Source organism: Callithrix jacchus, chromosome 1 (assembly GCF_049354715.1).
Source record: "Callithrix jacchus isolate 240 chromosome 1, calJac240_pri, whole genome shotgun sequence".
In the NCBI taxonomy this organism is placed as follows: Eukaryota; Metazoa; Chordata; class Mammalia; order Primates; family Cebidae; genus Callithrix; species Callithrix jacchus.
Window position 1 is genome coordinate 141,747,310 of NC_133502.1, and position 60,948 is coordinate 141,808,257.

General features: G+C 42.1%; 1 protein-coding gene and 1 pseudogene across 1 annotated transcript; one reads left to right on the plus strand and one right to left on the minus strand.

Annotated features, from left to right (window-relative positions):
* Window positions 1-12,721: 12,721 nt before the first annotated feature.
* Window positions 12,722-21,724, minus strand: SPATA31F3 (SPATA31 subfamily F member 3). Its single transcript, XM_078345959.1, is given in 7 exon segments — window positions 12,722-13,182; window positions 13,184-13,286; window positions 16,755-16,861; window positions 18,173-18,233; window positions 18,417-18,519; window positions 18,729-18,776; window positions 21,534-21,724. Coding segments are annotated over 7 exon segments (741 nt in total). The 5' UTR covers window positions 21,678-21,724; the 3' UTR covers window positions 12,722-13,007.
* An 8,083-nt stretch (window positions 21,725-29,807) lies between these two features.
* LOC118151346 (small ribosomal subunit protein uS2 pseudogene) lies at window positions 29,808-39,772 on the plus strand (annotated as a pseudogene).
* Window positions 39,773-60,948: the final 21,176 nt, after the last annotated feature.

Here is a 60,948-nt window from a genome sequence, read left to right on the forward strand (position 1 = left end):
ATGGGCTTTAGTTAATAATATATCAGTATTGGCTCCTCAACTGTAACAAATGTAAACTGTAATGCAAAATGTTAATAATAAGGGAAAGTGTGTATGTGGGCCAGTGGTAGGAGGGGAATGAATAGGAACTGTCCATATTTTCCACTCAATTTTTCTGAAAACATAAAACCACTCTAAAGAATAAATTTTTTTGGACTAAGGATTCAAGATGGCGTGGTAAGAACAACTCAGGATTGCAACTCTCAGTGAACACACAGAGGGTGAGTCAAAGCCTCATTTCCAGATGGATCTTTGTTGCCCACAGAATGGGGAAATTCCCAGGTGTAGGAGAGACACGGGACGCCAGCGCAGCTGTTTTGGCTGGTGCCGCCGCTTCGGCCAGTGCCACAGCGCAGTGGCACTCCGCAACACTCCTCACAAAACACACTGGTCTGGGTGCCCTGTTAAACCAGCAATCTGAGATTTGGGAGGGCAGATTAGCATATCCATCTGATTAAACAGGACTTGGACAGTGAGCCAGACCAGGAGATTCCTGGGAAGCGGCGTTTGAGCCAGCACAGTGCAACGCTGTACGGGAAATCACACAGATACTGGTGCACTAAGTGCAGGCAACTGAAACACCTGGGAGAGAGCCAACCATTCAATTAAAAAAAAAAAGGCGCTCTGAGGCAGGGAGCCTGGTGAGCAGGCTCGGTGGGCTTTACCCACACAGGGACAAACAAAATGGCGAATCGAAATGCTCCGGGTGGAGAGTTTCACTGTGGGCACAGCTGAACCCAGGATGGTGCAGCTCGGTGGGGGAGGGGCATCCGCCATTACCGAGGCAATCCACCCCTACTGAGGTACACTCCCATTGCTGATGCAGCCTGCCGTTGCCGAGGCAACCTGCCATAACACAAGAGACTCTGCCACAGGGCAGAGCCTGTGGCAGCAGGGCGGAGACTGCGGCTGCAGGGCAGAGCCTGCAACAACAGGGTGGACGTCATGCCAGCAGGGCGGAGCCTCGGCAGGCAAATAGTGACTAGACTGCCTCCTAGCTGGGCAGGATAGTGTAATGGACACTCATAAAGAAAGCCCCAACTCCCCAAGACAGAGCATCTGAGGAAAAAAAGGGGTTTTATGAGTTCTGCTGCAGCAGACTTAAACACAGTAGCCTAACAGCCCTGAATGAACAACGGAGCTCACAGCTCAGCACTTGAGCTCCTATAAAGTACAGACCATCTCCTCAAGCAGCTCCCTGACCCCTGTATATCAGAGTCACCTCAAAAAGGACTGATCATACTGACATTTGGCGAGCATCATTCTGGGAAAAGATAGCAGAAGAAGAAACTGGTAGCATCGCTCACTGTTCCGCACCTGCTACAGGTGTACCCCAGACAAACAGGGCCTGGAGTGGACCTCAGCAGTCATACAGCGAAGGGGCTAAACTGGTACAAGGAAAACCGAGTAACAGAAATACCTCATCATCAACAATCTGGGCATCCACTCAGAGACCCAATAGAAAAGTCAGCAACTACTCAGACAACAGGTGGATAAATCCACAAAGATGGGAAAAAACCAGTGCAAAAAGGAGGAAAACACTGGAAACCAAAACACCTCACCTCCTAGAAAGGACCAAAACTCCTCACCAGCAAGGGAACAAAGCCGGACGGAGAATGAGTGTGACGAAATGATGGAATCAGACTTCAGAAGGTGGATAATGAGAAATTTCTGTGAGCTAAAAGAACATGTTCTAACTCAATGCAAAGAAAGTAAGAACCTTGAAAAAAGCTCCAAGGAAATAATAACAAGAATGGATAACTTAGAGAGGAATATGAATGAATTAAAGGAGCTGAAAAACACAACACAAGAACTTTCCGAAGCATGCACAGGTTTCAACAGCTGAATTGACCAAGCAGAAGAAAGAATATCAGAAGTCGAAGATCAACTCAATGAAATAAAAGGAGAAACCAAGATTAGAGATAAAAATGCAAAAAGGAATGAACAAAGTCTCCAAGAAATGTGGGACTATGTGAAGAGACCTAACCTCCGTTTGATAGGTGTACCAGAAGGTGACAAAGAGAATGAATTCAAGCTGGAAAATACTCTTCAGGATATTATCCAGGAAAATTTACCCAACCTAGGAATGCAGGCCAACACTCAAATCCAGGAAATACAGAGAACACCACAAACATATTCCACAAGAAGAGCAACCCCAAGGCACTTAATCATCAGATTCACCAGGGTTGAAATGAAGGAGAAAATACTAAAGGGCAGCCAGAGAGAAAGGTCGTGTTACCCACAAAGGGAAGCCCATCAGACTCACAGCAGATCTCTCGGCAGAAACTCTACAAGCCAGAAGAGAGTGGGGGCCAATATTCAACATCCTTAAAGAAAAGAACTTTCAACCCAGAATTACATATCCAGCCAAACTGAGCTTCAGAAGTGAAGGAAAAATAAAATCCTTTGCGAACAAGCAAGTACTCAGAGATTTTGTCACCACCAGGCCTACTCTACAAGAGCTCCTGAAAGAGGCACTACACATAGAAAGGAACAACCAGTACCAGCCATTCCAAAATCACACTAAATGCTAAAGAGCATCAACAAAATGAAGAATCTACATCAACTAACGGGCAAAACAGCCAGCTAGCATTAAAATGGCAGTATCAAATTCACATAAAACAATATTAATCCTAAATGTAAATGGGCTAAATGCACCAATCAAAAGACACAGACTGGCAAATTGGATAAAAAACCAAAACCCATCAGTGTGCTGTATCCAGGAAACCCATCTCACATGCAAGGATACACAAAGGCCCAAAATAAAGGGATGGAGGAAGATTTACCAAGCAAATGGAGAGCAAAAAAGAAGCAGGAGTTGCAATTCTCATCTCTGATAAAATAGACTTTAAAGCAACAAAGATCAAAAGAGACAAAGAAGGACATTACATAATGGTAAAAGGATCAATACATCAAGAAGAGCTAATGATCCTAAATATATATGGACCCAATACAGGAGCACCCAGATATATAAGGCAAGTTCTTAATCACTTACAAAGAGACTTAGACTCCCACACAATAATAGTGGGAGACTTTAACACCCCACTGTCAATATTAGACAGATCAACCAGACAGAAAATTAACAAGGATATCCAGGGCTTGAACTCAGACCTGGAACAAGCAAACCTGATAGACATTTACAGAACTCTCCTCCCCAAATCCACAGAATATACATTCTTCTCAGCACCACATCACACCTACTCTAAAATTGACCACATAATTGGAAGTAAAACACTGCTCAGCAAATGCAAAAGAACAGAAATCATAACAAACAGTCTCTCAGACCATAGTGCAATCAAGTTAGAACTCAGAATTCAGAAACTAACCCAGAATCGCACAGCTTCATGGAAACTGAACAACTGGCTCTTGAATGTTGCCTGGATAAACAATGAAATGAAGGCAGAAATAAAGAAGTTCTTCGAAACCAATAAGAACAAAGACACAACATACTAGAATCTCTGGGACACATTTAAAGCAGTCTCTAGAGGAAAATATATAGCAATAAGTGCCCATATGAGAAGAATGGAGAGATCCAAAATTGACACCCTATCGTCAAAATTGAAAGAGCTAGAGGAGCGAGATCAAAAAAACTCAAAACCTAGCAGAAGACAAGAAATAACTAAGAGCAGAGCAGAACTGGAGGAGATAGAGACATGAAAACCCCTTCAAAAAATCAATAAATCCAAGAGCTGGTTTTTTGAAAAGATCAACAAAATAGACAGACCACTAGCCAGACTGATAAAAAAGAAAAGAGAGAACAACCAAATAGATGCAATAAAAAAACGATAAAGGGGAAATCACCAGAGATTCCACAGAAATTCAAACTATCATCAGAGAATATTACAAACAACTCTATGCACATAAACTAGTAAACCTGGAAGAAATGGATAAATTCCTGGACACCTGTGTCCTCCCAAGCCTAAACCAGGAGGAAGCCAAAACTATGAATAGACCAATAACAAGGTCTGAAGTCGAGGCAGCAATTAAGAGCCTATCACACAAACAGAGCCCAGGTCCAGATGGGTTCACAGCTGAACTCTACCAGACACACAAAGAGGGGCTGGTACTATTTTTTCTGAAACTATTCCAAATAATCCAAAAAGAGGGAATCCTTCCCAAATCATTTTGTGAGACCAATATCATCCTGTTACCAAAACCTGGCAGAGACCCAACAAGAAAAGAAAACTTCAGACCAATATCCATGATGAACATAGATGCAAAAATCTTCAATAAAATACTGGCAAGCTGACTGCAACAGCACCTCAAAAAATGTATCCATCATGATCAAGTAGGATTCATCCCGGGGATGCAAGGCTTGTTCAACATATGCAAGTCTATAAACATAATTCACCACATAAACAGAACCAAAAACAAAAACCACATGATTGGGCCTTTGACAAAATTCAACAGACCTTTATACTAAAAACCCTCAATAAACTTGGTATCGATGGAACGTATCTCAAAGTAATAAAAGCTATTTGTGACAAACCAACAGCCAATATCATACTGAATGGGCAAAAACTGGAAGCATTCCCTTTGAAATCCGGCACTAGACAAGAATGCCCTCTGTCACCACTCCTATTCAATATAGTACTGGAAGTTCTAGCCAGAGCTATCAGGCAAGAAAAAGAAATAAAGGGTATTCAAATAGGAAAAGTGGAAGCCAAATTGTCTCTCTTTGGAGACGACATGATAGTATACCTAGAAGACCCCATCGCCTCAGCCCAAAAACTTGTGAAACTGATAAGCAACTTCAGCAAAGTCTCAGGATATAAAATAAATGTGCAGAAATCACAAGCATTCCTATACACCAATAACAGACTTAAACAGAGCCAAATCAAGAATGAACTGCCATTCACAATTGCTACAAAAAGAATAAAATACCTTGGAATACAACTCACAAGGAACGTAAGGGACCTCTTCAAGGAGAACTACAAACCACTGCTCAACGAAATCAGAGAGGACACAAACAGATGGAGAAACATTCCATGTTCATGGTTAGGAAGAATTAATATCGTGAAAATGCTATACTGCCCAAAGTAATTTACAGAATCAATGCTATCCCCATCAAGCTACCATTGACTTTCTTCACAGAACTGGGAAAAACCACCATGAACTTCATATGGAACCAAAAGAGAGCCTGCATAGCCAAGTCAATTCTAAGCAAAAAGAACACAGCAGGAGGCATCACACTACCAGACTTCAAACTATACTACAAGGCTACAGTAATCAAAACAGCATGGTACTGGTACCAAAACAGAGTATAGACCAATGGAACAGAATGGAGGCATCTGAGGCAACACAACACATTTACAACCATACAATCTTTGATAAACCTGACAAAACAAGCAATGGGGAAAGGATTCCCTGTTTAATTAATGGTGTTGGGAAAACTGGCTAACCATGTGCAGAAAGCAGAAACTGGACCCCTTCCTGACAACTTACACTAAAATTAACTCCAGATGGATTAAAGACTTAAACATAAGACCTGGCACCATAAAAACCCTAGAAGAAAATCTAGGCAAAACCATCCAGGACATAGGAGTAGGCAAGGACTTCATGACCAAAACACCAAAAGCATTGGCAGCAAAAGCCAAAATAGACAAATGGGACCTAATCAAACTCCACAGCTTCTGCACGGCAAAAGAAACAGTCACTAGAGTGAATCGGCAACCAACAGAATGGGAAAAAAATTTTGCAGTTTACCCATCTGACAAAGGGCTGATATCCAGAATTTACAAAGAACTAAAACAGATTTACAGGAAAAAAACAAACAAGTCCATTCAAAAATGGGCAAAGGATATGAACAGACACTTTACAAAAGAAGACATACATGAGGCCAACAAACATATGAAAAAATGCTCATCATCACTGGTCATTAGAGAAATGCAAATCAAAACCACATTGAGATACCATCTCACGCCAGTTAGAATGGCGATCATTAAAAAATCTGGAGACAACAGATGCTGGAGAGGATGTGGAGAAATAGGAACACTTTTACACTGTTGGTGGGAGTGTAAATTAGTTCAACCATTGTGGAAAACAGAGTGGCGATTCCTCAAGGCCTTAGAAATAGAAATTCCATTTGACCCAGCAATCCCATTACTGGGTAGATATCCAAAGGACTATAAATCATTCTACTATAAGGACACATGCACACGAATGTTCATTGCAGCACTGTTTGCAATAGGAAAGACCTGGAACCAACCCAAATGCCCATCGATGATAGACTGGATCGGGAAAATGTGGCACATATACACCATGGAATATTAGGCAGCAGTCAAAAATGATGAGTTCGTGTCATTTGTAGGGACATGGATGAATCTGGAGAACATCATTCTCAGCACACTGACACAAGAACAGAAAATGAAATACCACATATTGTCACTCATAGGCAGGTGATGAAAAATGAGAACACATGGACACAGGGAAGGGAGTACTAAACACTGGGGTCTATTGGGGGGAATAGGGGAGGGACAGTGGGGTTGGGGGAGTTGGAGAGGGATAGCCTGGGGAGAAATGCCAAATGTGGGTGAAGGGGAGGAAGGCAGCAAAACGCACTGCCATGTGTGTACCTATGCAACTGTCTTGCATGTTCTGCACATGTACACCAAAACCTAAAATGCAATTTTTTAAAAAAAGCCAAAAAAAAAAAAGAATAAATTGTTTGGCCAGGTGCGATGGCTCACGCTTATAATCCTAGCACTTTGGGAGGCTGAGGCGGGTGGATCACGAGGTCAAGAGATCGAGACCATACTGGTCAACATGGTGAAAGCCCATCTCTACTAAAAATACAGAAAAATTTAGCTGGGCTTGGTGGCACACGCCTGTAGTCCCAGCTACTTGGGAGGTTGAGGCAGGAGAATTGCTTGAACCCAGGAGGTGGAGGTTGCTGTGAGCTGAGATCGCGCCATTGCACTCCAGCCTGGGTGACAAGAGTAAAACACCATCTCAAAAAATATATATATATAAGAAAAAATAATAAATTTTATAAAAGAAGACCACAATATGAGTATTTTTATAACAGCTCTTTTTCACTCTGTGTTCATCCATTGTTAACGTCTTTCCAGGGATTCAGCCTGGCCAGGCAAGGGCAAATATAGGGTGACAATGGGAAGGTTAGTTAAGGGATAATGAGACTGTTGAAAGAGGATGAGATTCAGAGCATGTGGAAATTTAGTGGCAGAGGATGTCTTCTAGTCCCTCTAGTCCCTCTAGACCTTTACCTCAAGCCCCACTGAGGAGAGGGACTAGAATTTTTTTTTTTTTTTGAGACAGAGTTTCGCTCTTGTTACCCAGGCTGGAGTGCAATGGCACGATCTCGGCTCACTGCAACCTCCACCTCCTGGGTTCAGGCAATTCTCCTGCCTCAGCCTCCTGAGTAGCTGGGATTATAGGCATGAGCCACCATGCCCAGCTAATTTTTTGTATTTTTAGTAGAGATGGGCTTTCACCATGTTGACCAGGATGGTCTCGATCTCTTGACCTTGTGATCCACCTGCCTCGGCCTCCCAAAGTGCTGGGATTACAGGCTTGAGCCACCACACCCGGCCCCAAGGGACTAGAATTTGAGTGGATGGTGGAGATAACTGAGCCATTGCGTCTGAGGATCTCCAAAAAGATGGACTTTTGAACGGAACAAGGAGTTTCTACTCCTGCTCAGGGACTCCCAGTCCCATGTTGGCAAGAGACTGGCATGACAGGACTGAACAAGGCAAGGTGATGCTTCCACATTCGCTTCTGCACTCAGCGTATTCTATGACTTCCCTGCTAGGGGTGACCAGGTACAAAAGTCGAGCAATCGTGGTGGCCTGTTGCCTGAAATGACCATAATCAGAATCTCCGTGGGCAGGTAGGAGCCTGTGGAGGACCACGAGAAGGACCTGCTCCACCCACTAAACCAAAATGTGTGCACATTGGCCCCGGATTCTTACCTAATGCTGCTGTGACCCTTCTGAGTCACCTTCTTTCACTCTGTGTCTTCCTCCTTCATTGCTCTCTGCCCAACTCCCATCAGGCAGGCAGGATGTGCTTAACACAAAACCTCCTTTGATCTTTGGGGATGCTTTATGCAAACACCTGTTAAGTGTTGGCTCAGTAGGCCTAGACCTTGTGCCTCCATGGCCTGGAAGCCATCTAGGGACTGGGCCCCTATCCCTTAGGCACAGAATCGGCATTCAGAAGACAGACACATCCATGCTTCTTCCTATCTGAGCTTTCTGCATCCTTTTAGAAGTAGACACATTGTGCTAAACATTGGGGTCCTGCCCAAGGAAGAAAGTCCTGCCACCTTCTCCTTTTGACGATGGGATGGTGAGTGATCCTGAATTTCCTTAGGAACTAGAGGCATCCCAACTGTCCCTCACAACATGGCATAAAGAAGTCATTTTACATCTTGCCCTTTCTTCAGCTCTTGGCTCTTCTGTGGTAGGTTGGAAGTAGAATGCAAAGGTGCCATTCTCTGAGGGATATCAGGTGGCCAAAGGCCTCTTTGTCTTCCTGCTTCTGTTCTTTCCTCCCACCCATATAACCTCCCTGGTCCCTCACCTCACTGAGCACTAGGATGCCACCCCTGCCCTGTTTCTTCATCTCCAGCCCCATGCTCTTGCTCAGGCTCCATGCATTTAGAGCTTTCTCTGTGATCCCTCCTGATGGCATAGTATTCCAAGAGCACCTGCTGCACAGATATCAGCAGCAGCTCTGACCGCCTTTCCCTGCCCACCAACACTCTCACACTGCCACCAACTGCTTGGGCCCTAATAGAAACTTTCCATGGTAACTTCCAGAATCCCTCTCCACCCCCAGTCTTCTGCCTTTGGTTCTCCATACCATTTCTCCTTCGCATAGCCGTGTCCCTTCCGAGCTCCTCACTCATCCCTCTGGGTCTGTGCCCACACTCCCTTATATGTGGAGAGAGTCTTTCTTCTTCTAATCCATGATGTCCTCCATCTTTCTCTCTACCACCAGCAAAATATCTGCTTTTAGTAAAAGCCAGCTCCTTGACTTGGGTACTTGCCCTCACTTCTTCACTTCCACACTACAACATTCTTCCAGAAATTCTCCCCTTGCTGTCTTGCTTATTCCTCTTGACTGGATCTTTTCTATCAGCATCCAACCAATAGACTAAGTCTACTGTCTTAAAAAAACAAGAGAAATGCAAATCAAAACCACATTGAGATGTCACCTCAGGCCAGTTAGAATGGTGATAATTAAAAAATCAGGAGACAACAGATGCTGGAGAGGATGTGGAGAAATAGGAACGCTTTTACACTGTTGGTGGGAGTGTAAATTAATTCAACCAGTGTGGAAGACAGTGTGGTGATTCTTCAAGGATCTAGAAATAGAAATACCATTTGACCCAGCAACCTCATTACTGGGTATATACCCAAAGGATTATAAATCATTCTATTATAAAGATACATGCACATGTATGTTTATTGAGGCACTGCACTCAATAGCAAACACTTGGAACCAACCCAAATGCCCAGCAGTGATAGACTGGATAAAGAAAATGTGGCACATATACACCATGGAATACTATGCAGCCATATAAAACGATGAGTTCATGTCCTTTACAGGGACATGTATGAATCTGGAAACCATCATTCTCATCAAACTGACACAAGAACAGAAAACCAAACACTGCATGTTCTCACTCATAAATGGGAGTTGAACAATGAGAACACATGGTCACAGGGAGGGGAACATTGCACACTTGGGTCTGGGGGTAGGGGTTAGAGGAGGAATAGCAAGGGCTGGGGGAACTGGGGAGGGATAGCTTTAGGAAAAATACCTAATGTAGATGATGGGGCGATGGATGCAGCAAACCACTACCATGGCCTGTGTATACCTATGTAACAAACCTGCACGATCTGCACATGTACCCCAGAACTTAAAGTTAAATAAATAAATAAATAAAACTCCTTCTGGATCCCATTGTGCTCTCCTGCACCTCTATGAAACAAAAGCCTTTGAAAGAGTTGATTACACTTGCAGTCACAAACTGTTCTCCTTCCATTCTCTCTTGAATCCATTCCAGTCACATCTGTTCCTCCATCACTCACCTGGGGCTATTATACTCAAGGTCATTAATGATCTATATTGCTAAATCTAATGGTCAACTACAAGTCCTCATCTCAACTGATTGACTGGCAACTTCTCATTCTGTTGGTCACCTCCTTGAAACACTTTCCTTTCTTGGCTTCCAGTATACTACTATTCTAGCTTTCCTCCTATCTTGCTGGCTGCTGTGTCTCAGTCTCCTCTGCCTATGGGTTTCTCCTCTTCTCAATCTTTTAATAATAAAGAGCCCTAGTGATCAGTCCTTAGATCTCTTTCATTTACACTCACTCCCTTGGTGGTCATACCTAGTCTTATGGTTTTATATCTATCTATCTATCTATCTATCTATCTATCTATCTATCTATCTATCACCTATCTATCTATCTATCTATCTATCTATCTATCTATCTATCTATTTATCTATCTACCTACCTATCTATCTTTATCTAGCTCTCTATCTGCCTGCAGCCTGGGCTATTCCCTGAGCTCCAGGCTCAAATGATCCAGATGTCTAAGCAACATACATTCATCTTATACAATACAAATGTGAACTCCTGACTCCCCATCTCCCATCACCCAGTAACACCAAACCTACTCCAGTGTCAGTATTTCCCATGTCAATTGATGCCAACTTCATCCTGCCAGTTGTTTAGGGCAAAAACATTGGTGTCATCCTTGACATTTTTTGCCTCTTATTGTCCACATCCAATCTATCAGTAAATCCTATTGTCTCTACCTTCAAACTGAATCCAGCACCTTAAATGCCTGTAATCTTCTCTGTTGCTGTAATCACTGGAGTAACCTTACAACTAATCTCCCTGCTTCTACCGAAATCTATACCCCCAATGCTCTGTTTTTAGCACCATGACCTAAGCGATCCTTTTAAAGACATAAGTCAGATCTAAGCAGACCCCATAACAGCTCCCCAATTTACTCAAGAGCCAGATTCCTTGCATTGACCAACCAGGCCTTATACCATGTGGCCCTTTACCACTCTGGAGTCATCCTCTACCACTTTATCCCATTATTCCTTTATTACTCTGCTTTAGGTTCACTGGCTTCCTTGTTCCTTCTGACAGGCTGGGCATCCTCCAACCTCCAGGCATCTGCATTAGCTGTAATTTCTGATCAGAATGCTCTTCCTCATATACCCACACCCTATAGTCTCATCACCCTATAGTCCTTGCTCATATGTTAATTTCTTAGTGACACCTGCCCTGAGTTCCTTATTTAAAACTGTACCCCCATTCAAGCCTTCTCTATTCCTGTTACCCTGATTTTTTGCATATATCTGGTCACCTTCTATATACTATGTTTTTTATTTATATTTCTTCTCTATTCCTCCCAGGCATGCTGCTAATGTAAGTTCCTTGAGAAATCAGATTTCTTTTTCCTCTTATGTTCACTGCTGTATTCCCAGTGCTTATAAAAGTGCCTGGCATATCATAGGTGTTCAGTATTTATTGAAGGAGTGAAGAATGGGTGAATGAATTCCATTCATTCTCCTGCTCAACAACCTCATTCTGATCCTTTAAATATTTTAATGTACCTTTAAAAAATTATATAGGGGTTTCTCCAGTGAGTCACCATTCTCTGACATGGCATGCTGTTGTTTGATGCCGTGCCTTTGTTCCTGTTGTACTCTCAGCCTGGGGAAGCCTCTCCACTCCCTACCTCCTTCCAGACTAGCACCTGCTCATCCTTTGGAACTCAGCCTACATATCATCTCTCCTAGAAACTTTCCATGAACATTCCCCAAAACTAGATTAAGTGCCCTCCTATGTACTTTCACCTTATTGCTTCTAATGAGTTTTTACATGACTGTCTCTCCCAGAGTTCATGAGCTTCATGAGACAAGGCCTGTGAATTGTTCACTGTTATCTCTCTAGTGCCTGGCATAGTGCCCAACACTTAGTAAGTGCTTGAATATTTGAACTGTTGAATGTAAGACTCAGCTCAAAGTTTTTTTATTGTGACCCTTTTAGGGACCTCCTTATCAACTAGTCTTCATTCTAGGCAGCATTCATTCCATGCAAATGAAAGGCAGTGGAGGTTGGAACAGGCCACAGGACTAGAGCAGACTCTCAGGTGGGTTATCCTTAAAGATCTCAATCATAACAGGGAAAAGACAGGGAGATTCTATCATCTGGTTTTGACATCTGCCATATTTAGCCTTGTGCTTTTAATAAACACTCCTAAAGGAAGGAGCGCCATGGCACTCTAAAAGACAATCCCTCCAGGTTGTGGGCATACACTATATAGAAGCCATCAATGAATTTTGCCTGTGGGCCAAAAATGCATTAGACTCCTGGCCACTGCTTCTTATACTACCATCATGTCCTCATTGCTCCTCTGGGACCAACACACCGTGGGACCGTGATAAGAATTCAAGCCTGACATTTACCTTCAATGCCCCTAAAACAAGCGTCTTTCTTGTCTGTTCAAGTCCCTTTATCCACATTCTAGGGCGGGACTGGGAGGAGTCATGTGGAATGCTGACCCATCTGAAATAAAATGTGATTTAAGCTTCTCTACCACATAAGAAGTATTTTTTAGGTCCTTAACTCTCTCTCTCTCTATCATATAACACATTGAAAACAAAGAGGCACAAACAGGTGACTCGTTGCTTAAAGGTATAAAGTATATTTGGAGAATGCCCTGCTTCACATGCTTGTTAGTGGGAATGACAATGAAAGCCTTTTTCAGGGGGATGCGGAGGTTCAGGAACTTATGAACTCCTTTTTCTTGGAATGAGTATTCTTGTATAAACCAATGCCTTCTGCTGAGGTGAGCTGAGACGTGGGATAGATTTCCTGGTTGAGTGGCACAAGTAATTTGAGGACAGAGTTTGGAGCATTTGTAAGAGTGGCACAGGACCCAGGATTGGCTGACTAAAGGGAGTATCACTAGAACAGATTATTTAGGTACTGGGGGGCATCACGGAAGATCAGGCCTTCTTTCTCAGTAGAGGGAGACTGAGCCTCAGGGTCCTCTGTTGTCTTCTCTGTTGTAGCACCCCACACATGATCTTTCGTGACAGTTGGACTCTTCTCAGTGTTTTCTGTCCTGTCTTGGGTCACTCTTAGAAAGAAGAATGGATTTTTCATGCCTTCGATCTTTCGTTTCAGGGTTAATCCAGTGCAGAAACAGCTTCATCTTGTTATCCAAGTGAACTTCTGGAGCTTCTGGAAGGATGGCACTCTTGTGAGTATGGACTGCCCTTACCAGATCCTGTAACACTTGGCCCTAGAAAGTGTGGCCCTGCAAATTTTGCCCTGAAAAATATGGCCCTCAACTATTTAACCCTGAAAACTTTGGATCAGAAAAAAATTACCCCTTCAAATACTGTACTTGCAAAATTTTAGCCCAGTAAGTTGGCCCTTTAAGCTCTGGGTGCTCCAAGGTTGGCATTCTCAGGAATCCTTGTTTGGTTGAGGTTATTCAGCTTACTCTAACAGCTTTGAAAATTATTCTTACCTGGTTCTTTAGCCCCAAGTAATCCTGGAGGATGCTCTTATAACTCAGGGTATGGGGAAGCTGGTGAAATAACAATAGCCAGCCCTGAAAACATGGAAATGGGGCCCTGCAGATCCAAATGGATCCTTGCTAGTCCCTGCTCAAGGCAGCCATCTTAGCTAAACTAAAGTTTTATCTGAGAAAGGTCCTCGAGATATATTTGGCAAGTTGTGAGCTCTGAAGTTCTTCTTAGAAGTGCCCCTACTGCCCCTGAACCTTGGCAGAATGGGTCTTCTATCTGGCTGGGGAGATCGCCAATGCTGTACCCCCTTCTCTGTGATTCCAAGCTGCTTTGAATGTCACTGAGTCATCTGTTTTCTCTGCTGGGGTAGGGACTTGTCTTCACTCTTGCAGAGACCTCGTCTAAGAGATTCAGGGCCCTCCAGGCTGGGTTGTTCACTCTAGCCTCCAGCTGAACACATAATACCTGGGCCTCTGTCATGCCCTCACTGGGTATGAGATCCCAGAATCCCAGTGGGCATGGGGTACTGCTCTGGAACTAGATTGCATGTAGCTCTGCCACACTGTCTTTGGTTCAACTGCAAGCTATTCTTTTAGGCCAACCCATTCTGGATCTGGGGCAATGAGAGCTCCAGAGCATCCTCCAGGATTACTTGGGACAAAAAGACCAAGTAAGAATAATTTGCAAAACTGTTAGAGTAAGTTGAATAAGCTGAACCAAACAGAGGGTACAGGATTGGAGCTTGTTAGTGGGATAGGGAGTTTCTGGAGCAACGTTTTTCCTTGGTTTAGCAATCTTTAGACTCCTAAAGGATTCCTGAGTGGAGATATTCTTTGGGATGGTTGAAATTTGTCCCCTGGACTCCCTTGTCTTTTGAAACTTCCCAAATGTATCTCAAGGAATTCCTTTCTCAGGTAGATAGTGGGTTTGGCCAAGATGGGTGCCTTTAGTGGTTAGGGGCTGTGAGGATCTGTCTGCCTCTCTAGTGGTACCATCTCTATCAGCTTGTATTTCAGTCCAGAACACTTGTACATTATCTACACAAGCCTCATTGGTGTCTTGAAAGGATGACCCAGGACTTATATATTGCTGTTCAGATGAGACTGAATCAGTGGCTCTGATGGGCTCAGTCTGTGATTGTGGATTGGTGAGTGACTGCCTGGACCACAGTCCTGGAAGCAGCCACATAATAGAGAGCAGGCAGCCCTGACAGAAAGGCAAAAACTTGTCTCAAGTTTCTTAGTCGCTTCGTGGAACAGGCTCTGGGCAGCTCAGGATCATCAGTAACAGCATCTGGTAAGGCCTGTTGCTGCTGGTCAGGGCCTGTTGGTATTGAGAGTGTCCCTTCCTGATCTGTGTAGGGGCTGATGTGTCACTCCCAGGTCCAGGTGTTTGCTTTCTAGAGGACAGGGGCACCAAGTTGCTGCCCAAGCCCTTGGAATACTGCAGATCCAGTGATTTGCAGTCCCAGCAATGGCAGATGTGGGCAGGGATAATGCCCTAGCAGATCTTCCCACATTTGTAATCTATGTGTAGCTCCCCACACATGATCTGTTGGCTCTGCAACATTACCTTGGCCTGAGGAAACAATTGTGGACTGGCCCTGCTGCCACAGTGGATTAGGGCAGGCCACTATTCCCACTAGCCTCTAGTGCTTCATGCTGGGGAGACTCCCATAGGTCAGGGCTGTGCTGTTCCAGGGCAGGGATTACTGGTCATCAGGTCACAGGAGCAACTGGATAGACTGCTGGATCTTTTGGATCAGGTCCCAGCAATGGTAAATTAACCCTCTATTTCAATTGCTCCTGGAGGTGGAATCCTAGCAGCCTCTGGGCATGCTCCAGGAGAATGCTGCCTCCCTCTTGAGGACTAACATGGATTTCCCCAATCAAAGAGGTCCTAGATCTAGTGGGAAAGTCTGCAACATGCCAGGGTTTACATCATATGATTTCCTGCATCTACAGAGATCTCTGGACAACAGCTGGCAAACTCCACTGAAGCTGGAGCTGCCTCTACAGCAGGTGCCATTCCAAGGCTTTCACTTAGCCTGAGTCAGATACAGGACATTGATCTGGATTTCTCAATGGTCAGATGGAGAATGTGGGGAAAAGGGTGGGGAAGGATGGGAGGATTTTCAGTACAGAGATGAAGGAGAAATCATTGAAGAGAAAGGGCCAAGGGCTCCCCTGTTGTGGAGATCTCTAAAGGCAGACCGGGAACTTACTGTGCAGAAAAGAGAAACTACAGTAAGGTAGCTACAGATGTGGCACACTGAGGCCTCAGTGCATCCCCCCAGGAAATGGACAGAGGCCACTTAGAAGCCCAAAGAGGGGAGAGGGTGGAGCTAGAGCCATGGGGTTTGGGATTTGTTCACAGGAATTTTTCTGCTCTGAGTCCGTAGTGGATCCTTCAAAAACTCTGAAAGCTAGAGTGGACCAGCTAACCTCCCATGAAACTCAGAGTCAAGGGATGGAAGCTCATCTCTTCAACTGAGGCCTTAGAAATCGCATTCAGGGTGAAAGAAGTGGCTGTCTGTCTGTCTGTTTTCCACCCTTTGGAATATTAGAAGCAGTGTGGCATAAGCTGCCACAGAAACTCCTCCACAGATCTTGGAGTCCTCAATTGTGGGAATATGTGTGTTAATATCCTTGTACTTGAAGATTTCTCAGGACCTTTTGGACATTGCAATAGCAGTTTAAAGGAATGCAGGGTCATAGGGTGTTGTTTTAGGTTTGGGACCTCTGGGTTCAGAGAAAGAAAGGGAATCTAGTATTCAAATTTGTCCTGACGTTGGTCCTCCAGGACAAATTTGGAGTTGTTTTCCTTGCTCTCCTGCTGGCTCAGAGGAATTCCATGCTTCTCAAAGTTTGAAGACAGAGATCCCATGCCCTGGGACACAGCAGGACTTGAGATCCCTGACCTCACTGAAAGTGATCAGCCCAGGAATCTTGGATGCTGTCTGCACCAGCTGACTGGGTTGCTGACTGGGTTAAAGATTTCTGATCCGTTAATTGTGACAGTGTTGTTGTTACAGATGCCAGTGAATGCTCTTTGGATTTCTCGGAACCCAGATCCTGACTCTGCTCAAAAGACACGCTAGAAGTGGACAAAGCCTCTAGGCAAGAGGAGCCCTGTGATGGCCCCAGTGAAGTCAGGGAGATCAGGCTGTTCTCACTCGCCAGCAATTGCTGAATATCCGGGGCCATAGCATTGCAGATTTGGCAGCAGGGTTCCGCACACAGGATTCACCACACACTTCCTTCCTGAGGAAGCCAGCCCTGGCTGGGAAGAGAAACATGACAAACATTAATGATAGAGTGGCATCTGCCTTCTCAGAAGAGTGTGGGACAGGGTTGGCACTGTCCTTTCCTAGACCTGAAAATCCTGGGGCCTACACTCTCTTGTTGTCTACGTCTCTGCTTTTCTTCCTAAGAAAATGCCATTTGGAGGCCAGACACAGTGGCTCACAGTTGTAATTCCAGCACTTTGGAAGGCTGAGACGGGTGGATCACCTGATGTCAGGAGTTCGAGATCAGCCTGGCCAACATGGTGAAACCCTGTCTCCACTAAAAATATAAAAATTAACCAGGCATGGTAGTGCATGCCTGTAGTCCTAGCTACTCAGGAGGCAGAGGTAGGAGAATCACTTGAACCTGGGAGGTGGAGGTTGCAGTGAGCCAAGATCGTGCCATTGCACTCCAGCCCGGCAACAAGAGTGAAACTCTGTCTCAAAAAATAAATAAATAAAATAAATAAAAAGCAAGAAAAGAAAAGAAAAACAAAATGCCATTTGGCAAGGTGGGCTGGGTTGAAGGTCTGGAGCTTGTTGGGCAAGGCTTCAGAAAACCCATGGGAGGGCACGGCCCTCAGAGAGGGTTGGGACCTGGGGTCAGTTCTCTGTTGACCTTGTTGAAAAGCTGAACTAGGAGAAACAAGCCAGGTGGTTAGCTGATGGTGCATCACCAGGAACATCACCAGTTAGATCCCGGACCAGTTTCATTTTAGGCTAAGAAAGCCAAAGCCTGGTATTTGAGCTTGAAGTTCAAGCAGGATCTCTGCATTCTGAGGGCTATTTGGTATCCCTGCTGATGTACCCAACAACTTTTGGGAATCAATCCTGTTCTCTAGAATTATTAAGAAGAAAAGATGACAGGCTGCCATCTGAGGGCTATCTCTCTAATGACAGAACCAGAGGAGGTAATGTCAGCAGAGTCTAGTCAGACTCAGAGGAGAGAGAACAATGAGAATAAGACAGGGATGACTTCTTTATCCAAAATTCCTCTTGACTGGATAACTTATCTCATGGCTGAATGCAACCCCATGTAGAGTCTTTTATGAATTATGCACTAGTACGGGCCTGAATTACAGAACTACTGTGACCCTAGCCCGAAGCAGAATTGTGTGACTCTTCCCTCCTGAGATGTCTGGCCCAGCCCTCATGTCTTGTTGACTCTGTCAACTAGTGAACCAGCCTCCACTGTGTATGTCTCCCTCCCAGCCTTTACCCCTCTTCTCATCTCTACCCCAAGCCAAGCTGAGAGATGATCACAGACCAGGCTAGCAGCTGGGAGACTGCAAAGAACAAGAGATTACCTTTTCATGAGAAAGAGCAGCTTCCACAACTTCTCGGCTTTTTCCTGGGAAGTTCTCCTAGCTGAGGAAACAGGAGATAGTGTTATGTGGAACAGGAGAGGATTCAGGGACATTCTATAAGAAGCTGAAGGCCTTTTAATGAGAGGATACTGAAACCCCCAAGAGTCAGAACACGAAGTCACATCTGTGTCCAACTTAACCGTTTACAATGTGTTGTTCTGGATTCATCTCATTTGTTCTTCACCATCACACTGGGAGTGAGGAAGGATCATCAGATGCCCATTTTGTGGAGAACAAGACTGAGAGTTGAAGTGACTTCCGTAGGGTTGTAAAACTAGTTCCTCATTCTTTATTCTCAGGAGGATAAGATAGAGAATTTTTTTAATCCTTTGGTTTTCCACCCAGGAAAGTCTTTCATGAGAAATTGTCCCATGGGGGTACTAGAGCCTGCAGTGGTTAGAGCACCTGGCTCTTAGCACAGGGGTCATAGAAGGCCAGGATCCATGGGAACGTTATCCACAGTGGAAGTGAATCGGAGGAGAGACTGGGACTTTACCTTTTGATGTTGTATCTCTAGACTTTTTTTTTTGACTCGTTGGTGACACTTAAAGACAAAAACATTAAACATAAAACTGCTACCCCATTTTTCCTGTATCTAAAATGAAACGAAACTCATAAACATTTCCCAGTCTTTTTTTGCGTTTCAATTTTATGTACTCTTCTACCTTTCCTTTGTATGTTCTTTTCACCCCAAGACTTTCCTTATTTGCTTATTTCTGATTCACTTTCAGGCTCTTCCATACTCCATGCCTCCCACCCCCATTCCTTTGATAAGTTCTGTGGGGACTTTAGGATGGGACAGGAGGAAAAGTGGAGCAGATTAAAGGATGGATGGGTCTAGAAGCCAAAGGAATTCAGCCATCAAGTGGCTCTAAATGACCCCAACTGAAATAATTACCCAACTTGGGAGCTTTTCTGGTATCCAGTGAGGAAACCCCCTTAAAAAAGCAAGGAGTGGAGCAGAGTAAACAGGGCTGGCTCCCCTTCTGATCGAGGTTTGGAGGACCCACACGGGTCCCCAGCACGACTCCTGAGGCCGGTGCAGCGGTTGTGACGGCACCTCGGTGCAGCAGCTCTCAGCGCAGAGTAAACGAGACTGGTTCCACTTCTGACCAAGGTTTGGAGCCCCAGGAAGGCAGAGTCGCCTATTATGGACACAAGAAGGAAGCCAGACAGGCGAATCCTGGGCAGAAAAGCACCATCAATCTTAACGCAGCTGTTCTGGCCCTGGGAACTAACAACTTGGACGTCCACTCAAGAGACCTAATCTGAAAGTAGGTAATTTCAAAGACGACAGGAGGATAAATTTACAATCATGGGAAGAAACCAGCATAAAAAGGCTGAGAATACTCAAAATCAGAACGCCTCTCCCTCTAAAGATGATCACAGTTCCACATCAACAATGGAACAAGGCTTGATGGAGAACGAGCGCATTTCAATAACAGAGTCATGCTTCAGGGAATGGATAATAAGAAACTTCTGTGAGTTAAAAGAACACGTTGTAGCCCAATGTAAAGAAACTAAGAACTTTGAAAAAAGGTTTGATGAAATCCTATTGAGAATAGACAACTTAGAGAGGAATATAAGTGAATTAATGGATCTGAAGAATACAATGCAGGAACTCCGAGAAGTATGCACAGGTTTAAACACTCAAATTGTTCAAGCAGAAGAAAGGATATCAGAGGTCAAAGTCCAACTTAACGAAATAAAACGAGAAGACGAGATTAGAGAAAAAAGGATAAAAAGGAATGAGCAAAGTCTCCAAGAAATGTGAGACTATGTGAAAAGACCAAATTTACGTTAGATAGGTATACCTGAAAGCGACGGAGAGAATGAATCCAAGCTGGAAAATACCCTTCAGGATATTATTCAGGAAAATTTTCCTAAACTAGCAAAGCAGGTCAATATTCAACCCCAGGTAATACAGAGAACACCACAAAGATATTCCTCAAGAAGAGCAACCCCAAGGCACATAATCGTTAGATTCACCAGGGTTGAAACGAAGGAGAAAATACTAAGGGCAGCCAGAGAGAAAGGTCAGGTTACCCACAAAGGCAAGCCTATCAGACTTAGAGCAGATCTCTCAGCAGAATCTCTACAAGCCAGAAGAGAGTGGGGGCCAATATTCAACATCCTCAAAGAACAGAACCTTCAGCCCAGAATTTCATATCCAGCCAAACCAAGCTTCACAACTGAAGGAAAAATAAAATCTTTTATGAACAAGCCAGTACTCAGAGATTTTATTACCACCAGGCCTGCTTTACAAGAGCTTCTGAAAGAAGCATTACACACAGAAAGAAACAACCAGTATTAGCCTTTCTAAAAATATACCAAAAAGTAAAGAGCACCAACATAAAGAAGAATTTACATCAACGAATGGATAAAACAGCCAGTTAACATCAAATGGCAGTAATCCTAAATTTAAATTGACCAAATCCCCCAATCAAAAGACACAGTCAAAACTCAACGGCATGTTACATCCAGACCTGTTTCACATGCAAGAATACACAAAGACCCAAAACAAAGGGATGGAGAAAGATTTACCAACCCAATGGAGAGCAAAAATAAATAAATAAATAAATAAAAAGCAGGAGTTGCAATTCTTGTATAGGATAAAATAGATTTTAAAGCAACAAAGATATAGTGGTAAAGGATCAATGCAACAGCAAGAGCTAACGATCCTAACACCCAGATACATAGAGAATTAGATTCAATGAGACAGAAAATTAATAAGGATATCAAGGACTCAAACTCAGATCTGGAACAAGTAAACTTAATAAATATTTATAGAGCTCTCCACTTCAAATACACAAAATATACATTCTTGTCAATACCGCATCACATCTACTCATAAGTTTAAATGAAACATTGATTGGCCATTATTAATGCCCATTTTTTTCAGAATAAAGCAATATTTCCGTTCACCCTCCCTCTTTCTCTTCCTCTTTCTTCCTCTCCTTTACTCATTTTTTCTCTCTTTCCTTCTCTCAAAAAAAGAGAGAGAGAAAAAAAAGAAATCAACTTTTAAACCTCTAGATCCAGGTCGGCAATGTCTCTCATTGCTTGATTTCCTTCCTTCCCTTCCCTCCCCCTCTCCCTCCCTCCCCCCTTCCTCCCTTCCTTCCTTCCTTCATCCCTTCCTTCCTCCCTCCCTTCCTCCTTCCCTCCCTTCCTGCCTTCCTCCCTAAAAAAAAAAAAAAAAAAAAAAAAAAAGCAAGGAGTAAGAGTAACAAGAGAAAGCTGGGGGATAAAATCTTGTTTGAGGCATATCAATTTAGCCATGGTCATAGTGGTTCCCTACCCGGCAACAGCTCCTGTTAGGTCCCAACCTTAATTTTTGGTGGCTCTTTTTCACTTGCCAAATAAATAATGCAATAATGCAGATGGATCCATAGGTGTATAAGGGATATCCAACATCCCACAAAACAAAGGTAGGACTCAACATGATCTAAACCTCACTAGCCATCCCTCTCCCTAGTCTTTCACTGTCTTGAAACCTAATGCCTCCAGATTCTACACCTTGTCATTTCTGCCTCACAGAAGAGGGATCCAAACCACCAGATTGCATCACAAAGCCCTCCTGTTCCACAAGACAGGGATAGCATCACAGACCTTTATCTGTTTTTAGAGAAGCTTACTGTGGTGATTCAGTGTTCACATGAGGGTATCTGGTGCTCTGTATTGGCTACAGAGCCTGGGGCAAAAGATGCCAAGGTCAGGGGCAGCATGTACCTTTTCATGTTTTCTCTATACCCTTATGGCTCAACTCTCTCCTTCACTACAATGGCCTGACACCTATCCCTAGATAACTGAGTCTCTATGCACACTATATGTCCTATAAGACAGATAGTGGATAGATCAGAGGAACTCTATGAACTGTACTGGGAAGGTAACAAAAACAAACAAACAAACCTGAGGATAGGGCAGGCATCATATTGTTAAATCTTGGAAACAGATTTTTAATGTCAGCAGCAATGATATATGGTCAGTACTGAGAGGTTCAGAAAGAAGACAGTATATGATGTATCAAGGAAAGGACAAAGCTGTTTTTTTAAATAACTTTCAGAGAGTTAAAGAAGGACTCCTCGCAGTCTGTGTGGTCCAGCCTTAGATGGGTGAGCAGAGATTGTAAGCACTACATTTCATTGGAAGCACATGAATGAGGCTCACTTCTGGAGCTCTGTACAAGACTTGATTTTCCAGAATTGCTTCTACAGATTTTATACCATCTAGTCTGTTCATGGAGATGAGTTATTGGGAAGACTTTCGATTAAGGTTCACAAACTTGTGATTCTTCGGTTGAATGTTTGCCTGAAAGAGTGTTTTATGAAAATATGAATTTGAATAACTTTAGGCAGAGCAGGATTTCTCCCCGTTCAACCCCTGGTACCTACCACTCCTATGCCCACTGATTCTCTCCTTTACTACATTAATGTTAACTTCATGACCCCTGACAATATTATGGCATACCTCCAACACCCTAGCATTTCTGAATTTCTTTGAGAAGTTCTTGCCCTGTTAAGAGTGGTTGGTCTTAGGCTCAAAATCCCTGAGAAGGGGCAGTTGCTCACACCTGTAATCCCAGCACTTTGGGAGGCTGAGGTGGGTGGATCACCTGAGGTTGGGAGTTCGAGACCAGCCTGGCCAACATGGTGAAACCCCATCTCTACTAAAAATACAAAAAATTAGCCAAGTGTGGTGACAGGTGCCTGTAATCCTAGATACTTAGGAAGCTGAGGCAGGAGAATCACTTGAACCCAAGAAGTGGAGGTTGCAGTGAGCCAAGATCATACCACTGCACTCCAGCCAGGGAGAAGGAGTGAGACTCTGCTTCAAAAACAAAGTCTCTGAAAAGGTTATTTGATCCTTCCTCCAGCATTTGTTCCTCCACCTGGTAGGAATAGTGAGCACTCAATAAGTGCTTAACCCTAAGTTGGGCAGTCGAGGACACAAAGACATTTGAGTTGTGTTGCCTACCTGCTCTCAAGATTCTTAAAAATCTAGTTTCAAAGACAAGGCATTCACAAGAAGCAAAAGCCAACCTTTTGCTGGGGAAGGGGCTGGAGAAGGGGGAAATAAACCATTAATGTTTAATGGGTACAGAAGTTTCTGTTTGGGGTGACGAATACAACCATCTTGTTCATAAGTGAATGCCCTTAAGGGCGTTGAATTGTACACTTAAAAATAACTAAAATGGTAAATTTTATGTTAAGTATATCTTGCCATAACTTAAAAACAACCAAAAAATTAATTAGCACAAGGGCTTCTTTTTGAACTAAGCTATAAGGAAAAATATTCTCAAAATGATCTGACAAACAAATGGATTAGTGAATGTTTTTCTCTTTTAAAAATTTTTTATTTCCATAGGTTATTGGGGAACAGGTGGTGTTTGATTATGTGAGTAAATTCTTTAGTGGTGATTTGTAAGATTTTGATGCACCCATCCCCCAAGCAGTATACACTGCAGCCTATTTGTAGGGTTTTTGTTTGTTTGTTTGTTTGTTTGTTTTGAGACAGAGTTTCGCTCTTGTTACCCAGGCTGGAGTGCAATGGCATGATCTTGGCTCACTGCAACCTCCGCCTCCTGGGTTCAGGCAATTCTCCTGCCTCAGCCTCCTGAGTAGCTGGGATTACAGGCATGTGCCACCGTGCCCAGCTAATTTTTTTTATTTTTGGTAGAGACGGGGTTTCACCGTGTTGACCAGGATGGTCTCGATCTCTTGACCTCGTGATCCACCTGCCTCGGCCTCCCAAAGTGCTGAGATTACAGGCGTGAGCCACCGCGCCTGGCCCCCCTATTTGTAGTTTTATCCCTTACCCACCCTCCCACCCTTCCCCCAAATCCCAAAAGTCCATTGTATTTTTCTTATGCCTTTGTGTCCTCATAGCTTAACTCCAACATATCAGTGAGAACATACAATGTTTGGTTTTCCATTCCTGAGTTACCTTGCTTTGAGTAATAGTTTCCCATCTCATCCAGGTCACTGCAAATGCCATTAATTCATTACTTTTTATGGCTGACTAGTACTCCATCAAATATATATACACTACAGTTTATCCACTCGTTGACTGATGGGCATTTGGGCCGGTTGCTTTCACGTTTTCGCAATTGCGAATTGTGCTGCTATAAACTTGCATGTGCAAGTATCTTTTCCAAATAATGACTTCTTTTCCTCTGGGTAGATACTTAGTAGTGGGATTACTGGATCATATGGTAGTTCTTCTTTCAATTATTTAAGGAATCTTCACACTGTTTTTCATAGTGGCTGTACTAGTTTACATTCCCACCAACAGTGTAAAAGTGTTCCCTGATCACCACATCCATGCCAACATCTACTGTGTTTTGATTTTTTTATTATGGCCATTCTTGCAGGAGTAAGGTGCATTGCAGTTTTAATTTGCGTTAGTGAACGTTTTTCCTAAATGTCCTTCTTATACCTACAAAAGGAAAATAGATCTTCATATAAAGGATAATTTAAGAGGAGTCCTACCTGAAAATGGAATGAATTTGAGCTATTTCAACATCTTTCCTGAACTTGCAAATTCCATAATACAGGAATGAGAAAACTTTTTCAACCAAAGAGCACTGAATGAAAGGTTAACAAAAATCAATTAAAAAGCAGCTTGAGTCAGCTTCTTAGAAGCAGGTCATCAACATACCTGCAAAGTAGCCTAGATCCTTCATTACTTTTATTACTCCTACTTAACCAACTGCTGCTGCCTTCTATGCGCTGTAACAGTTCTATCACCCATTAGCCTGACCTCTTGCTTGCGGCAGAATCACCACGTTCTGCAAATCCTGCACCTGCTCCTGACAGTGCACTACTTATCTCACAGAAAACCCACAGCTTCTGCCCTTCCACCAAGCCATTAAAACCATCTGCTGCAAACTCCTCTCCAGCTATTCACCTGGCCCTTGCTCCTCTGCCTCAGAGCTGAGGAATTAGGGCCAAGGGCTGAGCTAAAAATGGTCTCATGCCCTTTTGCAAGTTAGGCCTTGAGCATAGGTTTATTTACTGGTTTGGGACTCATTGACAAGGGTGCTTGTGGGGACAGGACAGTGGGATCAATGTCTTCCTAAACAACGGCGCATTTATGTAATGAACACAGCTAAGCCTGGCATTTTTCACGATGTGGGTATGGATCATCACATTTGCCCTTCCTGCCTCGTGGTTGAGAGCAAACAGCAAACAAGGGAGATGAAGTGCATGAAAAGCCTCTGCGGATGCTGGAGGGCTACACAACTATCAAGGATTCTTCATTTGCTTCTAGAAAACTTGCTTTAAGCCAGACCCTGCTTTCATTATAATGTTGCAGAGCCAGAATTGCAATAGAATTTCTTCAAGAAACGGTTCATGGCTACCAATTCATATGTACCATGGGTCCTGTCGCCTTGTAAAGAAAAATGTGACTGACATGCCACTGATGTCTTGTCCCTTCACACAAGCCTTACAAAAGAGCTTTGCTGTGTCTCATACTCAGAAAATACTAGTGAACACCTTAAATGTACGAAGGTTCCAGGGACAGAGATGCATAGCTGCTGCGACTCAGCAGCAACACTTTTATCGATGAGCACCTTTGTTGATGCCCAAGAAGCTGGAATCTCAAGGGAATTGGTTAGGAAGCCCCAGAGTAGTGTCAGGCAGCAAAACCACCGGAGCTCACATAGCTGAGCGGGAGTCTGGCGAGTAGCAGTAGTTGGCTGCTAGAGGCACTAGAGGGCAGCACCTGCCCACCCAATACTCCGAGTCCTGCGATGTCTCCGCCCCATAGGCGCTTTCAGTGACTCTCAGTCACGGCCTTACATTAGAATCACTAGGGGCTTGTTAAAAATACAGATTTCCTGGTTTCACTTCAGACTAATGAATCAGAATCTCTAGAGGCAGAGTCCAGCAACCTCTATATTAAATAAGTATCAAAAATAATCCTTAAGCAAGAAGGCACTGAGCTATGAATTTGTATTTGAGACTCTGATGAAACTATGTCCCTCCTCCACACTCAAAATTTGATTGAATTTCAGAGGCATTGACTCCACTTATGAAAACCGTGGAGAACTCAAAGAGCCTAGTTAAGAAATTTGAATACAATTTATGCCAAGCCAAAGACTATCACTCAGAGGTGGGAGCCTCAGCAAGGACAGGGTCCTTAATGCAACAAAAGCCAAAATAGGCAAATGGGATCTAATTAAACTTAAGAGCTTCTGCACAGCAAAAGAAACAATCATTAGAGTGAACTGGCAACCAACAGAATGGGAAAAAAATTTTGCAGGCTACCCATCTGACAAAGGGCTAATATTCAGAATCTACAAAGAACTAACACAAATATACAAGAAAAAAAACAACCCCATCAAAAAGTGAGCAGAAGATATGAACAGACACTTTTCAAAAGAAGATATTTATGTGACCAACAAACATATGAAAAAATGCTCATCCTCACTAGTTATTAGAGAAATGCAAATCAAAACCACATTGAGATATCATCTCATGCCAGTTAGATGGTATCTCTCTACCATTATAAAATCAGGAGACAACAGATGCTGGAGAGGATGTGGAGAAATGGCAATGCTTTTACACTGTTGGTGGGAGTATAAATTAGTTCAACCATTGTGGAAGGCAGTGTGGTTACTCCTCAAGGATCTAGAAATAGAAATACCATTTGACCCAGCAATCCCATTACTGGATATATACCCAAAGGATTATTAATTGATCTATTATAAAGACACATGTACACATATGTTCATTGCAGCACTGTTTACAAAAGCAAAGACTTGGAACCAACCCAAATGCCCATCAATGATAGACTGAATAAAGAAAATGTGGCACATATACACCATGGAATACTATGCAGCCATAAGAAAGGATGAGTTCATGTCCTTTGCAGGGACATGTATGAATCTGGAAACCATCATTCTCAGCAAACTGACACAAGAACAGAAAACCAAACACTGCGTGTTCTCACTCATAAGTGGGTGTTGAACAATGAGAACACATGGACACAGGGAGGAGAACATCACACACTGGGGTCTGTTGGGGAGTGGGAGGCTAGGGAGGGATAGCAGAAGGTGGGGAGATTGGGGAGGGATAACATTAGGAGAAATATCTAATGTAGGTGATGTGGGGATGGAGGCAGCAAGCCACCATGGTATGTGTATACCTATGTAACAATCCTGCAAAATTCTGGGGCACATGTACCAGAATTTAAAATAAAATTTTTTTTAAAGTCATAGGAACTTAGGAAAAAAGAGAGAAGACCAATGACCAATATTGAGAATGAGAGATGTGACTCACCAAAATTCCAAATATATTTAAAGGACAGTAAATTAACTTGAGGGCCAAATGTGGTGGCTCATGCCCGTAATCCCAGCACTTTGGGAGGCTGAGGTGGGCGGATCACTTGAGCTCAAGAGTTCAAGACCAGTGTGGGCAATATGGCAAAACTCCATCTCTACAAAAATAGCCAGGCATGGTGGTGTGCACTTATAGTCCCAGCTACTCAGGAGGCTGAGGTGGGAGGATTGCTTGAGCCTGGGAGGCCAAGGTTGCAGTGACCCAAGATCTTGACACTGCACTCCAGCTTAGGTGACAGAGTAAGACCCTATCTCAAGTAATAATAATAATGTGAAAATTTTAATGTCTATAAATTGACAACTTAGATGAAATGGACTGCTATAGTTTGAATGTGTTCCTTCCAAACTTTATGTGTTGGGAACTTAATCCCCAGTGTAACAGTGTTGGGAGTGGGGCCTTTGGGGAAGTGTTTTGGGTCATGAGAACAGAGTGGATTAATGCCAATATAAAAAGGGTTTTGCAGAAGTGAGTTCTCTCTATTCTGCTTTTCTGCCCTTCATCCATGTGAGGACACAGCATGGAAGCCCTCATCAAATGCTGGTAACTTCCCAGCCTCCAGAACTGTGAGAGAATAAATTCTGTCTTTATAAATTACCCACTCTGTTGTATTCTATTATAATAGCACAAAATGGACTATGACTGGAAAAGTTATTTGAAAGATACAAACTATCAAAACTTAAGAAGAAACAGATAACCTGAAAGGCCTTAAATTCATTTAAAGAAATTGCATTTGTAGTTTAAATCTTGTCTCAAAAAAATTCTTGTCAAGAAAACTCTTATTTCTTTATTTCCATATTTCTTCACTAGTGAATTCTAACAAATTTTTGAGGAAGAAATAATACCAATTCTACATAAATTATTTCCAAAATTTAAAGAGGATACTTCTCAATTCATTGTTTGGGGCCAAGATTGCCTTGATAAAAAATCCAAAGACATTACAAGAATAGAAAACTATAGAGCAATATTTTTTATGAACAATGAATGTAAAAATTTCTTTTCTTGTGTCAGTTTGCTGAGGATGATGTTTTCCAGATTCATCCATGTCCCTACAAACGACACAAGAACAGAAAATGAAACACCGCATATTCTCACTCATAGGTGGGTGATGAAAAATGAGAACACATGGACACAGAAAGGGGAGTACTAAACACTGGGGTCTATTGGGGGGAAAAGGGGAGGGCCAGTGGGAGGGGGAGGTGGGGAGGGATAGCCTGGGGAGAAATGCCAAATGTGGGTGAAGGGGAGAAGAAAAGCAAAGCACACTGCCATGTGTGTACCTACGCAACTGTCTTGCATGCTCTGCTCATGTACCCCAAAACCTAAAATCCAATAAAAAATTTAAAAAAAAAGTTCTTAACATTTTGGCAAATCAGATCCAGCAACATATAATTGGTAGTAAATATAGAGGGCAAACAAACATGATAGAACACAAGGATGTAATTAGCAGAATCAGGACCATGGACAAGGGATCTAATTTCTTCCACAAAAAAAAAATCAGAAGGAGAAGAGTTAAAGCAATGAAGCAGAATCTATATATTAAAAGAGACTTAAGAGACATTTCAACCACTTGCAGTTTGTGGGCTGTATTTGTATTTTGATTCCAACAAACAAATTATAGAAATAAAAATAGTCCAGGCATGGTTGCTGGCGGGGTGTGGTGGTGGCTCAGGTCTGTAACCCTAGCATTTTGGGAGGCTGAGGCAGGTGGATCACCTGAAGTCAGGAGTTTGAGAAAACAAAAATAAATGTATAAGCCAATCAAGGGAATTTAAGCACTGATAGGATATTCAATGATATTAAGAAACTTATTCACTTTCTAACTCTGTCATTTTAAAAGTATGTGTATATTTAGATGCATACTGAAATATTTAATGGTATAACTCTCTGATATCTGGAATTTACTTCAAAATGAGGAGGTAAATAGTGTGGGGGTATAGAAGAAACAAGATTATTCAAAAATATTGTTGAGGTTGGGTGACAGGTACATGGAGGTATGTTATTTGAAATTTTCCCTAGTAAAAAGATATTTAAAAACAGAATCTTCCAAAAGTACTTTAAAATACCTTACTAATAAAGTAAAAACACAAGACAGAATCATGTGTAAATAAACATGTAGAAATGCTTTTGATTTAACATATGCACATGAATATATTATAATCAAAATGTTAAATTTTATTTATACCTTGAAAATGTGTTACTATGTTTGCAAAAATGAATTAATATTCTTATATAAAATGTGTTATCCTATTAAATATTACTGATAGTTACTACTCAACCAAACACAATAATTACATTTCTATCTGCCTCAATAATGCATCTGAAAGAAACTCCTATAAAAGTGAAATTTTTCCTCTTCTGTGCTATCTGCTGAGGGGTCCATATGGCGTTGTTCTGGATTCCCGTCGTAACTTAAAGGGAAACTTTCACAATGTCCAGAGCCCTTGATGTCCTGCAAATGAAGAAGGAGGATGTCCTTAAGTTCCTGGCAGCAGAAACCAATTTAGGTGGCACCAACCTTGACTTCCAGATGGAATAGTACAACTATAAAAGGAAAAGTGATGGCATCTACATCATAAATCTGAAGAGGACCTGGGAGAAGTTTCTCCTGGCAGCTCGTGCCATTGTTGCCATTGAAAGCCCTGCTGATGTCAGTGCTATATTCTCCAGGAATACTGGCCAGAGGGCTGTGCTGAAGTTCTCTGCTGCTACTGAAGCCACTCCAATTGCTGGCTGCTTCACTCCTGGAACCTTCACTAACCAGATCCAGGCAGCCTTCTGGGAGCCACGGCTGCTTGTGGTTACTGACACCAGGGCTGACCACCAGCCTCTCATGGAGGCATCCTATGTTAACCTACCTACGATTGCTCTGTGTAATGCAGATTCTCCTCTGTGCTATGTGGACATTGCCATCCCATGCAACAACAAGGGAGCTCACTTAGTGGGATTGATGTGGTGGATGATAGCTTGGGAAGCTCTGCACCTGTGTGACACCATTTCCTGTGAACACCCGTGGGAGGTCATGCCTGATCTCTACTTCTACAGAGATCCTGAAGAGATTGAAAAAGAAGAGCAGGCAGCTGCTGAAAAGGCTGTGACCAAGGAGGAATTTCAGGTTGAATGGACTGCTGCAGCTCCTGAGTTTACTGCTACTCAACCTGAAGTTGCAGACTGGTCTGAAGGCATGCAGGTGCCCTCTGTGTCTATCCAGCAGTTCCCTACTGAAGACTGGAGCACTCAGCCTGCCACGGAAGACTGGTCTGCAGCTCCCACTGCTCAGGCCACTGAACGGGTAGGAGCAACCACTGAAATGGTCTTAAGCTGTTCTTGCACAAGCTCTTAAGCAACATGAAAATAAGATTGACAGAAAATAAACATCAAGTTTCTAAAAAAAAAAAAAGATGAAATTTTAGACTGGGCACAATGGCTGTAAATAAATGCCTGTAATCCCAACACTTTGGGAGGCTGAAGCAGGAAGACAACTTGAGCCCAGAAATTTGAGACAAGCCTGGGCAACATAGTGGGACCCCATCTCTAAAAAAAATTATAAAATTAGCTAGACATGGTGGCATACATCTGTAATCCCAGCTACGCTACTCAGGAGGCTGAAGTGGGAAGATCTTTTGAGCCTAGGAGGTCAAGGCTACACTGAACCACAATCATGCCATTGCACTCCAGCCTGGGTGACAGAATGAGACACTGTCTCAAAAAAATTTAAATAAATGAACTGAAATTTTAGTCACGATTTCAAAAATGTCTTCAGTATCTGCATCTTTTTCACCATTTAAAATATTTCTAAATGTTCTGAAAGTTAATTCCTATCTGTGACAGATTTCAATTAAGAAAAAGAAAAGAGCTTTCTTGGGGAAGGGAGGCAATTAATAGGGTTATAGCAACTCTCTGTGGATGGTATTATGAAAAGTCCTCATATAATAGGTGAGTTTGGCCATCTCTGGCGATTAGCTAACCTAGATGATGAACTATAAAGCTCAAAGAATTCAGGAACACAAGTAAGAAAGGGGAATTAACCCTGACAGAGCAGCATTACTCAGTGCCAGGCCTGTTACACGCATCACCTCATTCAGTACTTACCACCAGCCAGACTCAGTAATTGTTATCCCACGTTCTACGAGAGAAAACTGAATCACCAAGAAGTAAAGTAACTAGCCCATCACAACAACTTAGAGATAGATAAAAAAATTGATTCCAACCTCCACTAAAGGCCATGCCACCTCCATTTCATTCAAATTAAGAAGATATAAATACTCAGAATGATTATAAATAAGCTGTTTGAAATTGCAGACTATTCACATATGCAGTCTTTTTTTTTTCTTTAAAGAAGGACAGTAATAAGAGGAATTTTAAAACAGGAGCCAGAGCGGCCAAGGCAGGCAGACACTTGAGGCTAGGAGTTCCAGACCAGCCTGAACACAGCAAAACCCCATCTCTACAAAAAATAAAACATTAGCTGGCAATGGTGGCATGCTCCTGTAGCCCTAGCTACTGAGGAGGCTGAGACAGGAGGATCACTGGAGCCCAAGAGGTTGAACCTGCAGTGAGCCATAATTGTGCCACTGCAATCCAGCCCATGCTACGGAGGTGTAAACCCTGTCTCAGAAATAAAATAAAATAATTTTTTAAATACAGGAGCCAAAGAGCAAGGCTGGATCCAAGGTCTCTAGTGTCATCCAGGTACACACCTAGTTCCTCTCATCAGGTGTGTCCTCCAACTGCAGGAAAGGCACCAGGCCGTCACAGCCCAGTCCTGAGATTGTTCCACTCATAGCCCATTTGGCGGTATGGTCATTTTTACAATATTGATTCGACCCATCCATGAGATTGATGTGCTTCCATTTGTTTGTGTCATCTATGATTTTTTAGCAGTGTTCTGTAGTTTTCCTTGCAGAGTTCTTTTGACTCCTTGTTATATATATTCCTAAGTATTTTATTTTTTATTTTTTGCAGCTATTGTAAGGAGTTGAGTTCTTGATTTGATTCTCTGCTTACTCGCTGTTGATGTATGGAAGAGTTACTGATTTGTGTACATTAATCTTGTATTTGGAAACTTTGCTGAATTCTATCAGTTCTGGGAGATTTCTGGGGGAGTACTTAGGGTTTTCAAAGGTAGATGATCATATTGTCGGCAAACAATGAAGGATTTTCCATGTAGACAATCATATTGTCAGCAAATAGTGACAATTTGACTTCCTCTTTACCAGTTAGGATGCTCTTTATTTCTTTCTCTTGTCTTATTGCTCTGGCTAGGACTTCCAGTACTGTGTGGAAGAGGAGTGGTGAAAGTGGGCATCCTTGTTTTGTTGCAGTTCTTGGAAGGAATGCTTTAACTTTTCCCCATTCAGTATTATGTTGGCTGTGGGTTTGCCATAGATGGCTTTTACTACATTAAGGTATGTCCTTTGTATGCTGATTTTGCTGACAATTTTAATCATAAAGCAATGCTGGATTCTGCCAAGTGCTTTTTCTGTATCTATTGAAATGACCCTGTGATTTTTAATTCTGTTTATGTAGTGTGTCACATTTATTGTCTTGCATATGTTAAACCATTCCTGCATCCCTGGTATGAAACCCACTTGATCATGGTGGATTATCTTTTTGATATGTTGCTGGATTCGGTTAGCAAGCATTTTGTTAAGGATTTTAGTATCTGTATTCATGAAGGATATTGGTCTGTAGTTTTCTTTTTTGGTTATGTCCTTTCCTGGTTTTGGTCTTAGAGTGATGCTGGCTTCATAGAATTAATTAGGGAGGATATCTTCTTTCTCTATCCGTGGAATAGTGTTAAAAGATTTGGTACTAATTCTTTGAATGTCTGGTAGAATTCTGCTGTGAATCCATGTTGTCCTGGACTTTTTTTTGTTGGTAATTTTTAAATTATCATTTCAATCTTGCTGCTTGTTATTGGCCTGTTCAGGGTATCTAATTCTTCCTGATTTAAGCTAGGAGGGCTGTATTTTTTCCAGGAGTTTAATCAATCTCTCCTAGGTTTTCTAGTTTATGCACTCACAGCCCTGACTGGGTTACAGATTCATTAGACACTTCTGAGTAGCCTAGAACTTGCAACGTAGACAGATCTAGAAGGAGAGAACGCCCTGACCAGCAGGTGGGAGTAGGCCAGTTTCCTTGGAGTTACATTTCTTACTATAAACTAGTAAATTAGCATTCTGATTTATGCTTCAGTCTCTTTTTAGTTTAATTACAGTGGATCCATCCCAAAGAAACCACTTGGCACAGAGAACCTTAACAAAATGGAGCCTTTCTGCCTATAAAGCTGAATGCTGGCTCCTGGTTCTCTCTAATCCTCCTCATTGGTCTCCACCCTCCTGACCAGTTGTAGAGACAGGAAGGGCAATTCTAAACACTGGACTGCTGGCATGACCACAACCTGACCTTCTACCAGAGGAGACCAAGCACCCCCATTTCTCTTCTAATCTGCCTTCCTCTCCTATACTTTAGCTTTTTCCCTGTTAGATGAAAGTGGTGTCCATTAAAACCTATTTGTTGAATAAAACATTGTGGGGGATATAAATGAATTTAGAAGTTAATTCTGATAACTTAAAAGTTATGTGTTTCAGCATAGTGGGAAATAATGGGCATCTATACAATAATATTCAAGGTATCTGAGAGTGTGTGGTATATAATCTCCTCATAAATATTATATAAAGTTGCTATATAAATCTCTTGTAAAGGGGAGATTATTTTTGGCTGAAGTGATCTGGGAAGCTTCATGTAGAAGATGGCATTCAAGCTGGTGCTTGAAGCTGAGAGAGGATTTTAATATGTGGAGTTGGAAGAGGGAGTGATCCAAGATGCAGGAATCAACATGCAGAAACTGCTGGCATCTTTGTGTAATGATAACACGCAGAAATAACAGAAGGATTCCTGAAATATTTATTTTACTCTGGGAGCATTTTATTTTGTATATATTTGATCTTAATTAACTGAGTTTTAGATTTTATTTTGTCTTTGCATGGAAACTAGAGTTGTGGATATCTCCTCATGATATGTTTTTATGTGTCACGTGGACATGAACTATGGAGATGGGTCTTCAGAACCTGACCATATGTGTTTCTAGGTATAAATGTCTGTGTGGGTGCATTTCTCTACACAGATTTTTTGGTCTTTGTGGGTGGGCGCACATGCAGTCCTAAGGGTTGAGAAGGAAAGAGAGGAAGGATTAGAGGGGAGAAACAGTGAGGGGGGAAAGGAAGTGAGAAATTGTAGAGGGTGTTGGGGCTGTTAATGGAAAAAATAGACTCTGTAAAATATTTTAAAGAGGTTTATTCTGAGCCAATATGAGTGACCATGGCCTGGTTAACACCGTCTCAAGAGGTCCTGAGAAACTGTGCCCGCCTCAGTTGGATTACAATTTGGTTCTATACATTTTAGGGAGGCAGAATTTACAGGCAAAGTCATAAATCAATACATGAAAGGTATACATTGGTTCAGCCCAAAATGGCAGGATATCTTGAAGCAGCTCTTACAGGTTATGCATGGATTGAGATATTCTTTAATTTACAAGTGATTAAAGGAGTAAAGCTTTGTCTAAAAATTTGGAGTCAGCAGAAAGGAATGTCAAGTAATCTTAAATTTCCCTGTGCTTTGACATGTTGCTTCCTTCATGGTCCTTTGACATGGTAAGACCTTAAAAGCTGCTTCAGAATTAAGATCCCTAACCCTAATCCCTAACTTTGTCTTGGTTCCCTCTCATATATAGTGAGAAATGTCACTATGTTGCTCAGGCTGCTCAAACTCCTGACCTCAAGGGATCTTCCCTCCTTGGCCTCCCAAAGGGCTAGGCTACAGGCATGAGCCACCTTGCTGGCCCACATTTTTCATCTGTTCTTCTGAGGGTAGCCCCAAGAAATCACCTGGGGAACTTTATTTGCATAGGACAACCTGTGTTCCCATGTAGCTCTACTGCTCCCCTTCCCTTAACATAGGTCTCCCAACTCCTGGGTCCATTCATTCTCCCTAATGACTTACTGCCCCTTAAAGGAATTGTTGACATTTCTTATCGCCCACTCTCCATGAAAAAGGATATGTTAGCTTCTGTACTACACTGGGTTATTCAGTAATAATCACTCTGATTATGGATAATCCCCTCCCCCATACAGATGAATAAATTTGTATGCCTTTTCACCTATTAATCTGCTTTTTGTCAGTTGATTTTCATAGATCCTTCTAAAGGTGAAGGGAAGTTTCCCCTTTGCCATGTACAAGGGGAACCTCTGCTCTTAAGACCAAGTGTGGTTTCATATTGTTAGTATCTTACATAGTAGATAATTGATTGTCCCATAGATCTCAGATGTTCCTTTCTTATAATACAACATTTATCCATAAAAGGCTAGTGCTTCAAAATGCCATCTTTTCTTTCATCCATTGCACTCTCTTTTCATTGGTTCAGTCTTTCATTGAATTTAATCCTCCTTTTGAATTGCCTTCATTTAGTTTAGTTTTTTTCCCCTTTTCCTTATCCTTCCAGTTTGATTTCTTTCTTCACTGTAGTTTTCACCTTATGTAAGTTTTCTCTTCTAACTTATGGAACTAATACCATACCTCAGAAACAAATGTTTTTTAATTGAGGAAGGGGCACTTCTTGTTGTAAGAGTATTTTTTAGGCTCCATTTTTGGCTTTTGTCTTCACTGTCACTGCCACAGTCAATTCATTCATTGATCTTACAGATTTAAATTTGATACCTTTGTTTATGTGAAAGGCATGACAGAAACAAAAAAAATCCCTCAGGGAGTATCTTTCTAGTAGGAGAGAGAAAGTAAACAAATAGCAAAATATGTAGTATGTTAGATGGTGATAAGTGCAATGGAGAAAAATAAAGCAGAACTGAGTCAAGAGTATGCACAAGATTTGTAATTTTAAATAGGTGGCAAGGGGAGGTCTGAGAAGATGATCTTGGAACAAAGACCAGTAGGAGATGAGGGAGCAAATCATGTGTGTCTCTGGGAAAAGGGAACAGGAAACATCGATAGGGAGAACACAGGTAAAGATCCAATAAGAGTCCCTCAAGCCAGTACACAGCAGGTTGAGAACTTCAGAAAGCCTCCATAGTATGGTATCCTTTGAACAGACTTTGTCTCCGGTCACTATCTCAAAACCTTATAAGGATTTCTTCCTCAATCTCATTTTATCGTACCTCATCATTTTTTTCTTTTTTAAAAGATGGAGGCTCACTATATTGACTAGGCTGGTCTCAAACTCCTAGGCTCAAGCTTTCTAAACAGCTGGGACTGCAAGAGCACACCACTGTTCCTGGCTCTTTCCTTATCTTTGTGTCTTTGGGGACTAAATTGGTTTAGTTACGTCTCCCCAACTTGGGAGGTTTAACCAACCCGTCATCAATGACAGCCTGGCCATTGGCCAAGCTCTGGACAAGCACCAGCCTATGGACCATTGACATTCCATGTGTTCTTCTTCATTCAAAACTGAGCCTCATCTAGGCCAAATGCTCAATTCCTGTGTGGTTTCTCACTATCACATGAACTTGTATGCTTCTCTCTGTGTCACAATTTACTGGGGACAATTTGCAAGACAGCAGACACTTAGGTGAACTTTTTACAGAGACTACTTTGTTTTTCTTTGAGAAGTACCTTAGAACATAAAGAGAAGAAATCCTTTTAAGGAGATTTTTCATCTTGCCTGATTAAGATGGAGTGATTATTTTGTTTCTTGTAGAAGACACCCCTCCTTCATTTCTGTACTTCAGGAGTTAATAAATGCTGGCTTTTAAATTGTATCATTTATAAAATTGTGAAATGTCAGAGCTACTGTTTCAACCAGTTATAATAACTATCTGTTGTATATCTATATGTGAAAATGGGTTTTTCTGCATCTAAGCTTTCTCTCCTCTCCTTGCAGAAGGAATCTTAATAGCCTTCTATAGTATTATTTGTCTGAAGCCAGTTTTGCCTTTTTTTTACACCACTATTCCAATGAGGATCTTCTCTGTTTTGTTCTGTTCCATTCCCTCCTTTTTTCCCCTCTTGAAAAACATTGAAAATTAACTGAGAAATAAGTCATACTGTTGTTATGTGTACACTCCAGGAATAAATAATCCAAATAAGCAGCCAAAAATGTCTAAAAGATCTTGAAAATGGCTAAGAGAGTAGATTTTAAGTGTTCTCTCTACATACACACAAAATAAGTATGTGAGGTAATACAAATGTTAATTAGCTCAAATTAGCCATTTCATAATGTGTATTTCAAAACAACATACGCGATAAATATATATAATTTCTATTTGTCAATTAAAATAAGTAAATAAATGTTTTTACAGTCTAAAAGAGGGGGAGGACTCAAGATGGTGCTGTGAGAACAACCCAGGATTGGAGCTCTCGTTGAATCCACAAAGAGACTTACATTTGGCAGGCATCATCCTGGGACAAAGACAGCAGAAAAAGAAACGGGTAGCATCCCTCACTGTGCCACAGCTGCTAGAGGTGCACCCCAGACAAGCAGGGCCTGGAGTGGACCTCAGCAGTCGTACAGCGAAGGGGCTAGGCTGGTAGAAGGAAAACCAAGTAACAGAAATACTTCATCATCAACAATCTGGGTGTCCACTCAGAGACCCAATCGAAAAGTCAGCAACTACGCAGACGACAAGCGGATAAACCCACAAAGATGGGAAGAAACCAGCGAAAAAAGGAGGAAAACACCCAAAACCAGAACACCTCGCCTCCTAGAAAGGACCAAAACTCCTCACCAGCAAGGGAACAAAGCTGGATGGAGAATGACTGTGACGAAATGATGGAATTAGACTTCAGAAGGTGGATAATGAGAAATTTTTGTGAGCTAAAAGAACACGTATTAAATCAATGCAAAGAAACTAAGGAACTTAAAAAAAGATATGAGGAAATGATAACAAGAATGGATAACTTAGAGAGGAATATGAATGAATTAAAGGAGCCGAAAAACACAATACGAGAACGTCGCGAAGCATGCACAAGTTTCAATACCCAAATTGACCAAGCAGAAGAAAGAATATCTGAAGTCGAAGACCAACTCAATGAAATTAAATGAGAAACCAAGATTAGAGAAAAAAGCGCAAAAAGGAATGAACAAAGTCTCCAAGAAATGTGGGACTATGTGAAAAGACCTAACCTACATTTGATAGGTGTACCAGAAGGGGACGAAGAGAATGAATCCAAGCTGGAAAATACTCTTCAGGACATCATCCAGGAAAACTTCCCCCACCTAGCAAGACAGGCCAACACTCAAATGCAGGAAATACAGAGAACACCACAAAGATATTCTGCAAGAAGAGCAACCCCAAGGCACATAATCATCAGATTCAACAAGGTTGAAATAAAGGAGAAAATACTAAGGGCAGCCAGAGAGAAAAGTCGAGTCACCCAAAAAGGGAAGCCCATCAGACTCACAGCAGATCTCTCGGCAGAAACACTACAAGCCAGAAGAGAGTGGGGGCCAATATTCAACATTCCTAAAGAAAAGAACTTTCAACCCAGAATTTCATATCCAGCCAAACTGAGCTTCAGAAGTGAAGGAAAAATAAAATTCTTTGCGAACAAGCAACTACTCAGAGATTTTGTCACCACCAGGCCTGCTTTACAAGAGCTCCTAAAAGAGGCACTACACATAGAAAGGATCAAACAGTACCAGCCATTCCAAAATCACACTAAATGCTAAAGAGCATCAACAGAATGAAGAATCTACAACAACTAACAGGCAAAACAGCCACTTAGCATCAAAATGGCAGTATTAAATTCACACATAACAATATTAACCCTAAATGTAAATGGACTAAATGCACCAATCAAAAGACACAGACTGGAAATTGGATAAAAATCCAAAACCCATCAGTGTGCTGTATCCAGGAAACCCATCTCACATGCAAGGATACACAAAGGCCCAAAATAAAGGGATGGAGGAAGATTTACCAAGCAAATGGAGAGCAAAAAAAAGCAGGAGTTGCAATACTCATCTCTGATAAAATAGACTTTAAAGCAACAAAGATCAAAAGAGACAAAGAAGGCCATTACATAATGGTAAAAGGATCGATAAAACAAGAAGAGCTAATGATCCTAAACATATATGGACACAATGCAGGAGCACCCAGATATATAAGGCAAGTTCTTAATGACTTACAAAGAGACTTAGACTCCCACACAATAATAGTGGGAGACTTTAACACTCCACTGTCAATATTAGACAGATCAACCAGACAGAAAATCAACAAGGATATCCAGGGCTTAAACTCAGACCTGGAGCAAGCAAACCTGATAGACATTTACAGAACGCTCCACCCCAAATCCACAGAATATACATTCTTCTCAGCACCACATCACACCTACTCTAAAATTGACCACATAATTGGAAGTAAAGCACTGCTCAACAAATGCAAAACAACTGAAATCATAACAAACAGCCTCTCAGACCATAGTGCAATCAAGTTAGAACTCAGAATACAGAAACCAACCCAGAACCGCACAGCTTCATGGAAACTGAACAACTGGCTCTTGAATGTTGACTGGGTAAACAATGAAATGAAGTCAGAAATAAAGAAGTTCTTCGAAACCAATGAGAACGAAGACACAACATGCCAGAACCTCTGGGACACATTTAAAGCAGTCTCTAGAGGAAACTATATAGCAATAAGTGCCCATATGAGGAGAATGGAGAGATCCAAAATTGACAGCATATCGTCAAAATTGAAAGAGCTAGAGGAGAAAGATCAAAAAAACTAAAAACTCAGCAGAAGACAAGAAATAACTAAGATCAGAGCTGAACTGAAGGAGATTGAGACATGAAAAACCCTTCAAAAAATCAATAAATCCAAGAGCTGGTTTTTTGAAAAGATCAACAAAATAGACAGACCACTAGCCAGATTGATTAAAAATAAAAGAACAACCAAATAGATGCAATAAAAAATGATAAAGGGGAAATCACCACAGATTCCACAGAAATTCAAACCATCATCAGAGAATATTACAAACAACTATATGCGCATAAACTAGTAAACCTGGAAGAAATGGATAAATTCCTGGACTCCTGTGTCCTCCCAAGCCTAAACCAGGAGGAAGCTGAAACTATTAATAGACCAATAACAAGGTCTGAAGTCGAGGCAGCAATTAAGAGCCTACCTCACAAAAAAAGCCCAGGTCCAGACGGGTTCACAGCCGAATTCTACCAGACACACAAGGAGGAGCTGGTACCATTCCTTCTAAAACTATTTCAAACAATCCAAAAAGAGGGAATCCTTCCCAAATCATTTTATGAGACCAACATCATCCTGATACCAAAACCCGGCAGAGACCCAACGAGAAAAGAAAACTTCAGGCCAATATCCATGATGAACATAGATGCAAAAATCTTCAGTAAAATATTGGCAAGCCGATTGCAACAGCAAATCAAAAAACTTATTCATCATGATCAAGTAGGATTCATCCCGGGGATGCAAGGCTGGTTCAACATACGCAAGTCTATCAACGTAATTCACCACATAAACAGAACCAAAAACAAAAACCACATGATTATCTCAATTGACGCAGAGAAGGCTTTTGACAAAATTCAACAGCGCTTTATGCTAAAAACCCTCAATAAACTCGGTATTGATGGAACGTATCTCAAAGTAATAAAAGCTATTTATGACAAACCAACAGCCAATATCATACTGAATGGGCAAAAACTGGAAGCATTCCCTTTGAAATCTGGCACTAGACAAGGATGCCCTCTCTCACCACTCATTCAATATAGTACTGGAAGTTCTAGCCAGAGCAATCAGGCAAGAAAAAGAAATAAAGGGTATTCAAATAGGAAAGGTGGAAGCCAAATTGTCTCTATTTGCAGACGACATGATAGTATACCTAGAAGACCCCATTGCCTCAGCCCAAAAACTCCTGAAACTGATAAACAACTTCAGCAAAGTCTCAGGATATAAAATCAATGTGCAAAAATCACAAGCATTCGTCTACACCAATAACAGACTTAAAGAAAGCCAAATCAAGAGCAAACTGCCATTCGCAATTGCTACAAAAAGAATAAAATACCTTGGAATACAACTCACAAGGAACGTAAGGGACCTCTTCAAGGAGAACTACAAACCACTGCTCAACAAAATCAGAGAGGACACAAATAGATGGAGAAACATTCCATGTTCATGGTTAGGAAGAATTAATATCGTGAAAATGGCTATACTGCCCAAAGTAATTTACAGAATCAACGCTATCCCCATCAAGCTACCATTGACCTTCTTCACAGAACTGGAAAAAACCACCATGAACTTCATATGGAACCAAAAGAGAGCCCGCATAGCCAAGTCAATTCTAAGCAAAAAGAACACAGCGGGGGGCATCACACTACCGGATTTCAAACTATACTACAAGGCTACAGTAATCAAAACAGCATGGTACTGGTACCAAAACAGAGATATAGACCAATGGAACAAAACAGAGGCAACACAACATATCTACAACTATACAATCTTTGATAAACCTGACTAAAACAAGCAATGGGGAAAGGATTCCCTGTTTAACAAATGGTGTTGGGAAAACTGGCTAGCCATGTGCAGAAAGCAGAAACTGGAGCCCTTCCTGACACCTTACACTAAAATTAACTCCAGATGGATTAAAGACTTAAACATAAGACCTAGAACCATAAAAACCCTAGAAGGAAATCTAGGCAAAACCATCCAGGACATAGGATTAGGCAAGGACTTCATGAACAAAACACCAAAAGCATTGGCAACAAAAGCCAAAATAGACAAATGGGACCTAATCAAACTCCACAGCTTCTGCACGGCATAAGAAACAGTCACTAGAGTGGATCAGCAACCAACAGAATGGGAAAAAATTTTTGCAGTTTACCCATCTGACAAAGGGCTGATATCCAGAATTTACAAAGAACTCAAACGGATTTACAGGAAAAAAACAAACAAGCCCATTCAAAATTGGGCAAAGGATATGAACAGACACTTTACGAAAGAAGACATATATGAGGCCAACAATCATATGAAAAAATGCTCATCGTCACTGGTCATCAGAGAGATGCAAATCAAAACCACATTGAGATACCATCTCACGCCAATTAGAATGGCGATCATTAAAAAATCTGGAGACAACAGATGCTGGAGAGGATGTGGAGAAAAAGGAACACTTTTACACTGTTGGTGGGAGTGTAAATTAGTCCAACCATTGTGGAAGACAGTGTGGCGATTCCTCAAGGCCTTAGAAATAGAAATTCCATTTGACCCAGCAATCCCATTACTGGGTATATATCCAAAAGACTATAAATCGTTCTACTACAAGGACACATGTACACGAATGTTCATTGCAGCACTGTTTACAATAGCAAAGACCTGGAATCAACCCAAATGCCCATTGATAATAGACTGGATTGGAAAAATGTGGCACATATACACCATGGAATATTATGCAGCAATCAGAAATGATGAGTTCGTGTCATTTGTAGGGACATGGATGAATCTGGAGAACGTCATCCTCAGCAAACTAACACAAGAACAGAAAATGAAACACCACATATTCTCACTCATAGGTGGGTGATGAAAAATGAGAACACATGGACACAGAAAGGGGAGTACTAAACACTGGGGTCTATTGGGGGAAAAGGGGAGGGCCAGTGGGAGGGGGAGGTGGGGAGGGATAGCCTGGGGAGAAATGCCAAATGTGGGTGAAGGGGAGAAGGAAAGAAAAGCACACTGCCATGTGTGTTCCTACACAACTGTCTTGCATGCTCTGCTCATGTACCCCAAAACCTATAATCCAATAAAAAATTTAAAAAAAAAAAAGAAGAAATATATTTAAATACGAAGAGCTTTTGTCATGATTCAGTCTCTAAATTTTAGTTTATCATATAAAAAATAATGGCATATTTATCTTTAGATAGATATGACTTACATCTTGTCTTTTTTCTTTTTCAATTGAGACAGAATCTCTCTCTGCCACCCAGGCTGAAGCGCAGTAGCAGGATCATAGCTCACTGCAGCCTCCATCTCATCTCCCCGGCTTAAGCAATCCTCCTGCCTCAGCCTCACACACCACCACACCTGACTAATTTTTTTTATTTTTAGTAGAGACAAGGCCTCGCTATGTTGCTCGGACTGATCTTGAACTCCTGAACTCAAGTGATCATCCCACCTTGGTCTCCCAAAGTGCTGGGATTATAGGTGTGAGCCACCATGCCCAGCCTATTTCATCTTCTTACTAACTATTCTTATGCCTATCCAAAAGTCAGATTTTTTAAAAAACATAAAGGTGTCTTTTATGAATAAACTATATTTATAGAGTTTTCTAAAATCGCCATTAGGTACAACAGAGATTTGCTCTTTCAACTCATAAAAGGAAGGACAATAGGAATAATTAGTTTTGTCTAGAATTTTTCCAAATTTCAGTTAATTCAAGCCTATGTGAACTCTTTTGTTTATCAAATTTAAGATTTAAAAAGAACTGTCCAGCCCATTTGTAGACAAGTTGCAGCCTAACTCTCCCACTGATTGTAACAAAAAGTCTGAAAAAATACAAAAAACCACTATCTAGGAACTCTGAGAAGTAGAAGTAGCAGCTGGCTATGAAGGGAAGTAGTCAAAGCCTAAAAAACAACCCAAATGGAGGCAGTGAGTTTCCTGAGTTATTTTCGTCTTTTACCTACCAATTTTGATCCAAAGGCAACCTGAGCTGGGGAACTATATAGCAGGAACACATGGAAAAAACTGAGAAAAATCCCATTTTTTCTGGCCGTAGGTCTGGAAAATATGGTCAATGCAAGCTAGAGAGTGTGGGGAGAATCCTTGATTTTATTTTTCTCTTTTCATCCTTTCCAAACCATGCCCAGGACGAGCTCTGATCGTACAGAGCTATGTCACATTGGCTGTGGTGCAGAAACCCAGAACCCTGAGAGCAAACCTGTTCCTCCAGAAGGAGGAACTAATGGCCCTGGAGTAGTCTTCCTCAGGGTGTGTGGGTGGATGGAAGAATTCTTGTTATTTCTCTCTCTCTCTCTTTTCTCTAATTACCTTGTCCTGAGTGTAGACCCAATCACACAGAACTGTATGATTATGGTGGCCACAACTGTAGGAGAAACTCCAGTTCTCTATGAAAAGACCGATGAAAAGGTGCCCCTGAGAAACAAAGAACGTATTGAAAGTCCTGCAGAGAAGAGAGGGGGATATGGAATCCCCAACTTCCATGTGAATTGTCACAAGTCCATACTCACCCCCAAGCTGTGTATGTTCAGAACACATGAAAAACGTATAGCAAAAGCTTTAAGAACTTAACTGCCATATAACCTATCACTATGTCCCAGACTAACCTCTAAGAAGTGCATGCAAAGAGCAGACCCAAACAACTTAGCAAATACTTCAAAAACTGAAGTCTTTGGAACTACTCCCCACAGAAAGTGACAGAACTTTCCATCCAAACCTAACAGGGTTAACTTCCTACTAAAATAAAAATAACCAACATTCTGCAGAGGACTTAAATAGGCCAGAGCTCACAATTTAGTATGCAAAATGTCTAAGATTCAACCTATTAAGAATTAAGAAAATGTGACCAATTCTTAAGGGTAAAAAAATAATCAATAGATGCCAACCCCAAGATGTTGACATTATTAGACGTAAACACCTTAAAGTGGCTCTTGTGTGCATCTTCCAGAAGGTAAAAGTAAACACTATTGAAATAAACAGAAATATAGAAGATCTAAGCAAAGAAACATAAATTATAAAAAGGAATCTTTTAGAAATTTAAAACTAAAAAATGCAGTATCTGAAGTAAAATATTTACTGGATACAGTTAAGAGCACAGTGGAAAAGACTGACCAATCCATGAACTTGAATTTGGGCCAATAGACATTTTTGATCTTCAGAGAGAAAAAAAAATGGAAAAAAGAGATGAGTACAATCATGAGGACTTTGAGACAATATCAAAAGGATTAAATTCACATCAGTGGAATTCCAGGAGAGGAGAACAAGATTGGTGTAGAAAATACAAGTGATGATACAATAGCTAAGAATGACTCAAATTTAGGAAATTTATAAAGTTACAGATAGGAAAGCTCAGTGACCCCTCAAACAGGAATGAACTCAAGAAAACCATTCCCTAACATGGGAAGAAATTTGCTTGGAAATGTCCTTCTGGAAAATTCAACTTAACTCTATTGATAGGGGAATACACTTCACAGAATTCATTACTAAAGAACTCTGCAAAATCTTTACCTTTTGCTTAGAAACTCTATCATTTTATTATCCATAAACTTCAGAAAATATAAAAAGAACTAATTAAGGAATTCTAAAATTAAACTTAGCAAAGTTTAGTTTTCAAAAACCCTTTAATTTCTATGGCCTAAAGCAGGGTTCAGCAAACCCTGACAACAGAGCCAGAGAGTAAATAATTTAGGTTTTGTGGATTTTGTGGTAGAAAAGACTCCTCAAATCTCCTGCGTAGAAGGTATAGGTCTGGCTCTGGTATTCTCAGAGCACAGTAGGTAAAGACAGCAAGGAGTATTCAGCTTTCGCTACAGTACCCTCACCCTTAGCTGTGCCTGGTTCAGGTGAGTCCAGGGTCTCTCTGTATTAATTTTTCTGAAGCATAAACCTTGAGGCTTTATCCATTTATGAGAGAAGGAGTATTAAAAGTTTGTGAGGAACAGAAGAGAAGATTTAGGTGTCTGTTCTCATACTTTCAACCCCACTTTCAGAGGTAGATGCCACCAAATCCTGAGCCTTTAGAGTGATTTGGCTTTATTCTTGTATAGTCACTCCACAGGCATTTAGCATTTTCCTTTCTCGGGTCTCCTAAATCAGTTACTACTAGTCTGTTTTTTTCAGCTTCCAAAATTTTGTTGACAATTTCTGTCATCTCCTTCCTCCATCTTCTCTCCCATTTCCTTTAATATCATGGGGTTTTGTTCTCTTAAAAAATTTTTATATCATTATAGCAGGGTAAATTAATGTGTTTAAATGTACCTGGAAATGTAAATCTCAATAGTATATAGGTAGATATAGCATTTATTAAAAGTTAAGTTTGTTGGAAAACAGTAAGTTCCTTCAGTATATAATCTGAGCTCCTTTTTCCACTCAGGAACATTTTCTTCTCTTATACCTTGCAGTATTAATTCTTTTTTGTTGGTTTTGCTCCCCATTCCTACAATAAAAGTCTTTACTCCTGCATTTGATTTCCGTCCTTTGTTCTCTGTATCTATCATCGTCTCTTATAATCTCCACTTTGGAGTTTTAGTTTTATTTTTACAGTCTGGAAGTACTTCTCAATTATATCCTAATACAACAGGAATCTCATTTTTCCCCGTGTCAGTTCTGCTTCTTATACAACTTCTGTTTCATTGAAATCTATTCTTTCTCAGCTACCACACCCTTCATCTCTATATACATCACCTTTGGGTTTCTAGTCTTTTTTTGTTTGTTTGTTTTTGTTTTCTTGTGTGTGTGTGTGTGTGTTTTGTTGTTGTTGTTGTTGTTGTTTTTGAGACGGAGTTTCGCTCTTCTGACCCAGGCTGGAGTGCAATGGCGCGATCTCAGCTCACCACAATCTCCGCCTCCTGGGTTCAGGCAATTCTCCTGCCTCAGCCTCCCGAGTAGCTGGGATTACAGGCACGCGCCACCATGCCCAGCTAATTTTTTTGTATCTTTAGTAGAGACAGGGTCTCACCATGTTGACCAAGATGGTCTCGATCTCTTGACCTCATGATCCACCCGCCTCGGCCTCCCAAAGTGCTGGGATTAAAGGCGTGAGCCACCGCATATTTTTTATTTTTTATTGCATTTTAGGTTTTGGGGTACATGTGCAGAGCATGCAATACAGTTGCATAGGTACACACATGGCAGTGTGTTTTGTTTGCTTTCTCCCCTTCACCCACATTTGGCATTTCTCCCCAAGCTATCCCTCCCCACCTCCCTCTCCCACTGGCCCTCCCCTTTTCCCCCCAATAGACCCCAGTGTTTAGTACTCCCCTCTCTGTGTCCATGTGTTCTCATTTTTCATCACCCGCCTATGAGTGAGAATATGCGGTGTTTCATTTTCTGTTCTTGGGTCAGTTTGCTGAGAATCATGTTCTCCAGATTCATCCATGTCCCTACAAACGACACAAACTCATCATTTCTGATTGCTGCATAATATTCCATGGTGTATATGTGCCACATTTCCCCAATCCAGTCTATCATCAATGGGAACTTGGGTTGATTCCAGGTCTTTGCTAATGTAAACAGTGCTGCAATGAACATTCGTGTGCATGTGTCCTTATAGTAGAATGATTTATAGTCCTTTGGATATATACCCAGTAATGGGATTGCTGGGTCAAATGGAATTTCTATTTCTAAGGCCTTGAGGAATCGCCACACTGTCTTCCACAATGGTTGGACTAATTTACACTCCCACCAACAGTGTAAAAGTGTTCCTTTTTCTCCACATCCTCTCCAGCATCTGTTGTCTCCAGATTCTTTAATGATCGCCATTCTAACTTGCGTGAGATAGTATCTCAATGTGGTTTTGATTTGCATCTCTCTGATGACCAGTGACGATGAGCATTTTTTCATATGATTGTTGGCCTCATATATGTCTTCTTTCGTGAAGTGTCTGTTCATATCCTTTGCCCAATTTTGAATGGGCTTGTTTGTTTTTTTCCTGTAAATCCGTTTGAGTTCTTTGTAAATTCTGGATATCAGCCCTTTGTCAGATGGGTAAACTGCAAAATTTTTTCCCCATTGTGTTGGTTGCTGATTCACACTAGAGACTGTTTCTTTTGCTGTGCAGAAGCTGTGGAGTTTGATTAGGTCCCATTTGTCTATTTTGGCTTTTGTTGCCAATGCTTTTGGTGTTTTGTTCATGAAATCTTTGCCTACTCCTATGTCCTGGATGGTTTTGCCTAGATTTCCTTCTAGGGTTTTTATGGTTCCAGGTCTTATGTTTAAGTCTTTAATCCATCTGGAGTTAATTTTAGTGTAAGGTGTCAGGAAGGGCTCCAGTTTCTGCTTTCTGCACATGGCTAGCCAGTTTTCCCAGCACCATTTGTTAAACAGGGAATCCTTTCCCCATTGCTTGTTTTTGTCAGGTTTATCAAAGATTGTATGGTTGTAGCTATGTTGTGTTGCCTCTGATGCCTCTGTTTTGTTCCGTTGGTCTATATCTCTGTTTTGGTACCAGTACCATGCTGTTTTGATTACTGTAGCCTTGTAGTATAGTTTGATATCCGGTAGTGTGATGCCCCCCGCTGTGTTCTTTTTGCTTAGAATTGACTTGGCTATGCGGGCTCTCTTTTGGTTCCATATGAAGTTAATGGTGGTTTTTTCCAGTTCTGTGAAGAAAGTCAATGGTAGCTTGATGGGGATAGCATTGATTCTGTAAATTACTTTGGGCAGTATAGCCATTTTCACGATATTAATTCTTCCTAACCATGAACATGGAATGTTTCTCCATCTGTTTGTGTCCTCTCTGATTTCGTTGAGCAGTGGTTTGTAGTTCTCCTTGAAGACGTCTCTTACGTTCCTTGTGAGTTGTATTCCAAGGTATTTTATTCTTTTTGTAGCAATTGTGAATGGCACTTCATTCTTGATTTGGCTTTCTTTAAGTCTGTTATTGGTGTAGATGAATGCTTGTGATTTTTGCACATTGATTTTATATCCTGAGACTTTGCTGAAGTTGTTTATCAGTTTCAGGAGTTTTTGGGCTGAGGTGATGGGGTCTTCTAGCTATACTATCATGTCGTCTTCAAATAGAGACAATTTGGCTTCCTCCTTTCCTATTTGAATACCCTTTATTTCTTTTTCTTGCCTGATTGCTCTGGCTAGAACTTCCAGAACTATATTGAATAGGAGTGGTGAAAGAGGGCATCCTTGTCTAGTGCCAGATTTCAAAGGGAATACTTCCAGTTTTTGCCCATTCAGTATGATATTGGCTGTTGGTTTGTCATAAATAGCTTTTATTACTTTGAGATACGTTCCATCAATACCGAGTTTATTGAGGGTTTTTAGCATAAAGGGCTGTTGAATTTTGTCAAAGGCCTTCTCTGCGTCAATTGAGATAATCATGTGGTTTTTGTTTTTGGTTCTGTTTATGTGGTGAATTACGTTTATAGACTTGCATATGTTGAACCAGCCTTGCATCCCCGGGATGAATCCTACTTGATCATGGTGAATAAGTTTTTTGATTTGCTGTTGCATTCGGCTTGCCAATATTTTATTGAAGATTTTTGCATCTATGTTCATCATGGATATTGGCCTGAAGTTTTCTTTTGTCGTTTGGTCTCTGCTGGGTTTTGGTATCAGAATGATGTTGGTCTCGTAAAATGATTTGGGAAGTATTCCCTCTTTTTGGATTGTTTGAAATAGTTTCAGAAGGAATGGTACTAGCTCCTCTTTGTGTGTCTGGTAGAATTCGGCTGTGAACCCGTCTGGACCTGGGCTTTTTTTGTGTGGTAGGCTCTTAATTGCTGCCTCGACTTCTGCCCTTGTTATTGGTCTATTCATAGTTTCAGCTTCCTCCTGGTTTAGGATTGAGAGGATGCAGGAGTCCAGGAATTTATCCATTTCTTCCAGGTTTACTAGTTTATGTGCATAGAGTTGTTTGTAATATTCTCTGATGATGGTTTGAATTTCTGTGGAATCTGTGGTGATTTCCCCTTCATCATTTTTTATTACCTCTATTTGGTTGTTCTCTCTTTTCTTTTTAATCAATCTGGCTAGTGGTCTGTTTTGTTGATCTTTTCAAAAAACCAGCTCTTGGATTTATTGATTTTTTGAAGGGTTTTTCGTGTCTCAGTCTCCTTCAGTTCAGCTCTGATCTTAGTTATTTCTTGTCTTCTGCTGGGTTTTTAGTTTTTTTGATCTTGCTCCTCTTTCTCTTTCAATTTTGATGATAGGGTGTCAATTTTGGATCTCTCCATTCTTCTCATATGGGCACTTATTGCTATATACTTTCCTCTAGAGACTGCTTTAAATGTGTCCCAGAGGTTCTGGCATGTTGTGTCTTCGTTCTCATTGGTTTCGAAGAACTTCTTTATTTCTGCCTTCATTTCATTGTTTACCCAGTCAGCATTCAAGAGCCAGTTGTTCAGTTTCCATGAAGCTGTGCGGTTCTGGGTTGGTTTCTGTATTCTGAGTTCTAACTTGATTGCACTATGGTCTGAGAGGCTGTTTGTTATGATTTCAGTTGTTTTGCATTTGTTGAGCAGTTCTTTACTTCCAATTATGTGGTCAATTTTAGAGTAGGTGTGATGTGGTGCTGAGAAGAATGTATATTCTGTGGATTTGGGGTGGAGAGTTCTGTAAATGTCTATCAGGTTTGCTTGCTCCAGGTCTGAGTTCAAGCCCTGGATATCCTTGTTGATTTTCTATCTGGTTGATCTGTCTAATATTGACAGTGGAGTGTTAAAGTCTCCCACTATTATTGTGTGGGAGTCTAAGTCTCTTTGTAAGTCATTAAGAACTTGCCTTATGTATCTGGATGCTCCTGCATTGGGTCCATATATGTTTAGGATCGTTAGCTCTTCTTGTTTTTTCGATCCTTTTACCATTATGTAATGGCCTTCTTTGTCTCTTCTGATTTTTGTTGCTTAAAGTCTATTTTATCAGAGATGAGAATTGCAACTCCTGCTTTTTTTGCTCTCCATTTGCTTGGTAAATCTTCCTCCATCCCTTTATTTTGAGCCTTTGTGTATCCTTGCATGTGAGATGGGTTTCCTGGATACAGCACCCTGATGGGTTTTGGATTTTTATCCAATTTGCCAGTCTGTGTCTTTTGATTGGTGCATTTAGTCCATTTACATTTAGGGTTAATATTGTTATGTGTGAATTTAATACTGCCATTTTGATGCTAAGTGGCTGTTCTGCCTGTTAGTTGTTGTAGATTCTTCATTCTGTTGATGCTCTTTAGCATTTAGTGTGATTTTAGAATGGCTGGTACTGGTTGATCCTTTCTATGTGTAGTGCCTCTTTTAGGAGCTCTTGTAAAGCAGGCCTGGTGGTGACAAAATCTCTGAGTACTTGCTTGTTCGCAACGGATTTTATTTTTCCTTCAGTTCTGAAGCTCAGTTTGGCTGGATATGAAATTCTGGGTTGAAAGTTCTTTTCTTTAGGAATGTTGAATATTGGCCCCCACTCTCTTCTGGCTTGTAGTGTTTCTGCCGAGAGATCTGCTGTGAGTCTGATGGGCTTCCCTTTATTGGTAACTCGACCTTTCTCTCTGGCTGCCCTTAGTATTTTCTCCTTTATTTCAACCTAGTTGAATCTGACGATTATGTGCCTTGCAGTTGCTCTTCTTGCACAGTATCTTTGTGGTGTTCTCTGTATTTCCTGCATTTGAGTGTTGGCCTGTCTTGCTAGGTGGGGGAAGTTTTCCTGGATGATGTCCTGAAGAGTATTTTCCAGCTTGGATTCATTCTCTTCGTCCCCTTCTGGTACACCTATCAAACGTAGGTTAGGTTTTTTCACATAGTCCCACATTTCTTGGAGACTTTGTTCATTCCTTTTTGCGCTTTTTTCTCTAATCTTGGTTTCTCATTTAATTTCATTGAGTTGGTCTTCGACTTCAGATATTCTTTCTTCTGCTTGGTCGATTCGGCTATTGAAACTTGTGCATGCTTCGCGAAGGTCTCGTATTGTGTTTTTCAGCTCCTTTAATTCATTCATATTCCTCTCTAAGTTATCCATTCTTGTTATCATTTCCTCATATCTTTTTTTAAGTTCCTTAGTTTCTTTGCATTGATTTAATACGTGTTCTTTTAGCTCACAAAAGTTTCTCATTATCCACCTTCTGAAGTCTAATTCCGTCATTTCGTCACAGTCATTCTCCGTCCAGCTTTGTTCCCTTGCTGGTGAGGAGTTTTGGTCCTTTCTAGGAGGCGAGGTGTTCTGGTTTTGGGTGTTTTCCTCCTTTTTTCGCTGGTTTCTTCCCATCTTTGTGGGTTTATCCGCTTGTCGTCTGCGTAGTTGCTGACTTTTCAATTGGGTCTCTGAGTGGACACCCAGATTGTTGATGATGAAGTATTTCTTTTACTTGGTTTTCCTTCTACCAGCCTAGCCCCTTCGCTGTACGACTGCTGAGGTCCACTCCAGGCCCTGCTTGTCTGGGGTGCACCTCTAGCAGCTGTGGCACAGTGAGGGATGCTACCCGTTTCTTCTTCTGCTATCTTTGTCCCAGGATGATGCCTGCCAAATGTCAGTCTTTTGGATATAGAGGGGTCAGGGAGCTGCTTGAGGAGACAGTCTGTTCTTTTTAGGAGCTCAATTTCTGAGCTGTGAGCTCTGTTGTTCATTCAGGGCTGTTAGGCTACTATGTTTGATTCTGCTGCAACAGAGCTCATTAAAAAACCCTTTTTTTCTCAAATGCTCTGTGTTGGGGGGTTCGGGCTTTATTTTTCGATGTCCATTGAGGTGTCCTGCCCAGCTAGGAGGCAGACTAGCCACTGTTTGCCTGCCGAGTCTCCGCCCTGCTGTTGTGTGATTCGCCCTGTTCCTGCAGGCTCTGCTGTGGTCTCCGTCACGCCCTGCGGCGGAGTCTCTTCATTGTAGCGTGTTGTCTTGGCAACGGCAGGCTGTGTCAGCAGTGGGCGTGTATCTCAGTAGGGACGGGTTCCTCGGCAATGGGAGGCTGCATCTGCAGTGGGCGTGTATCTCAGTAGGGATGGGTTGCCTCGGCAATGGCTGGCTGTGTCAGCAGTGGGCGTGTATCTCAGTTGGGGCGGGTTGCCTCAGTAGTGGTGGACGCCCCTCCCCCACAGAGCATCTCGGACCATCTGCTCAGGATAGTTTGAAATCGCAGTTTTGTTCATCCCACTGGGTACCCCGAACTCTCTGTCCCTGCAATTCCCTGGGCTGGCCTACTGTCCAAGTCTCGTTCAGTCTCACGTCCAGCCCTCTCAAGTCTCAGGTTGCTGGTTCAACAGGGCACCCGGACAAGCGCACCCTGTGGGGATTGCTGGGTAGGGCCGGCCGCCGCCGCCCCAGCTTCCGGCTTCGCCAGGGAGACTTACTGCCTGGCGTCCCGTGTCTTTTTTATACTTGGGAGTTTCCCCGTTCTGTGGGCAACAAAGATCAGTCTGGAAATGCAGCTCTGACTCACCTCTTTGCGGATTCAATGAGAGCTCCAATCCTGGGTTGTTCTCACAGCGCCATCTTGAGTCCTCTCCCCGAAAGTTCTTTTCTTTAAGGATGTTGAATATTGGCCCCCACTCTCTTCTGGCTTGTAGAGTTTCTGCCGAGAGATCTGCTATGAGTCTGATCGGCTTCCCTTTGTGGGTGACCCAACCTTTCTCCCTGGCTGCCCTTAGTATTTTCTTCATTTCAACCTTGTTGAATCTGATGATTATGTGCCTTGGGGTTGCTCTTCTTGCGGAATATCTTTGTGGTGTTCTCTGTATTTCCTGCATTTGAGTGTTGGCCTGTCTTTCTAGGTGGGGGAAATTTTCCTGGATAATGTCCTGAAGAGTATTTTCCAGCTTGGATTCATTCTCTTGGTCACATTCTGGTACGCCTATCAAACGTAGGTTAGGTCTTTTCACATAGTCCCACATTTCTTGGAGACTTTGTTCATTCCTTTTTGCGCTTTTTTCTCTGATCTTGGTTTCTCGTTTTATTTCATTGAGTTGATCTTCGACTTCTGATATTCTTTCTTCTGCTTGGTCGATTCGGCTATTGAAACTTGTGCATGCTTCGCGAAGTTCTCGTATTGTGTTTTTCAGCTCCTTTAATTCATTCATATTCCTCTATAAGGTATCCATTCTTGTTATCATTTCCTCAAATCTTTTTTTAAGTTCCTTAGTTTCTTTGCATTGATTTAATACGTGTTCTTTTAGCTCACAAAAATTTCTCATTATCCACCTTCTGAAGTCTAATTCCATCATTTCGTCACAGTCATTCCCCATCCAGCTTTGTTCCCTTGCTGGTGAGGAGTTTTGGTCCTTTCTAGGAGGCGAGGTGTTCTGGTTTTGGGTGTTTTCCATCTTTTTGTGCTGGTTTCTTCCCATCTTTGTGGATTTATCCACCTGTCGTCTGTGTAGTTACTGACTTTTCGATTGGGTCTCTGAGTGGACACCCAGATTGTTGATGATGAAGTATTTCTGTTACTTGGTTTTCCTTCTACCAGTCTAGCCCCTTCACTGTACGACTGCTGAGGTCCACTCCAGGCCCTGCTTGTCTGTGGTGCACCTATAGCAGCTGTGGAACAGCGAGGGATGCTACCAGTTTCTTTTTCTGCTATCTTTGTCCCAGAATGATGCCTGCCAAATGTCAGTCTTTTGGATATAGAGGGGTCAGGGAGCTGCTTGAGGAGACAGTCTGTACTTTGTAGGAGCTCAAGTGCTGAGCTGTGAGCTCTGATGTTCATTCAGGGCTGTTAGGCTGCTATGTTTAATTCTGCTGCAACATAACTCATAACAAAACCCTTTTTTTCTCAGATGCTCTGTCTGAGGGGGGGTTGGGGCTTTCCTTGTGAGTGTCCACCTCGCTGTCCTGTGCAGCTAGGAGGCAGTCTAGTCACTATTTGCCTGCCAAGGCTCTGCCCTGCTGGTGTGAGGTTCGCCCTGTTGCTGCAGGCTCTGCCCTTCTGCTGCGGTCTCCGCCCTTTTGCCACGGGCTACGCCCTGCGGCGGAGTCTCTCTGTTATACCGGGTTGCCTCAGCAATGGCAGGCTGCGTCAGCAATGGGCGTGTACCTCAATAGGGGCTGATTGCCTCGGTAATGACGGATGCCCCTCCCCCACGGAGCTGCGCTTTAAGAAAACCTCCTCACTGGGAGCGTTTGGAATCGCCGTTTTTTTTGTCACACTGCGCTACCCCAAACGCTGTGTCCCTGGGATTTCCTGGGCTGGTTCACTGTCCAAGTCCCGTTCAGTCTCAAGTTCAGCCCTCTCAGGTCTCAGTTTGCCAGTTCAACAGGGCACCCGTAACAGTGCACTTTTGTATGGAGTGCTGTGGAGCACCTCTGCGCTCCGGCACAGGCCGGAGCCCACCGGCTGCCGGATACACCAGCCAAGACTTCTGCCTGGTGTCCCGTGTCTCTTTTATACCTGGGAATTTCCCCGTTCTGTGGGCAACTAAGATCCATCTGGAAATGCATCCCCGACTCACCCTCTTCGCGCATCCAGCGAGAGCTTCAATCCTGGGTTTTTCTCACAGCACCATCTTCGGGTTTCTAGTCTTTTCCAGTCATCTGAATGTCTACCTGTTATCACCTGCTTTTCTTTTTTCTTTTTCCTTTGTTTCCTTTTTGATGGACAAGGTCTTGTTCTTGGCTGAAGTGCAGTGGCACAATCATGTCTCACTGCAGCCTCAACTTTCTAAATTCAAGGGATCCTCCTGCCTTAACCCCCTAAGGGGACTGAGACTACATGTCCATGCCACCATGACACTATAGGTCCATGCCATCATGACACTACAGGTCCATGCCACCATGTCTGGCTGATGTTTTTGTAGAGACAGGTCTCAAGTGAGACAGGGTGTTACTTTGTCACCCAGGCTGGAGTGCAGTGGTGCGATTACAGCTCACTGCAGCCTTGACCTTCTGGGCTCAAGCTATACTTCTGCCTCAACCCCCCAAGTAGCTGGGATTACAGGTGTGCATCACCATGCCCTGCTAAATTTTTTGTATTTTTTTTTTTTTTTTGTAGAGACAGGGTTTTGCCAGGCACATTTCTTTTACTGAAAATACATTAAGCAGATATACTAGTTCCCAACATATGTGTCTGCTTTTTCTAGTCAAAGCATTTTCAGCAGTATGCCTTTCCAAGTCTTCAGGAATAATAGTTCTGTTTTCTTTACAATGTATGTTGTTTGTCACTAGTCCATGTTGACAGGTTGGCATATTTTTTCATCATTGAATGAAAATTGAAGTAGGTAGTTCTCATTTCATATTTTGAACAAGAAACATTAACACCAAAGCAGTAGACAGAACCAAAACCTGCACAGTAGTATCAAGGCTAGAAATGCCAAGAGTGATATTTAAAGGGTTCACAAACTAAAGAAGATCAGAGGTTGGTATCATCTGTTTCCATTGCAATCAGGGAACAGGTAAGTCCAGAAATGGAACACTTGCACATTTCTTTTTTGGGTCAGAAAGTAAGGATCATCCTGGATATGATGACTAGGAACCATGGAGGTGGAAAGATTCTTTGAGAAACAAAATTGTGGTGATCTGTGCAGAAAGAAGCTTAAGATTAGATGATTGAATGTGCCCTCTTCGGGGTAGTAGCTTTGATATGGTTTGGCTCTGTGTCCCCACCCGCATCTCACCTTAAATTGTAATAATCCCCAGATGTCAAGGGCAGGAGCAAGTGGAGATAACAGAATCATGGGGGCAGCCCTCCCCACCCCACCCAACCACCAACCTCAGTGCTGTTCTCATGATAGTGAGTGAGTTCTCACAAGATCTGGTGGTTTTTTCAAGGGCTTCCCCCTTCATTCGGCACTCATTCTCTTTCCTGCTGCCCTGTGAAGAGGTGCCTTCCACCACGACTGGAAGTTTCCCAAGGCCTCCACAGCCATGTAGAAGTTTGAGTGAATTAAACCTCTCTTCTTTATAAAGTACCCAGTTCAGGTATTTTTCATAGCAGCATGAGAACGAACTAATAAATACAACCCTCTATCACTATAAATGGTGTTATGACAATATGTGATAGGAGCAAAATCTATCATGAATACGTAGTATCTATTTCCTTGAGAAACTCCCCCTTCCCCACCACTTGTGATTTTAGTGGACCTGTCAACTACAGGAGTCTACTTTTTTATCATGGTAGGAACCCATTGCCCTGGCAACAATAATTCATCCAAAGGGTGATGATGCTGGTGGTGAAATTGGAATCTAATGTAAATGGAGTTATAGAAAAAATACCTGACCGTGGGTGATACTGCCACCTTCTTAGAAACCTTAGATATAAAGTAAGAAAAATGTAGTGAAGACATTCATCTTATAAACATAAATAAGGAAAGGATGACCTCATGTTAGAGGAAGTGATGACAGCAAAAACTCAACATTAAAGTAACTCTCAGAAATATGTCATAACATTGAAAGTACAAAGGATAGATCCAGAAGATCCAAGATGGCCATTTGGGAGCAGCTCAGGATTGCAGCTCCCAGTGAAAGTGCAGAGGGTGAGTGGATGATGCAATTCCAGATGGATCTTTATTGCCCACAGACCAGGAGATTCCCAGGCGGAGGAGCCCCATGGGTCACCAGCACCGCTGTTTTGGCCAGCGCGGCTGTTTTGCTGGTGCCCTGGCACGGCGGTTCTCTGTATAAAATACACTGGTCTGGTTGCCCTTTTAAGCTGGTGATTGGAGCTCCAGGAAGGCAGAGTCACCCATTCATCTGATTAAACAGAGGACTGAAACAGGGAGCCAGGCAAAGAGATTCCCAGGCAAAAAAAAATGCCACAAATCTCAGCTCTGTTGTTTCAGCCGGTGCAGTGGGTCACCGCACAGGAAATCACACAGATACCAGCACATTTTTAGCAGGTGACTGGAACACCTGGGAGAGAGTCAATTGTTCAACTTAAAATAAAAAGGCTCTGAGGCAGGGAGCCAGGTGATCAGGCTCGGCGGTTCCCACCCCCACAAAAAAAAACAAAAACAGCAATTGGAAACACTCTGGGTTGAGAGTTTCACAGCAAGCACAGCTGAACCTGGGATGATCCAGCTCTGTGGGGGAGGGGCATCCACCATTACCGAAGCTCTTTACCCCTACAGAGGTAGTCTGCCATTGCTGAGACAGCATGCCATTGCTGAGGCAACATGCCATTACAGAGAGAGTCCGCCATTACAGAGATGGGCCACCATTGCCAAGGCACACCCATATAAACAGGACTGCAGGGAAGTTCACACTTCCTGGGCAGCAGGGGAGAGCCCACAGCAGCTCAGCAAAGACTCTGCAGGCAGACAGTGACTAGGCTGCCTCCTTGCTGGGCAGGGCAGCCCTGAAAAAAAGGCAGCAGCATAACAGAAACTCATAAATAAAGCCCTAACTCCATGGGACAGAGCACCTGGGGGAAAAAAGGGGGGTTTTTGAGTTCTGCTGCAGCAGACTTAAATGTACCTGCCCAGCAGATCTGAATGAACAATGGAGCTCACAGCTCAGTGCTTGAGCTCCTATAAAGGACAGACTGTCTCCTCAAGCAGCGCCCTGATCCCCACATATCCAGAGTCACCTCACAAAGCAGAGATCAGACTGACATTTGGCGGGCATCATTCTGGAACAAAGATAGCAGAAGAAGAAACTGGTAGCAACCCTTACTGTTCTGTAGCTGCTGCAGGTGATCCCCAGTCAAGCAGGGCCTGGAGTGGACCTCAGCAGTCCTACAGCAGAGGGGAAAGACTGTTAGAAGGAAAACTGAAACAGAAATAACTTCATTATCAACAAACTGGATGTCCACTCAGAGACCCAATCTGAAAATCAGCAACTACAAAGATGACAGGTGGATAAATCCATAAAGATGGGAAGAAACCAGCGAAAAAAGGAAGAAAACACCCAAAACCAGAACACCTCTCCTCCTACAAGGGATCACAACTCCTCACCAGCAAGGGAACAAGGCTGGATAGAGAATCAGTGTGATGAAATGACAGAATCAGACTTCAGAAGGTGGGTAATGAGAAACTTCCATGAGCTAAAAGAACATGTGCTAACCCAATGCAAAGAAACTAAGAACGTTGAAAAAAGATTTGATGAAATGCTAACGAGAATGGACAACTTAGAGAGGAATATAAGTGAATTGATGGAGCTGAAAAACACAACACGAAAACTTCGTGAAGCATGCACAAGTTTCAAAAGCCGAATTGACCAAGCAGAAGAAAGCATATCAGAGGTCGAAGACCAACTCAATGAAATAAAATGAGAAGGCTGGGCGTCGTGGCTCAAGCCTGTAAACCCAGCACTTTGGGAGGCTGAGGTGGGTAGATCAGGAGGTCGAGAGATTGAGACCATTCTGGTCAACATGGTGAAGCCCCGTCTCTACTAAAAATACAAAAAATTAGCTGGGCATGGTGGTGGGGGCCTGTAATCCCAGCTACTCTGGAGGCTGAGGCAGGAGAATTGCCTGAACCCAGGAGGCGGAGGTTGTGGTGAGCCGAGATCACGCCATTGCACCCAGCCTGGGTGAAAAGAGCGAAACTCCGTCTCAAATGAAAAAAAGAAATAAAACGAGAAGGCAAGATTAGAGAAAAAAGTGTAAAAAGGAATGAACAAAGTCTCCAAGAAATATGGGACTATGTGAAAAGACTAATCTACATTTGATAGGTGTACCTGAATGTGACGAAGAGAATGAATTCAAGCTGAAAAATACTCTTCAGGATATTAATCAGGAAAACTTCCCCAACCTAGCAAGTCAGGCAACTATTCAAGTCCAGGAAATACAGAGAACACCACAAGGATATTCTGCAAGAAGAGCAACCCCAAGGCACATAATCGTCAGATTCACCAGGGTTGAAATGAAGGAGAAAATGCTAAGGGCAGCCAGAGAGAAAGGTCAGGTTACCCACAAAGGGAAGCCCATCAGACTCATAGCAGATCTCTCGGCAGAAACTCTACAAGCCAGAAGAGAGTGGGGGCCAATATTCAACATCCTTCAAGAAAAGAACTTTCAACCCAGAATTTCATATCCAGCCAAACTGAGCTTTGTAAGTGAAGGAAAAATAAAATCCTTTGCAAACAAGCAAGTACTCAGAGATTTTGTCATCACCAGGCCTGCTTTACAAGAGCTCCTGAAAGAGGCACTACACATAGAAAGGAACAACCAGTACCAGCCACTCTGAAAACATACCAAATGGTAAAGAGCATCAACAAAATGAAGAATATGCATCAACTAATGGGCAAAACAGCCACCTAGCATCAAAATGGCAGTATCAAATTCACACATAACAATATTAACCCTAAATGTAAATTGACTAAATGCCCCAATCAAAAGTCACAGACTGGCAAATTGGATAAAAAAACAAAACCCATCAGTGTGCTGTATCCAGGAAACCCATCTCACATGCAAGGATACACAAAGGCTCAAAATAAAAACATGGAGGAAGATTTACCAAGCAAATGGAGAGCAAAAAAAAAAAAAAAAAAAAAGCAGGAGTTGCAATTCTCATCTCTGATAAAATAGACTTTAGAGCAACAAAGATCAAAAGAGACAAAGAAGGACATTACATAATGGTAAAAGGATTGATGCAACAAGAAGAGCTAACGATGTGGAGAAATAGCAACACTTTTACACTGCTGGTGGGAGTGTAAATTAGTTCAACCATTGTGGAAGACAGTGTGGCAATTTCTCAAGGACCTAGAAATAGAAATTCATTTGACCCAGCAATCCCATTACTGGGTATATATCCTAAGGATTATAAATCATTCTACTATGAAGACATGCACACATATGTTCATAGCAGCA